The sequence below is a fragment of the Poecile atricapillus genome, chromosome 2 (assembly GCF_030490865.1).
Source record: "Poecile atricapillus isolate bPoeAtr1 chromosome 2, bPoeAtr1.hap1, whole genome shotgun sequence".
NCBI classification, from domain to species: Eukaryota; Metazoa; Chordata; class Aves; order Passeriformes; family Paridae; genus Poecile; species Poecile atricapillus.
The window spans coordinates 125,144,022-125,216,110 of record NC_081250.1 but is presented as its reverse complement, the minus strand read 5'-3'; the positions used below and the strand labels follow the sequence as shown (position 1 = coordinate 125,216,110).

The window sequence follows — 72,089 nt, the reverse complement described above, 5'->3', positions numbered from 1 at the left end:
AAAGGACAAATGGGTGTTTTCTTTTGGAAGCGGTTTTCATATGAAGTTACAAAGATGAAATGCATTTCTGGCTACTGATTGTCTTTAAAACTATGCTATTCAAAAATCCACTCAAATTTTCTGTAAGATATTCTTTAACTTCACAGACAGATTTTTCTGTTGTTTTCATATTTGATTACTAGAACTGCTTGGGGAAATCTAACCATATTTCTGTACTCTGAGGTTCTCAGAAAATACTGAAATAAAAAGGGCAACAGAGTTATGTGGCTGGAGGCTCTTGACACTTATAAGGCTAGGCACGGGAAGCATTCCACTTAAGAGCAATTCAAAAGCAGTGGCAACTCATTTGTGTCACACTGAAAGCTTCTTTGGATCAAGCCAAGGATGGCCCTCCTTGTAAGATAAAGAGTAGTATCAACAAATATTTCAGGGTGCTTTTCCTCCTCCATGTTGATGAGGAAAGCTTAGTACCTCTAAATACAATTTACAAAAGCACAGTGGTTGAAATTGTTCAAGAATCATAGAATGGTTTGGGTTGGAAGGGGCCTTAAAAACTTAATTCCAACCCCACTGCTGTGTGGGGACACCTTTTACTAGACTAGGTTGCTTGACACCCCATCCAAACTGGCCTTGAACACTCCCAGGGATGTGGCATTACACCATTCTTGATGAAATGGTGCACGGCTATGGGAGCTGGGACCACACACTAGCATAGTTTTGAGTCATATAATTATTACTCAGAGTCTCTTAGCTCTTTTCTTTGTGCCTTAAGAGTAAATCTGTACTTCTAATTACTGCTTTTAAGCACTCTGGTACCACTGAAGATTGAATACCTAAATTCAAGAGGCACCTTTGGCCATTTTAAACTCCCAAGAAAAAGTGGTACATTAACTCAGCATGTTATCTGTGCAAATCTGGACTACTACATCCCAATTCCACACATATCCAGCTTTGTGCTGGAAAGAGCTTCACTATTGTATGCATAGAGTCAGAGAGTACCCTGAGTTGGAAGGTACTAACAGGGATCATCAAGTCCAGTTCCTGGCCCTGCACAGAACCATCCTCATGAGGCACACCATGTGCCTGATAGCATTATCCAAACGCTTCTTGAATTCTGTCAAGCTTGGTGCTGTGACCACTTCCCTGGGGAGCCTGTTCCAGCGCCCAAACACCCTCTTTTTCTAATATCCAACCTAAACCTCCCCTGACACAGCTTCAGGCCATTCCCTCGCGTCCTGTCACTGGTCACCACAGAGCAGAGATCAGTACCCGTCCCTCCTCTTCCCCTTGCAATGAAGCTCTGTACTGCAATTCGGTCTCCCCTCAGTCTCCTCCAGGCTGAACAGACCAAGTGTCCTCAGCTGCTCATGGCTTTCCCTCAAGGCCTTTCATCATCATCATAGCTCTCCTCTGGATACTCTGGAATAGCTTTTTATCTTCTTTATATTGTGGTGCCCCAAACAGTACACAATCCTTCATGCATATTACCTTTTCCTTAACATTTGTATTTTCCCTCCCTTAAAAAAGACCTACCTTAAATATGTAGCAGGTGAGCCTGTTACCTGATTTTAAAGGCTTGTCAACTGCATGACCCTCCTGGTCTTCCACAGACAGCTGTTGCAGGGTATAAGGACACTGCTCTGATGAAGCTTCAGGTCATCAAGACACTTATCCAGGGAAACTGTTTCTGGATAAGTGTCCTGATGACCTGAAGCTTCATCAGAGCAGTAATAAAATAAACTCTGGATTTAAAGTCCCCAGGTATTCATACAGCCTAACAGAAGGAGCAAGGAGCAAAACCTCAGGGATTTTAAGGCACAACTATTTTACAAGTGAGAACCTGCATTCACTGTCTTGTTTTTAAGGAAGGCAGTTTTAAGGTGTCCTCATGTTTTGTTTCCAAATTCAACTGGACTTTAGTGTTTTCAGATGTGGCAACCCATGAATCAGACTAACTAAATGTCTTGAAGTTAACTGCATAGCCAGACTTCTTGCCTGAACAAACATATTCAACCCTAAAGGTGGTCTTAACCCTGTGAAAATGTCAGTAATTGCTTTCAGTCTTAAGTGATGTGATAGCTCAGGATGAAGTACTGCCTGGCTTTTCCCTGACACTCTGCTCAGGCTACTTAGTAAAAAAAGTTACTTAGTTCTAGGTGAGGCCTCTACTCTCCTCTGGTCTTTTTTTCCATTCCCTATTTCTGTTCTTATTATCACAAAGCACTGAAGGAACACAGTCATTCCTATGAAATTACTGTGGTAAGTGGAAACTTTGCAAATAACCTAATTGGGTGACCACAGACATTATTTAGGGAGAACCCAGGAGGCTTGGGGAGGGAGAGGAAGGGAAGCTGGAATTTATTTTGTTGTTTTACAGCTAAATCCTTAAGTTTAGTGGCTGAATAGCTGAAGTGACATGCTGAAGGAGACAGGTTCAATCTCCTTTCTCCTTCCAATTGGTCTGTCACAGAGAAATGCTGGAAGGCTTAGCCGTAACGTCTGAGGCATGAAAGAGCCCAGCTGACATGACACTCACTGCCAGGGGTTACAGACTTGTAGTAGGAGAAGAAAACACAAATTATATCCACCTCCTTTCTCCCTTTACCTTGTAGTTTATATTTCATACCCTAGAAGAAACACACATTTTTAGATAAAAAGAAAAATACTCAGATATATCTGGTGCTGCTAAAATTGGCATTTTTAAACTTAAATCACTATATACTTTATAAAAGATCCAAGCAAGCAGGTCCATGCACCCTACACGTTCCACCAGATCCCTGGCAGATCTGCAGAGGACCGGGACTTAGGATAGCTAAATATGTAATGAAGCTGAAATTTGTGATAGCTTTTCCTACTAGTTACCTAATCACAGCTACATCTGTATTAGACTGAACAGGTTTAATGCCTGTCCTCTGACTCTAAAGGCGCCAGTGGCACTACCCAGCCAGTGTCCATATGGTAGCATTTTCCCTGTCTCCTAAAACAAGTCTTCATGATGTCTCCTGGGAACAGTTTCTGGCTTGTGTCTGGGCACTGGCTGAGAAGTATGAGCTGCATGGACCAAAGCCATCCCAAGAAGCATGCTGTCAGCATGAACTCATCAGTCACCACTTGTGCCCTGTTTAGCTCATTATTTTTGTATTGTAGTTATTAAAATAAAAAAAGGGAAGTGCTCTTCAGAAGAGAACAAAGCAGTTATGAAAACAATTTGAATACAGACTTACAGGCAGCTGCAACAGTGAAACAGAGTATGGGGTGCTGTGGGGACACAATGACCCGAAGTCCTTCCAAATCCATGCAGCAGTTCAATCTGCATTTTAGGAGTTTTTAGACCATGATTTTAGGAGCAACTAAAAAAAAAAAAAAAGAAAAAACCAAGAAAAAAAAAAAACCAAAACAAAGTAACCACGCCTGGCAGCCTAACTGTTATTTACTGTGAACTGTAAAATAAACTCTGGAGGCAATGTTATGTTCTTAAGGAGTCACTGTCAAATTAAAAACAATAGAAAACACACTTGCATTTAAAATCTATTTGGCTCCTGGTATTGTATGTCACACAAACTTCAAAACAGATGCTATTAGTAGTATTTTATTCTTTTGCCTGGTGTGTTGGCAATCTTCAGAGCTATTTTGGTGGATCTTCCAAACAGCAACAGGAATGAGAAAACATTTTTGAAAGTGTGATTGTAAAACCACAAAATACTGACTTGGGAACTTGGTGACTTGTCCCTGAAGCTGCCCTTATTTCAAACCAAAAGGAGCCCAACAGACATGTACTAAATTCTAGATTCCCCACCCTTACTGGTCACCATTTCCTCAGCTATACACAAACTTAAAACAGTCTGGCTTAAAACTGTTACTGCTGGATGGGTTGTGCTACTCTGTAAATAAAGAGGTTATTCCCTTCTCTATATCCAGAATCCTTAAGCCTATTTGCTTGTCTATTTTTTCCACAAGAAAAACAGAACAAAGGAAACTTCTGGCTTTGCCAGCGCCTGCTTCTGGTTTGCTGAAGCATATTGATCTCTGGCTGGGCAAGCCATCCTCTCACAGATCCCAGCTGCCCTGTTCTCTCACTGCCCTCTGGCAAGAGTCTCCCTCAGCAAATCAATAATGTATCTCAGAGCCCGCCTTTTCCTGGGGAATGCAGCCTGCCTCTCTCCACCCATGCAGCTCAGGGGAAGGAAATGAAGGTAGGAGCCTGGGCTGGCTGAAGCAATGGGCTGGGCTGGGTTGCCCCAGCAGCAAGCAGGACTTGGAATGCCAAATCAGCTCACTGTCACTCCTTGGGCTCCAGGATGCTTCTCACAACCTGCAGCACCCTCCCAGGTGCCTCAGTCAGGCGGGCTGAAACAGAAAAACAGCCCTAACCAGGTCTATATGGGAAGAGAGGTATTTTTGGATAAACAGAATATCTCAAAGGATATTACTATTTTAGTCAAATGCTGGTTTAGAACTGCGCCTCTTGCACAACTATGTGAGGATGCAGTCTGTAATTACATGTGATGTTCTAAGATGTTTTTTTTCCTGTGGGATTCTAGCATCATTGGTGAGCACTCATCACCAGTGACCACTTGGTGAGTGCCTGCTCAGTAATTTGATTTCTTGTCTGTTCTGTGTTTGTGCAGCTTCACAAGCCAAATGTTGCCCCAGCCGTGTTCTGCAGAGGATTATTCATTGGTGTTCCTCAGGGGCCCGCCAACACTAATGTAGATGTTGTTAGACACCTCCAGGAGCAGAGGGGCAAGTTTTCATACCAGTGGTACTACTCAAGTGATGATGGTCATGGTGTTGTTACAGGAAAATTTTCTCTCATGGCAAAAGCAGATGAAGACATTCGCTCTCTCTTTGGTTCATCTCTCCAGCTTCCCACTTGCACTCTGGCAGCAGAGTTCCCTTCCTCCATAGCAGCACTGACCCAATCATTTACAAGGCTGGCCTGTAAATCATCTGCACTGCAAGCCCGCAGTTTCAGTAGTGCATTAGTGGGGTTGGTAGCTGCTACACAGAGCAATTAACAGCCTAAGGGCAGATGTGACATGAAGGAACAGAATCTAGCTTTGATACTACAGAAAATCTTCATTTACAGAATCAGAGAATCTCTAGGTTGGAAGAGACCTTCAAGACCATGAAGTCCAACCCACGCCCTAGCACCTTAACTAAACCATGGCACCAAGTGCCACATCCAATCTTTCTTTAAGCACATCCAGGGATGGTGACTCCACCACCTCCCTGAGCAGACCATTCCAGTACTTTATCACTCTTTTTGTAAAAAACTTTTCCCTAATATCCAACCTATATTTCCCTTGGCACAGCTTAAGACTGTGTCCTCTTGCTCTGTCAGCTGCTGCCTAGAGAAAGAGACCAACCCCCACCTGACCACAATGACCTCTCAGGAAGTTGTAGAGGGTGATAAGGTCACCTCTGAGTCTCCTTTTCTCCAGGCTGAACAACCCCAGCTCCCTCAGCTGTTCCTCACAGGGTTTGTGTTCCAAGCCCCTCACCAGCCTTGTTGCCTCCTCTGGATGCGCTCAGGTATCTGAATATCCTTCCAACTAAACCTTATGGCTGATAGAGAAGATGAACAAGGGACATGGTACTTTGGATTCTCAGTCTGAGTCATCTCCCAACTTTTTTTTTTTTTGCTTACTTTTTCAAAGTATTTAGCTTTTTTTTGTTTGTTTTTGTACTCATTTTACTAGGACTAGAAGTCTGGTGATCTCAGCTGTAGCTGTGTTAGTGTAGGCTGGATATCTGAGAATGGGGCACATACCTGCAGTGGCCAGCAACCTGGAGTTTAAGCTGCTGCCCAGAGCTGTGTAAGCAGAATTGTCATGCAAGCAAAAAGAGATTCTAGTTCTGCTCCTGAGACCAACCCATCTCCATCATACCTCCCTTCTGGGGAGGTATATACCACATTGCTCACTGTACATAGTCCAGTTTTTGCAAAAAAAGAACAGATAACCCAGATAACACCCCTCCTCAGTGCCCAGCTACAATTCATCCCCAGAGCACCATCCACCTCAAGCACTGAGAAACAGAGGCACTGTGTGGAAAGCAACACACAATTCACCACTGAAACCTGCAACATGCTGAATATATGCAGGAGGAGGATAAAGTAAGAATAAGTCCTGCAGCACGATCTTTCAGGTCATATTTAAAGCAAAGAGAAGCCACTCGTCATCTAAATTCATGTATGTCACCACAAGATCATTAGCCATCTTGATGAATGCTGCAACTCCACAACATGGCCTTCTGCCATTTGAGCTGGAGGATTAACCTCTGTCCGTGGCAAATTGCCATCTCTTACACAGATGAGCAGTGCAAGGGCTTGATGATTTCTTGCTGTTATATGTTGACAGCAGAGGAATAGCGAATTGTGGGTGCAGCTCCACATTTCCTGGTGGAAACGTTTCCTCCATCAGCAGAGGACATCCCACTCCCCTCAACTCTGCAGCAGCGGTGAGCCCCTCCAGCGCTCTGCTTCCTTGCCCTGGTTGCGGGCAGGATTAGCAGGGGGCAGTGCACGGGATGAGGAGGGATGGTGTGAGCTGGAGGCAGAAGTCTGTGCAGCAGCTGTCCCTGAGGCCACACCGGCTGTGATCAGCCGGCCCCCGACGGGTAATGCACCCTCCTCCAGGTTCGGGAGCAATTGATGGGGAGTAGTCCTCCTGCTGCCTTTGTACTTCCTAGGCACACTTTAAATCCCTCCCCTTCAACACACTGAGTATCTCTGCCTTGCTCAGAAACCCTGTTTTTACATTCCGGCGTCTCTGCTTCCTCACGCCCACCAGGTCCCTCCACGCAGCTGCAGCCCCCACGCTGGGGTCTCTCCAGACGCTGAAGGAGGGGACTTGCAGCACCATCTGCCCTCACGGGCTCCCGCCCGCCCCTTCCAGCCGTCCCCATCCCGCCTCATCCTCTCTCCAGCCCTGTCACCTCCCGCCCGCCCTGCCCCCAGCGCTGCCTCCCTCCGCTCCATTCTTCTCCTTGCACCCAAGGGAAAAAAACCACCAGCTCGGCTCTCTGCCGCTTTCCTGTGTTAATTCGATTAAATAAATATAACAAATGGTGACTACATTTGGACGATTCCTCCCCACCCCGAAAAAAACCCAAAAAAACCCCAACCCTCCCCCAGACAAACCAACAGAAAAACCCCACCAAACAAAAAACCCCGCAGGCACGCCAGCACTGCGTGGCGCTGCGTTCTTTCAGTTTGGGGCTGAGATCTCCTGGGTTCTCCCAGGGCCCAGGGCCGGGCCGGTCTGGGTGTGCCGCGCCCCGGGCCCGGGCAGCCGCCGGGCGGGCCTGGTGTTTCCATGGCGGCAGCGGCCGCTGAGGCGGCCGGGCGCCTCCCTCCCACTGCCGGGCGGGAGAGGCGGGAGAGCCCGCCCGGCCCTCACATCCCCCGCGGAGGCCTCTCCGGCGATCCGGGAGGTAGAACTTAAAGAGAAACGGAGACATGCTGGGGGCAAATCTTTTTCGCCTCAGAGGATTACGCATACTGAGGGAATGGCCTGTGAGAGAGGCTGAGCGTCTCAGTGCAGCCCTTTCCAAGCCAGTTTTCCCCATCCTTGGTGGACTAGCAACAGCAGCTCGTTTTTTTCCAGGGGTAGGCTGGTTTTCCCCAGGATATTTCTGTGTCCCTTTGGAAAGCACACTGGTGGCTTCGCAGGACCAGAAGTGGAAAGTCGTGGCCAGCAGACAAGCGTGTGCCGTGCCAGGGTCTGTGGCCTGTTTCTGAGCCGCTGGGAATGTGCGTTTCCAGGACAGTTCTTTTCCAAGTGCAGTTCAATACTCCACTCTCAACCGTTCAAGATTTTACTAAACTAACATATTTAATGGAAAATTCAGCGATTATCTCCTTGAAGGTCTCAGTGCTGATCACTGTGGGGATGACATTGTAGTCAAATTGGTCTGAAACAAAAATTGTTATTCTTTCAAGGATATCTCCATTTTTCTACACATAAGCAACATTTCAGTCACAAGAAAGACCAGAAGTCACAGCAGCACAGTCAGTTCTTTTAATTTTGTTCAGAATTTTGATACTGACCTCTTCCATTAAAATGGAGAGAATAATGTTTTTACAAACGCTAGGGTTATTGAAATAATTTAACTTTAAAAAATCAAGAGCATTAAATATGGGCATCAACAGTGTATTGCTAGTGCTATGTAATTGCGTGCATTATGTCATGTCTTAATCTAGGAAACTCAAGGAAATCCATTGCTTCCAAATGATTCACTCCTCCAACCTGGCAGCCAGTTTCAAGTGAGTAGTACAGAAGAGTAGCACATCCTACACATTCCCTGCAAACTTTTAAAAGTCAACTTCAGGAATCCGGGAGGGGCAATGCTCTGCCACAGCCAAACTATATACAGATATTGCCTTGTGCAGAAGCCTACTTGGCTATGTAACTGTATAAACTTGTTTGATATTTTGATTATTATATTGCTGCTAAGAACTCTCACCCAAATTAAATAGTTTCAGAGAGTTGCTTTCCAAGCGCATGTGAAGATTAGAAGCTCCTTAAGGTTCCATTTATGGGCTATTAATTATTATTATTATTTATGTAATTCTTTTCTGTGCTAAGTACTTGTGACTCCATGTGCTTAAGGAGCTTACTGGAGGGATTCCAAAGCAAGGATGTTGCAAAGGAGAAGAGGGAAGAAAAAGCCTGCTGCTTTTTAGAGGAAAGCAGCGTGTTGTGTAGGGCTCATGGAAGAAGTTGTATTGAAGCGTATAAAAGGAGGAAAGCATAAGAAGACAGGACAGTAGAAGGGTTTCAGCTCTGGGCAAAGACAGTAGAAACGAGAAGGTAAATTCACACTGGTGATTTACAAGATGCCAGCACTTCTTTGAATCACCTTAGCTTTTAATATATAGCAACCACAGATTTGAAATTAGCCCTGTTCCCTCCTTTAAATGCCTAATGTCAGCAAACTGAACAGGGATCTCTCCAAAATAGCTGTAAGAAATGCTAAGGAGAGAGCCACAAGTTAACCCCAAGGGGCTAAGGGGCTTAGGCTCAGATTCTTAAAGGTAATTAGGTACCTTTAAATACAAGTTAGACATATAAATCTTTGAGGCTCAGGATCTTACTTAACTAACTCTGGACTGGAGGAAGTCTCCTTAATGGATTCACAGCCACGAACCCTTTCCTGGATTTGGATCTTGTTTTGTCTTGCAGAAACTGAACAGGGCATAGTTTTATGATGACAACTAGGCCAGCATGGTGGGGACAAATACTCTTCAGGAAACAAGAAATAGAAATGTAGGGTGGTTAGGAAATGTATAATCACTGGTCTGTTATGGGGAAAAAAAACTCCATGGCTTCTGGTCAGCAATAAGATTTTCTTAGTATAAGAAAGCCAGTAAAAGTAAGGAGAAAAAGCCCTAATTTATGGTGCCATGGAGCAGAATCTCAGAATTCTCATATTTTAGAATTCTTTATTTTACATTAAAGAGATATAAAAATATAAGCTATGTATAAAAATATAAGATATATATGTATATAATATTAAATATTATTTATATTAAAGAATTCTTTATTTAGATGGAAATCGCTCATTTCACAGCTATATTCCTATATTCTAGGAACATAGCAAACTTGCTTTTATTCATCTCAGGCATAAAGAGCCTTGAAATTGCAGTAACAATAATTTACACTACACACAGGGATCTTATAGTGTTTATAATTAATTCCTTGAAGTATTTGTATGTGTTCTTTGGTTTGGGCCGCTGGCATATATTGCATTCCACACACAGGTCTTAAGGGATTCAAAAGGATTCTGAGAGCTACATTATTAGAAACACAGTCATATATTTGCTTCTGTATAATGTTCAGCTTTTAATAAGTTACCTGCTCTCTTTGTCTTTCTCTTCTGTCCCTGCTGCCTAATGTCATAAACCTACAGTTTTTCTCTTTAGGAATCTCAGCATTCATTATTTTGACATTATTTGTGGTGTAATACTCAGTATTTATGAACCCTTTCCTGCTGTAATGTTATGAGGTAAATAAAGAGGAGCTAAATTTAAAAGCATCAAAGCTCATATTTGTACCATGTGAGAAATTCATAGTAATTGAAAGGTTTCTGTGATTTAAATCCAGTGGAAATAGTTTTCTTTCAAGTTCCCTGAAGCATTTACAGCCCAAACATTAGTGTTGCAACATTAAATGACATACCTGCTAGAAACAGAATGTGAAAATATTTGTTTCCTTTCAGTCACTGATGGAGTGAGTCTGGAAAATTTATTTCATTTTTTGTATTTTCATTTTTAATAACCTGGAATACAGCAAACTGAACAAGTCACTTCCTGAATAATGATGCATTGAACTAATTCACTCTTTTTTCCACAAAAAAAAAGATGTCTGAAGGAGTCTGAAGCACACTTGTCTTTCTTGCTGAGCTTCCTGTGCAACATCTCCTCCCGGAGGACTGCAGCCCTTTGCAGCTCCTTTCCTGATCTCCACACAGCTACACACCTCACCTCCTCCTGCCCCTTCTCGCAGCTTCTTTCTGTCTTACAAGCCTTAGTAACCTCCACACTGGTTAGAGTAGAGCTATGTATTTGTCTTCGTGTTCTGCACCAGGGGACAGCATAGCAACCCTGTCAGTGACTAAGGATCACATCAAGGCCAGGGCACAGCAGCTGAAGACTTGGGAAGGATCACAACAGGAGCACAGAACTGTCACATCTTGAGTGCTGTATAGCACAGTCATAAATACTCCCACACCCGTAGTTGTGCAGGGAGTGTTCACTGTGGTGATTCTTATGTACTATTGGGGCTGCTGGAATGAAGCAAAGCAATTCAAGGGCTGCTGAAACAGATTCAGTTCTTGATTTGTGCTGATCCCCTAGAACCCAAGCAGAAAAAGAGCTGCCTTGGTACACGAAGCCACTTCTGCATCCCATCCCCCCCATCTGTGCCTTTGAGAGATGATACAACTCAGAATTTGGTGTCTTGTTATCCAAGCAGATCTGGTATAAATCTAAAAGGTTTTCATGGCAGGAAGTGGTAGGTGGAGATATCCTGAGGGCTGGAGCAAGGCTAAGACACAGCTGCCAGGGAAACTCGGGTGGGTGAGTGGGTGGGAGGAGGCAAGAACATCCTGGCAAGAGAGCACCTTCCCAGGGATGAACACAGTCGAGAGAAAGGTATTGAGGGAGTGTAATGGTGCAGCAGGGGTGGGCTTCATCCAGTGCTCACTTTAAGACCAGATGTGGAACACAGCTCCCTCCATTGTGTTCTAGAGAAGTGAAACAGGAGAGGTGTCAATCTCCTCTCTTACCTCTCCACCTTTCTCCTCTCTCTAAGTAGAAAAGGAGACCTTATGGAATGAGGGTATTATTTCCTTAAGCAAAAAACAACCTTTTCACTCCTTCCAGTATTCATTTCACATTGTTAATTGATTGTGCTGTTGTTACCAGCAAAAAAAGTCTGAAGAAGTCCCTGCTGGAGCCAAAAAATGTTCTGAACTGAGACCTAGACCTCAAGTTTAGAAATGGAAAGTAGCATTGGATGACATGCATGGAAATTCCAGCTGTGTTGTCTTCTTTATTGGACCTAAGTCTACTTGTTCTTGAAGGCAACTCTGAGGAAGCATCACTAGGAGAATGCTGGCATTTTCCAAGGACTGAGTGGGCTGGAGTACCCAGAAGCCACTGCTGTCTATGAGGGTATCAGGAGGATGTTTAAGATGTAGGCTGGTCAGAGGCCATGCTCCCACTAAATCTGATTGCTTACCAACTTCTCCAAGGGAAAAGAAAAAAAAACCCTAATAATTTGGTCCTGATTTTATTGGGAGATCTTGCAACAGTAATTGAGAGGTCTGCCTGTGGGCTAAAACAGTTCATAGAAAGTTGCAAGTAAGGACTTGATACAAAGCACTTCTAAAGGAGAAAAATCCTAACTCCAGGTGGCAACTGTAGACTTGCACATTGTCAGCTGTGTCCAGGTGCTCACAAACAGGCATTACAACATAGAGGTAGAGGTGTCTTTGCTGGAACTGGAGTGCAAGGGAGTATCAGCTATGGGCTCTAGTGCAGTTTTTCACATTCATGTGAGTGTAACAATCTTTGACCTTGGTTTTAAGGTTCATAAAGCCTGTTACTCTGCAAAAGGCTAGTAGAGCAAAAGAAGATTAGACTTTCCTAAACAAGCTGTACACATCTGGGTTTGGTCCCTTTGTTCTGGGAGCAGTAGCAAATATTTGTCATGTGAACATATTCACTACAAACTTCAGACAGTTTGTATTTTTAAAAAAGTGCTTTTCAGCTTATTGCTGCAGGGAAATGGGTTCTCTCAAATCAATTGGGGCAGACAATACAAAGAAGCTAGAGAAACAAGTCTGCCTACTGGGACTTGAAACTTTGTCTCTATATGCTTTTGCACAAACAAAACTGAAAGTGCAGGTCCTTCAAAATGCTGAAGTGAATCTGTTCATCTAGGAAAGTATAGTTACATCTGTTTTAGGGGGAAAATGATTCATTTGACTAGGAAAAGCAGATGATTTCCTTTGTTTAAGACTCGGTGGAGAATTCCTTATTTGGAAAATGTGCAGTTCCCCATGTTTGGGAGAATCTGTTTGCTGTTTCCTAAGGATGTGTTTTTAACTGTGAGAACAACCTAGATTTAAAAGGCAGAGGACTTTCTTCCTGCTAGGAATGTGGGCTACCAAGCTGCTTCAGCGTCCAACTGAACAGTTGTCTTTCATCTGAATATTGGATTTAGTTATCTGTTTGGAGAATACAGATTGAATGACCATCTTGTTACTGTGTCCTCTTTGGACTATAAACTTTAAACAGATAGTAGTTTTAACCATTTGTCTGAAACAACAGGTGGTTTGATTAGGAAAGCACAGGACACAGCAATAAACAAGAGATTATGCAGCTGGAATAAATGAAGTGTTTCCATGTAAAGTCTGTATTTACCGTGGCTCCAAGAGTGTTTTGCATTCATCCACTAAAGCAACAGCATGGGATTTTGCAGAATGGTGTTTTTATGCATGGCAGAAAACTAGTAAATGTCAATGTGACTGGGAAAATTCCTTAGGATTTATGTTTTGAGTTAATACTTAATCAGACTTTGCAAAAGTCAACCAGTCTGATGGAGTGGTGAGATATGAGTCAGACACAAAATCCCTATTATAACATCAGTAATAACATTATAGCACCATAACTAGTAGCTTTGTTTTCAAAGTATGCTGTAAAATGCACTCTGAGTTGAAATATAGTGTATGTAATTAGATTTTCCTGTAAAACTTGTTTCTGGAGGGCTAATATTCCTAACTACTATGTTTAAAAAAAAAAAAAAAAAAAAAAAAAGTAAAAAGAAAAAGAAAAAGAAAGCAATTCAGAGGAAAGCTATAGAAAGCACATCAGAGCTCCACATAAAAGGGAAAAAAACTAAGTTTGCAATCTTCATGGTCTAATTAACTTGTAGATACTTCTGACTTCTCCATTTCTGCAGTGTCAGAGTACAGCTGCATCTCACTGCTCAGCAAAAAATTGCTGGGATCAAATATAAAACAACTGTTTGAGTTCATCAGAATTGCATTGAATATTTCCCTGTTACTGCTTTGATCACTATATTTTCTCCTTGTATGGCTGTGGCATTCCTTGGAGGGGATCTACAAGCCCAAGAGCCAGATGTTTGGACCTGGGCAGATGCTACAGGTTGCAAGATTAGATGGAAGTCATACAGGTAAGTAGATAAGTGCAGGGTTTCTCTTTCTTGTACAGCAGTCTTAGTCCGTTTCTTCTCCAGACCTAAAGAGCTTGTGGGACAGAAGAGAAGTTACAGGTCTTCATCCTATTCTGGAACCATTTTACCTGCTAAAAGGTAGCCATAGGCCTTGTTTTCAAGTTCTGTGTGTGGTCAGTAGTTGCCTCTAAGAAAGACACAGTATGGAGACTGCACATTCTGCATCCAGAAAGATTGTCCTTGCAAAATGGAGAGTTATTCCTGAAACAGCTAGGGGTCATGGTGTACTGTCAGTCCCCCCTGAGGACTGAAGGGGAAATTAGTCATCTACTATGGAGCAATAGGAACAAAAAGATGATAAACAAAAGCAAAGTCACATTATTTTGCTTTGTTTTGTTTTTATTTCTAAACCTGTACTTTCTTCTGGTAAGAGAATCAGAAGCCAAGGATTTTAAAGGGAGGAGAGATATAAAATCATCCTGTTTAATATCTTTACTGATGATCTGGAGGAGGGGATTGAATGCAGCCTTAGTAAGTTGGTGGAGAACTCCAAGTTGGTTGGGAGTGTTGATCTGCTGGCGTGCAGGAAAGCTCCGTGCAGGGATCTGGACAGGATGGATCAATGGGCTGAGCCCACCTCTACAAGGTCCAACAAGGCCAAGTGCTGGGTCCTGCACTTGGGTCATGACAACCTCAGGCAATGCTACAGGCTTGGGAAAGAGCGGCTGGGAAGCAGCCCAGTGGAAAAGGACCTGGGGGTGCTTATTGAGAGCCCAACAGAACATGAATCACTGTGCGCCTTGGTGGCCAAGAGGGCCAATGGCATCATGGCTTGTGTCAGCAAAGGTGTGGCCAGCAGGATCAGGGCAAGGATCATCCCCCTGTACTCAGCACTGGTGAGGCCACACTGAACTGTGTCCAGTTTTGGGCCTCTCACTATGGGATGATACACTGAGATGCTGGAGCATTTCCAGAGAAGGGCAACGGAGCCATGGAAGGGCTTGGAACACAAGTCCTATAAGGATCGATCAGCTGAGGAAACGGGGATTGTTTAGCCTGGAGAAAAGGAGGCTCTAGGGAGACCTTATTACTCTCTACAACTACCTGAAAGGAGGATATAGCCAGTTAGGGGTTGGTCCCTTCTCTGAGACAACCAGCAGCAGGACAAGAGAGCATAACCTCAGTCATAAACAGAGAGGTTCAGGTTGGCCTGGACCTGGTTTGGGTTGGAGGAATTCCTTCATTGATAGAGTGGTTTAAGCACTGGATCAGGCAGCCCAGGGAAGTGGTAGAGTTGCCATCTCTGGAAGTAGTAGACTCACCATCCCTGGAAATGTTCAAAAATGACTGGCACTTAGTGCCATGGTTTAGATAGCATGGTGGTGTTTGGTGAAACTTTTGACTCAATTAACTTGGAGGACCTCTCCAAACTAAATTATTCCATGATTCTATGATAATTGGAAGTGACCTTGTCTCTTTTCAGCTCTCCTCTTCAGTGGAGTATTGCAACTTCTTTCTTCCTTTCTGCACATTAGATCAAGTAAACCAGAGTGTCTGTACTGCTGCAGAGAAATGTGAAAAATATGCTACAGCCTCACATTACCTGAAGCCCACAGGCTTCTCTCATCACTTGGCAGTCAGGCAGAGCAGGGCTGTACCCACCCATGCTAGGGGCACAATTTTGCCTTTAGAACTCTATAGTTAAAATATAAATATGTTTCCTAGATTCCTCCTTATGATAGCATGAAGATACCTGAAACTTTGCAGTATCTGATACTGGAGTATTCTGATGCTTACACTTGGCAAGTCCCTTCATTACTAGTTCTTCCAATATTTCGTGCTTTCACAGAGATTTGGCCCTCTAATCACTTTTGTGTTTCTGCTAGTTTTTCATTACAGCTATTATTTTCCTTTTGAAGAAATTGCATAAACTACTTCAGTGCAAAGATGTCTCAAGGTAAATCAGTCTCCTTGTTTTTGAGTTTGCAGTTTTGGCAGTATTGGTGATTTTCGAAGAGATCAGAGACTTTCAAGTCTTTAATATACAACTGTTAATTAGATTCTGCTGCAATTAAATCTAAATAAAGACTTTTAAAATATATTTATCTCTGTTATGGACTGTTCAGGAATCAAATAAATGTGCTGTGTTCTTATACCCAAACAGCACAGGTCATGAAGATTCGAAAAAGCCTCTAGGACTGTTGCTTCAAGAAAGAGATGTACAGTTGCACTGTTCATCGAGTTCTGATCAAATCAATGTGGGCCTGAGCAGACAGTACTTCTCACAAAATAAGGGCTGTATTAGGTTTGTGTGGAAAGTTTTTTGTTGCAGGGGTGGCTTCTATGAGAAGATGCCAGAAGCTTCCCCTTGTCCAACTGAGCCGATGCCAGCTGGCTCCAATGGGAACCCACCACTGGCCAAGGCTGAGCGCATCAGCAATGATGGTAGCACTTCTGGGGTAGTGTGTTTTGGAAAGAGAAAAAAACCCAAAACATCAAGTTTGGCTGGGAGAGAGCAGTGAGAATATGTGAGATAAGCATCTTTGCAGACACCGAAGTCACTGCAGAACAAGGCACAGGAGGTGCTCCTGGCACTGGAGCTGGGATTCTTTTGGAACCCATGGAGCAGCCCATGGTGAAGCAGCTGTGCCCCTGCAGCCTGTGGAGGACCATGGGGATACAGAGATCCACCTGCAGCTGCTGAAGGAGACCCAAGCCAGAGCAGGAGGCTGTGACCCCATGGGAAGCCTGCACTGAAGCAGGCTCCTGGCAGGACCTGTGGCCCCATCGAGAGAGGAGCCCATGCTGGAGCAGCTTTCCTGGAGGGACTTGTGACCCTGGAAGGGACCCATGCTGGAGCAGCTCACGAAGAACAGCAGTCCATGGGAAGGACCCGTACTGAAGAAGTTGGTGGAGGACTGTACCCCATGTGAGGGCAGGGGGTGAATGAGAGGAGTAAGAGGCAGAGAAAATGTTCGATGGACTGACCTCAACCCCAATTCCCATCCCTCTGTACTGCTGGGAGAGAGGAGGGAGAGGAAATCGGGAGTAAAGTTAAGCCCAGGAAGGGGGCTGTGAGTGTGTGGCAGCAGTTTAAGGTGTGTTAAGATTTAGTTTTTATTTCTCATTATCCTACTCTGATTTGATTGACAATAAATTAAACAAATGTCCCCAAGGCAGGTCTGTTCTGCCCATGATGGTAACTGGTGAATGATCTTTCCCTGTCCTTCTCTCAATCCATGAGCCTTTCGTTATACTTCTTTCTTCCCTGTCCAGCTGAGGAGTGGAGTATTAGAGCAGCCTTGGTGGGCAACTGGCATCCAGCCACGGTCAACCCACCACATTGTTTTCTGAGTTTATTGGCACTTTAGACAGAAGTAATTTTTAAGACAGTTCTAATCTGAAGTGAGAAATGTGAGGTGATGATTAAGGCAGGCTGAACTGTAAGAACAAACTTACTGTCGTAACGTTCCTCAAGCCCTCCGGAAATAGCCCCCGCTCAGTTATTTTCAGAGCACATATTTGTGTTGCTATTAGGTCGACCCATTTGGTCTAAGTTAGGAGTGTTAATCTTTTGTTGGTTTGAGCCAGTCATTCTGACAGCTACTTAACAGTTTGCTCAGTGTTCATATGACCACCTTCTTTAGCCTAATGTACTGTCTTGATACTGAAATGTGACAAGCCAGTGCTAACCCATGGAACAAATATAAAGAAATAATATGACATTTCCTGACAAATTTTGGCAAAGTTGCTCAAACAGTTGCCATGAGTATGAAAGCGTTTAGAAGATGAGTCCATTTCTTGTTACCAGCTGTCATTGTTTTATCCTTGGTCTTGCACCATGAGTGGGTTTTTTCCCCATAAAACCACAAACTCCATAGTTGGAGCTAAGATTATGCAGGAATTTAGTCTTTTATTTTCTTTGCCATTGACAATTCTAACAGTTGCAAAGAAAAATAATTGTATTCCATAAAACATTGGAATTTAGAAAGAAAAAAGCAGTGCTTAAAGTTTTCATGGCTTCTGATTTAAGGAGGCCTGACTTTGTGACTGAGTACTGCACATGGCTGTGCAAGTGCTATGATGGCAGGGAAGCCATGGAAGAAAGTTTGCTAATTGTTTTACAACAATTTGAAATGCTTATATTTCTCTATATGCATTTTTCATAGTAGCTGTAGCTGATTCTTAGATTAAAATAAAATGGTTGGATAAACAGATTCCCAGGATTTCCGTAGAAGGTTTGTTTGGCATTTTGAGTCACTTCTTTGAGAAGCGCTCACCTGTGACACATTACCATGACTACTAATTTATGTCTCAGCCTGTTTTACATTAGTTGTCCCTTCCTTACTCCAATAACAATTTGTTTGTTTAGTTTGTGGCAGATGTGCCAAGCTTGAGGATTAAAAAAATGAATAACTTCTCCTCCACACATCCCCCATTTAGGTGCCTCCACACTGTGGTTATTTATTTTGGGCAACATTGTTAGGTTCTTTTATTTGCGTTCTGGTTTCTGAGCTTGAGAGTGGACCTGACTCACATTTTCCAAGCACTGTGTAAGTGCTAGGAGGGATTGTTAGGGTTTTCTTTTTCCTTAGCAAAGTTCTGTGCTACTGCAATCCCCCTATTCCTGCAACCCAAATCTTGAGGAAGAAAATCTATTATAAAATGAGGTGCAGCAAACCCACAGAAGCTGGCATCTTATTGTTGAGCATTACTTAAACAAGACAGAGAGCTCAGAAACAGTGCATGGTGTTATGCTTGTTGCAAGATGAGAACAGTAGGTATCCATATTAATTGCTGTGTCAAAATATTATTAGCCAGAAGTAAGAAAATTACAGCTGGTATGTGAATCCAGTTATCACGTGATTTTTGGAAAAAACAAACCTGTACTGCTTTATGGACAAGTCAACAATTCATGAACAGCAATTTATAATGAAAGCAGGGCAAAAAGGCTACCAGCACCCCGCCAAAACCCACCACTCATGCAGAACAAGACTTGCAGAAGATGAAGGTAATTTTTTAATTCTAAGTACTTATAGCTCCCTGTTGTATTAAATCTCTGAAGTGTGACTCTGCAGCTCACTGATAGGGGCCTCTTTCCCCTTAAGATGTTGGATCTCTGGTGGCTGCCCCCTGCTCCACTGCACCCTACTCCCCAACCACTTCGACAAGGCTGTACAATCACTTCCAGTCCCTCCAGCCTCACTGGCCTCAAGGAGCTGTTACAGTTCTGGCTACAAAGCTATTATTCTGCAAAAAATCTGATAGCAAAAACTTTCATCCAAGTGTACACAGTGAATTTCTACTCCCTCAGAGGAAACAGGCTAGTAGAAATCATTCCTTCCCTTTTCCTGAGATGCAAGTGAGAAAAATATATTGCAATCTATCACATTAAGGAAAATTGCTGGAGGATGTAGAGATTTTCCCTCAGTCTGCTCCCAGTTACATTTATTTTCTACTTTAAATGTGACCTAGTGTGCTCATAGCAGTTTCAATGCTAGAGTGCTCTGCTGTGATCCCAAACAGAGCTTTGTGTATCCCAGCTCCATTTTATGATTCTGTCAGTCACATGTTGGCCCAATTTTTTATTCATGTCAGACACTAAGAGCCTAAAAGCCTGAAACCAAAGCATTAAACCATTACAAACCCATTAGAAGAGAAAGTTTGGAGATGTCATTGCTAAATCAGTTCTTGCTACAATTTTCTTGCTCACAATTTGCTACACTGGTCTAATTCCAGGTAATTTCAGGTATTATTTGTCCTCCTCAAGCAAAAAGACACCTTAAAGGAAATAAGAAAAACTATATGGACTGGTCTGCATGTAATATGCAATAGAGCTGTGGCATTAGGCCTATGAGCCCATATGTTTCTTTGAATTTGAAGTAGGATTGTCATTCCCTATGTTTGAGCAAAGTAAATTATGTTAGTGTCTACATACAGAAATAACAAAAACCAGAAATAAAATACTGAGAATCTGACTGCAAAAAACCCTAGTCTTAATTTGGCCAACCTTCTGGAGCCTCCCAGCCACAATACTAAAATCTTAAAGCAGATCAAGAGTCACAAGCAATATACTGTATTTACTTTGCAATCAGGATAAAGAATGTGCAAGAAATGGCTCATGAGGAGGAAATAAGCATGCTCAGGAGTCCCATAAATTCATTGCAGGAGGCGCCAGGCTGGTGCTGCATTTGGGTCTCAGTGCCATTCTGTGGAGTTAACTAAAACCAGCATGGCTGATTCCCTCCTTCCTGTGGGGTGTCAATAGGCCCACACACTGAAAATCACAGAATCTCTGAATTGTTTGGATTGCGAGAGACCTTAAAGATCATCTCGTTCCAAGCCCCCTGCCATGGGCAGGGACACCTTCCACTAGATTGGGTTGCTGTTTCAATTACCTCTGGAGTGAGTGGATTAAAACAGATAAAAAAGTCACCAAAGACACAGATAAAGACTTGGATCTCCAAATGCACTTTTAGATCCCTTGCTGAGAGCTGGTATTTGTTCCTCAGTGTCAAAGTACATAATAAACCTCAAGTCCTTTCCTTCCAGCAGCTACAGCAAATCTATTCCATCACTGGGAGGTAGAAGCTGGTAGGCAAACAATTCCAGTTCTGGCTACCTAAAAGCTGAAGTATCAAGACACAAACCTTAAAGAAATTTATGACTTCTCTTGCCTATAGTGGAACAGTTTTCCAAATCTCTCATGTCTCCTTTTAGCAAAAGACAATCTAAACCTTCTTAAAACCAAATTTTTAGCTCCCCAGCAGAACACATACTGTCCTTTGGGATGGGGACAAGATGTTTAATAGACAATAGAGGTGCATACAAGGAACAGAGTATTTTAAGCTCACTGTTGTGTTGACTAATTTAGAAAATAAGTTATAAAATTGAAACTGAAGTTCTGATTGCAGTAGAACTAACATGACCTGTCCTTTTATACATCCAAAGCTCCAATAACTGTACATACCTTTATGTAAATGGTTAACATGTGCACTGGGAAAACGGTGACCTTCATCCAGATTTGGTGATGACCACAGCCCCTTGTCACTGTTGATATATCTTTATAACACAGTTAGGAAGAGAAAAACATTTCTGATACCGGTATTTCAGTTTATTTTGGTTTTTTATGCTACAGTACGTAAAATTCAAAGAGAGAAGCGTGCTAGTGAGATTCAAGCTTTGCTCCAATAATTAAAAAGCCTTGTGAAATGCTGAGAGAGCGAGCCCTGGCTTTTCTTTTACAAGCACTTGGCAGGTCATAAATAAAGCATGAGAGAAACAAAGGAAATAAAATTGTGCCAGCCCCCAAAGCACCTTAAGGTTCATTTAATTGCTAGAAGTATTTCTCAGTGAAGGAAAACTGCTTGTATAAAGCAAGATGCAAAGCAATCGATATTGTCAGCATTCAGTTTGCCTGTGTCTTACCCATTTTGTTTCATTTTTCTGTATCACAATTTTTTCAGGTGTTAGCTGCAAACAGGAAAATTTCAGGTTAGATTAGTAATGAACAGGCCCTTAGAAATTCTACGGTTTTTACTGCTGTGAGCAGTCAAATGCATTGCGTTCAAACGTGTATTGGATAGTTAAGCACTTTAATAGACCAAGCATGTGGCTGCGGCAACCTGCATCTTTTGTAAAAAAGTAAAAGGGTCTGAGTGTTGTAGTATGGACTGTTCAGCAACAGTCTTCATCCCCCCAAAAAACCCACAACTCAAAACTGAGCAAATTTTCATATCAGTCCACTCAACCTTTTTTGCATCCATGATTTGTCATGTTTTAATACAGTTTAGTTTTACATTAATTCCTCCATTTAGTTTATTCAATGTTACAAGGAAATACCCAGCACAAAAGATGTCCACAATAGACTTCTGTCTGTTCTGTATAACTTGTGGTGCCTGATTCTCTGAAAAATGTCAGTCAATTGAAACTAAAAGTAGTGTGCAAAGAACCCCTCACCATTGGTCCCTGAAAAAATGCAGAAAGTTTTTTGCAAGTTAGTTTGCATATTTTTAAAAGAACCTCGGTCCACTGGACAGATAATTGAAAATTCAGGTATATGGACCCAAGATTAATTCGGCTACAAATACAAAATTTCATTGACTTCCATTTGCAACTGAGAGTTAAACTGATATCCTAGGTTTAAGCCTGTTCTATAGGCTTTAATTCTGATTTTTTACTATGAGTCTATTGTTGTGCCTTCATTCATCCTCAGCTCCTCCATGTCTGTCATGAGCTATCTTCATACTGTGTACAGTACTTACTTGGGTCTACAAGACCCAGAAGAAAGACCTGGTTCAAATAACACCTCTTTTCCCTGTGAAGTCTTAGGATTTATCTTCTGGCAATGGAACAGTAACCAGCAGCTTTAGTTCTCAGCCTAGAGAAACTGCTTAAAAAGCTTGACATTTTTGCACAATTTCAGCCAAGTCAGTGGGACTGGCTTCTGGTGGGGCTTAAGTGTTCTCCTGCCTTTAAAAGATGAAAGATGTAACATCAACTTCAATTTGAAAAGGAATGAAGAGCAAAGGGTTTTATATATATATATATATATATATTTACTATTGTACTCTGGCATTCTAGGACTGCACTGTTACATACCTCAGTTTCTAGAAGAAATGCATGAGACTGTGCATGTTTAAGCTTCTTTATTAGACATTTTATGAGAAAGTATGACAGACTTGACAAGAAATTAATGACTAAATATAACTTTACAGGTACATGTATCTTTACAGCTTACTGAAAGCTAAAGTTTGTACAGACTTGCTTTAATTACCTAATTATAAAATAATACATAATGCCAAAAAGCTATCAGTTGACATTATCTGTGTATGTCAGCACCAGTTTGTTTCACTGAGCTTTTGCTTAACTCCCGACTCCCTTTAATTTTTATACTCTATGGCTCTGTCAAAGGTAAATAATAAAGCTTTGCCCACAATAAGACACTATGATATTTTCTGCACATCAGTGTTAAGAATCTTATCATAAGCAGCAGCCACTTCTAAACTAGTTCTGATCTAAAGAATTGGATTCCAATCTGGGGATTTACTTGGCAGATGTAGCATTGCCCTATTTTTGGTGGTGCTGTTTGCCACGGCTAACTCATACACATGTGAGGGTTGTTATACCATATTTTTTTGTAGAATGAAGAATAAGGATAAAGGGTAAGTCTTAATCTTTGGCCCAAGCAGCTAAAAAACCTGGAGTTTTCTGGATTGTGAAGGTAACAGGGGAATGGCTTTTCCATGCATTCCTGTACACTAACAAACCCTGTTTTCCTCAGCAGAGAACAGGAGGGAGCATCACTGCACATACCAGCACTTAGCTGCCAAAAACCTTTTCCAGGCCTTTCTCAAGGTCCTGTTGCTGTGCTCTCCTGGCCATCAAGCCTAGCTCCATCCTATGGAATCAATTCAGTATTTCAGTTTTTCAGACACCTAAATGGGACTGGCTGAGACCATGCAGGAACTGAGACCCACCGCCCTGACCAGCAGATGAGGGCCAAGGAAGGTACCCTCAAACGTGAAATTAAGTAACTGGATTGAGCCCTAGCTCCCTTCATGTGAAAGGGGTTTATTTTACAATGATTAAGAAAGCATAAGCAACTCCTGGGTTAAGTTTATGATGTTTTAAAGCAGACATGTGAAATGGATGAAGTGAGCATAGCGAACCTGGGTGAGATGCAATCCAGTGCTGACATAAATCTTGCACGTGCCTTTGATTGCTTGGAAAAGCATGCCTGTGTTAAGGGGAGAGATCGTGAATGTTTTGTATACATCATCATAAATTAAGACTAGCAGCCACATTCTCGAATGCTAATTAAATGTAACTCTTTCAGTCTTCCCAGCACATGCAAGCGGATTATTTTTCCTTTAGCTAAAAAATGTTGCTTGCATGCTTTCTCTTTCTTCTTTTAACTTAATTGTTTGTTAGAATGTCTGGCCTCTTTCCAGAAGGGAGAAGCTTTGATGACTCTCCTGCTGGCACAACTCAGAGAAACACATGGAATTTTTATTCTTCATTTCCATCTTAGCAGCAGCAGTCAGAAATAACTGTCCAGCTAACACTTAGAAAGAATGACAGCCACACAAAGGTTTTAGGGACAGAAAAATCAAACTGTGTGAAAATGTCTGTCAAGGATTTAAACACCATTCTAGAGACAGACCTGGGGACACCAAAAAGGTGTTTTGTTTATCAGAGGATCACTTTTATGTAAGAATATGAATGTGTGTATTAAGATAATTAAATATAGAGAAGAGACACTATTTGAACTTGTGTTTTCAAAGAAGGGCAATAAACTTGGTGAAGGGTCTGGAGCACAAGTGCTGAGTGGAGCAGCTGAAGGAGTGTCACACTCTTCAGCAGTAGCCAAAGGCAGTTGCATGGATACAAGCGTGGGAGCAACACAGGATATGCCACATTTCCCTGGAAGCAACAGCAGCTCAGGGACTGGAGAGTATGAGACAGCACTGCGCAGAGCATCACAACAGTGTGATTCTACAACATGGGGACCTTTAAAATCAATACTGACATTTAGTATAAAAGTAAAGATAAATGGAGTTTTTTGTAATTACACCATTGTAATTTATAAAAGAATGGCGAAGGACAAAGGACTGGTTCTTGCTTCTTCTTCATTTAGACACTTATAGCTGGGTCCATGCATATTTCTGCAAATCAAAGCTACTGTTCCTACTTCACTTCTTGATGAGGATCTAAAACAAATGGGCTCTGAGGAGATGCTTATAAGGGAACAGAGTGGGATTTCAGGAAGATATTTATCACTGAAAAAGAACTAATTGTTTAATTAACTCTAAAAGCAACTTTAAAAGAAGGCTCTCTATCATTTGTAACACATTCTTATTTAATTGCAAACACTGTTTTTCTTTCCCTCCATCTCATTTTCCAAGAGGCTATCCAATACAGCAATTGAATGAAAATTTAATTTGAGAATTCTTTGTGCCAATCTGAACAACACATTAGAATCTATGCAAAAGCTATCTGATTGACTGAATATTTTGCACAAAAGCAAACAACAGGCAAACTCTTTCTAACAGAAGGTGCTACATGGCTGAAGATGGTTGGAATTTCCATTCAAGACATTTCACAAATGAAAAAAAAATCAACAAGAACTACACAAAGCCATCAGCTATCAAAGAAAAGCAAAAGAGCATGGCATCCATGTTTTCAAAATAAAGTTAGGTAATTTATTCACCACAATTCCTAAATTACTTTTCATGGATTATTATGAGCTGGAAATAGGATGCTCAGTCTAAGGTCTACCAGTCAGCCTAGTTAGCATTTGGAGAGCAAAGGTCTTCCCTGCATCCTTTGACTGATTCCTGTAGCGGTCTTTTAGACTCGATTTTTTTTTTCTCTGTAATGTATTAAAGTGTTTCAAACTCTTAGGACCATCAACCAATTCCCCAAGACTCTGTATGGCTTGAGGTAGTTAATATTTCAATAGGAGTTCAGCATTTAAGACTATGCAGTAAATTTCTTTCAGACTGGCCACTATCTTAGCATCTTCAGCAATCTTCAGTATCACTCATCAGCCCCTCAGATACTTATATGAATTAAAATCTGGATGTTTGAGGACACTTGAAGTAAAACTTAAGTGCTTTGAAAAGTCAGGGCCTATAAACTTGTCAGATTTAATGAAATATTTGACTAAGCCTGTTCAAATTAAAGAACCTGCATTTTAGAAAGTTGAAATTAATAATCCAGAATTAACTATTTGCTTTGGATTTGCCAATTATCAAGAGTAACCAATAAGAACAGTAAATCTGTGTAAGACTGTGCATGACCAGACAAATTGGAGTGTTCCAACTCCATTTCAAGTTCCACTCTCAAAATTGGGGTGGTTGTTTTCAGAATGTTGCTTTGTACTTGCTGCCCTGGCTGTTGCTGCTTTGCAGTGATTGCAACCCTTCACTGGCTCACGTAGGAATCACAGAAAATCTTCTATAGGTTCAAAAAGGTTATGATAACTAAAAAGATTTTTCATGCAGGCGTAAGGATTCACCACTGTCACATCCAGAGGTGCATAACTAAACTAAGCCACTGAGGCTTAACTGGGTGTGTTTCTTTTGCTGGAGTAGGCTGGAGGGCAGGGGCTATGACAGAGGAACTCAGAACTTAAAAAATACCCAGACCACTCTTCCCTGAAAATATAGCACCAGCAGGATATTGACCAACTGCCACAATCAAATATAGGATTGAAATTCATCCCCTGTATTTGCATCAGGTCCATTTGGGAGAAGCAAAAATACTGTTTGTCCTGCTTAATCTAAGTTTCACCCTAGCCCAGCATCTTTGGGGGGCAAACACTTTTAATCCTGGTGGGTAACAGACACTTCTACAATTAATTCAAAATCTGTTTGCCACTTTGAGTCACACCTAACAGATGGGCCACATCAGCTGGGAAAAAAAATTAAACAGAAAGAGCACCTCATCAGTTCCCTGACTGAAACATTTTGTGACATATTGCAAATGGATATTAAAAAGGAAGGAAGACAGCTGTAGGGGAGGATGTTATCTTTAAATTGTACCCATTAATACTGTGCAGGTAGGAACAAACCCAGACTCTATTTTGAATCCTGCACCCCAAAGCCATCCCCCTTTCCCCCTGCTTCTTTCCCAACCTCACTCTCTTTGCCTGGCAAAAGGTGGCAACTTGCTTCCTACAGCTGCAGGCATTTCACCCTCCATCAGGGAGGTATGATTGCTGCCTGCCTGGCATTATCACAGGACAATCAATCTGATCTCTGGAAGGTGCCCAACGTTTTTAAAATATGTCTGTGAAACCTGCTTGATGAAGTTTCCCACTTTGCATGATCAATGAATGTTTGATTAGTGATTTTTGTGACACTAGAATAATTAGATGGCTAGTTTCCAAGCTAACCCTTGTTATGAGCACACACAATTGTACTTCAAGCAACTGGGCACAAGAACAGTCAAATACAGCTTAGCTTCTCATATTACCAGTCATCTTTTTCATTCTCAACGTGCTTCATAAACATTAATGATTGCCTGTCAAAATGTAGCTTGTACAAGTGTGATGAAGATTGAATCAGACTGAAGAAAGATTACAATCATTGTTATTGTGAGCATTTAACGTGACAGAGAGACAGTAGAAAGTTTCTGAACAAGTTCTGCACTATGTAAATGCACTCCCTTGTGTTAAGTGACAATTTGTCCAAATACCTTAAGTAATTTGTTGTCCTTTCTAGGACCCAACCTTGCAACTCTCAGAATAACAAGGAAATTACTTGGGTGGAGAAATGGTACTTTGGCCAATGGTCAGGACATAAAAGCCAATGGTTACTCAGTTTTTCTTTGACCGATTTATTTTAAAAAAAGAGGTTTCTAGGCAGGTCCAGTTCACCTTCCCCAAACTAGTCTGTTATAGACAGAACACAGAACAGGCACTCAGGCCATCCCAGACAGCTGCTTGTGCATGTGTGACTCACCTGGACATTGCTTGTGCTGCTCTCTCTCAACCAAAATTACAATGCAGGGCACAAGGAAGTATTGCTATTGGATCCCATGCTCCATCAGTACAATTCCAAAAAATATCCACCATACAGCCACAGAAAAAGGCTGAGGGTTTCCATTGTGGCAATAGCTGTTACCCAGACAGCCTGCCTTCAGCAATATGCTCAGCAAACAAAGCATAAGCAAACAATTTTATCCCTAATGTTTTTCTGGGGGATATTGGAAGTCCCTATGAGAGCAAAGGCATTACAACACCCCATGAATAGTTTTCTGAAAATCTCTAGGACAAAGTGGTTGTGAGTTCTTCCCCTGCATCATGTTAGAAATAGGCCACAAAAAACCACATCTACAACTTAGAACTAATCCTGCTATCACCACTGTGACTCCCCCCACCTTAGTCACTGCTTCAGGTAAAGACGCTGTGCTGCACCAGAACAGTTCTAAAATAAAATGTAAAGATTTTAACATTTAAAGACATTTCAGCTTCATTAAAAAAAAGCCACAGCAGGATACTGAAGCAAGACAAAATAAGTAATGACATGCAAGATTACAGGTACTGAATCATCAGCAGGAAGAGAAATACTCCTCTTACTCCTAGCCTGTGTAGCATCACACTGCTAAAGAACTTGGGTAGAAAAATCTGCCAATAGTTACCATGGTTTGTAAATTGCTTTTTTTCAGTAATTATTTTGGAAGTTAAGAAATTCTATGTCCTCATTTAATCTTTGGTAGAGTCAATGTAAGCAAATAACATGTGCCTAAAGCACAGCTCTAGGATAGCACCATTTGCCTATGTCTGTTAGTTCTGTGATCCCATAAAAGCAGATGTGTAAACAGTTGTCCAGTCTATGCACATTTCAAGGAAATTTTCCTTTCATTAACTTTAATTTGGTCCTACAGACAGGGAAGCATTTGTGGTTGGAGCATATCAGGAACATCCCTAAGTGTATCTTCAGTTAGTTGTGTCCAAAAGGAATTCAATGAAGCATTCAGGAAGCTCTGCAATAAAAACTACAGGTGGGTAACTGGGGGTGATAGAGAGCTCTGCGTCAGGACAGACCTCCTGATCTAAACTAACTCTGGACCTGGATGCAGTCACTTTGGCTTTGACTGATTGCACTGGAAAGCAACACCTTTTTTGTCCAAACATACACTGAACAAGTTGAAATGTCTGCACCTTGACTCCGCAAGAGCCACAGAACAGCTTCAAGTCCTCTGGTTTCTCTTGTCATCGCAGAAACAGCCCAGGGAACTGGGGGTGTGAGAAGTTCTAATAGGATCTGGATGTAAGATCTTCATTGTTTCTTCCAGCACCAGTTTCAGACAGTCAAGTTTTCTTCAGCTGCAGAAATAACCTGGAAAACAATCGTCTTTGCCTCCTCATCCCTTTGGATAGGAGTAATTAACAGGCAGATAGTGCCCAAGATATTCATAGTGCCAAGATATTGCCCAAGAGCAAAAATTCCCAACCCTAGGGTGCAGCTGTTGTATTGTGGGGTTTTTTGGTTGCTGGTTATTATTTGTTTGGGTTTTTTTTTTTTTATGGAGCAATAATTTGCAGTTCCCTTTTGCAAGGTGAAAAAATTAGATCCAAATGTCAGTTTTCAAGTTTAATGAGAACATGGCTCAAGCAGTATTTCAGAACAATGCATCATTTGAATTTATATACTTAGTAATGAAGCCAAAAAAGTTCTGAAAACAGGTTAAAGAAATTAAGGTGGTGAGAAAAGAAGACTACAAAAAGTGGTTGTAATTGTTTTACACTTTGCTGGGAACAAAAAAAAAAAAAGAGTGGTGGCAACTACACAAGAAACTTGGCATGGATAAACTTTCAGCAATCAATTTTTGTTATTCTGAAAAGAGAGGTTTGGGTACAGTAACTTCTAAACAAGCTAGACAGACCCAAGCAATGGCAGAGTTGCCCTTTTCACAGTATTTGTGCCAACCCCAGTATTTGTTTTACGTCGTAATGATGTGACAAGGCTGATTTGTACTTTCCTTGGCTTTAACAACAATAGTAGCAAACTGATAAAGCTTAAGAGTAAAGAAGCTTATTAGCACTGGCAGCTTAGCCAGCAAACATCATAAAAAGGACTTAAATCAGAAATTGCATCTGTGCCCCTTGCTTTTGACTGATAACAGCAAAATACAGGATACCAACAAATCAACCACTCTGCTAAAACTGTCAAGGAGCAAGATTAGTGCAGACCTGACACAAAATCTGTCAATACTGAGCCTGTTATCCCTATCACCCACAATAAGGCATCATCTCTATTAAAAGGTAAGGGAGAGCTTGGTGTCAAATTTGAAAAGCTGAACATAAACCACTTCTCATGACAGAGTTTACTAAATATCTAAGCCTCAACACTGTCGTGCCCTGCCTCACAATATTCAAAGATGGCTGCAAACCAATTAACAGCAAGCTCAAATGAATAACCCTGTTCCCTGGGGAGAACGCTGGATGCCTAGTGCACTTGCCTTCTGTCCCTCGGGGTGATGTCCAGGAGAAAGCCACACACTACAGGGGATGAGCATTGCATCTTGGCAGAGAGCAAACACAGATCTGACCAAGCCTTCAGAAAAGCTTTCCATGTCAAAGGCTACTGATGTTTGTGTTCTAGCTGCCCAAACTTTAGCAACCCCTTCATTTCTCCCACTTCACTTCCCGAAAAAATCTGCTGCACTTTTTTGATACAACTGCATTCTGTACCATGTTTTATTCATAATTACAACTGTGCCTGAGAGCACACTCCTCAGCATGGAACCACAAGACATTACTTCAAGGCAAAGTTGGCATTAAATTAGTATTACATGCATTAATAAGATATGCCTTTGGCCATCCTGAACACAGAGAGGTCAAATGTTCAGGAACAATCTCAATTTCAGCACCTGAAAAACAACACACAGCTTGTTTTATTCTTTTCTTGACAGAAGCTATGCAGAGTGCAAAAAATACCAAGTTTCAAACTGTGTGCTTACCAAATAAATCTAAACATAGTACTGATGCTTAAAGTTTTAGCTTTCCTGTTTTTTAGATTCTGTGCTGCCTTGGTGTGTAACTCTGAACTTCATATTAGGTGTAAGTTCTTTTCATAGGGCAGTTAGACAAAACAATCCTTTTCCAGCCTGAGAACCAAGGACACTGTTTCAGCTTCAGGCTCAAAAAGCATAAACAACAGCAAATTGAAGAGAGCAATCTGGGAGGATGGGACTTCATAACCTGAAGCTATAATTGGGCAATTAATCCCAATATGTAAATGGACCAAAACTTATAAAAGTGTGAAAACTTGTGACCCACCATCCATCTTGGGCAGAGTCCTGGCTGGGCTCTTGTACTGCCCAAGGTGTATCCTTTGAAGGGCTTTTAATAAATACCTACTTTATTCCTCTCACTCTGTCTAGCGTCTGTTCCAGGTCAGCCTCTCTAGGCATCAGTTCAAGAAGTTTGATGGTTGATTTGGTACAGGAAAAGTAGCTGAGAGAGGTGGAGAGCAGCTGCATTTCAAAGGGAAATCCTGATCTAGGGCCCTTGCAGGAACAAAGAGACACAACCTGAGCTCCAGCTTGCTTATCTAATAACTGCAAGATGAAAAACAAAGCCCTTTTGCATGTGAAAATGTAGTGCATATATTATATTTTATGTATCCATTTCATTCAACACTGAATACATACAGAGTATCAAACAGTAGATTCTGAAATGCTCAATTAAAAATACCATTAGAAAAAATAATTAACCTTTAAGTTGGGAATTGAAGTCACACTATACCCAAAATCTGACCTGCACATAGCAACAATAGGTTGCAGACTTACTGCTCCAATGCACTAAGCTCTTATATACTGTTAAAAGGGATGCAGTGTAAGCTCAGACTTGGAATCATCGAAGCGCCCTAGCACAAAAGTTCAAATTCCAACCGGGCTGACTCAGTCCTTCCGCCTTCCAAAGTACATAAATCTAATTCCATGTAGTTTTACTGTGAAAGGAACTCTAAAAAGCAGGGGTCCTCCTCCCTGCTGAGGATTCCCTCTCCTATGTTTTCAATTGCTCCCTGCCATTCTTCATGCTAGAACTGACTGGCAGGCTCCATGTCAGATCCAGCAAGAAGGAGGTTTCTTCTTGATATTAAACGTTGCTTTGCGAGCCCAGTGTCAAGTTACAGAAATACAAATGACCTGGTGCAGTAATTTACAGTTAGTGCAATATAGCTCAAAAACTGGTGAAAAAATAACCCCCTAACTGCATTTTAAGATGCATAACTTAAAACATTGTAGAACAGTGGCACCAAATCCAAAATTAAAAAGTTATTGTTTGTTTTCTTATAAATATTTCACTTACAAAGAAGTGTTCTAGGATGCCAGCAATATTCAGGATACACCAAATTTGCAATTTACAGGCAGAAATTTTTGGCCAATGTCCATGATGCAGTCACTAAGGATTTACTGCATCTGTTCTAGCTTCAGAAGGAGGTGTGGGGAAAGTCAGTGATCTTCATTAACACCAGTAAAAGCAAGGCAGCATCATAACAAAATGCAGAAAAGATACTGACATTAAATATTTTCATTCTTCTTTCTCCATAAAGTGGGTTTTGCAACTATGAGCTGACACTGAACAGACACAGATCTCCCTAACTCCACTGAGGTTCTTTCCTACAGAAACTCATTTCCAGCATCTTTGCATCTCCAGCAAGAAAATAAGGCAATAGATCTAGAGAGACAATCACTTCAGAGCCAGCTAGTAGAAGTGCTGAAAACGTATGTGCTTAATTGAAGCAATCCAGCAAGTGATGGGAGGAAAAAAAAAAAAGCACCCGGTGCAAGACAAACAAGTAGAAGTGTGTCTGAGAGAACAGTTGTTGGAGATTTTATCCTGTGATGATAAAGAAATGAGTCAGCATCCATCACTATGAATAAGCTCTGAAGTTAAATCATTTGATGTGGTAACTTAAAACCACATTCAGTTTTAGATTCTTTTTTAAAGCTACATCAAAGAACAGGAACCTCCAATAATTCTCATTAAACATCACAGATTTACACAGGTACTCCAGTACTTTGGCCCTTGAAAAACAATTTTCTCAGTGCTTCAGGCAAGAAATATGAAATATCTCAGGGAAAAGACAATTATCTTCTTGGGGAAATGACATACACAGGGCAAAATAACCTCCCAAACACTACCTAGCAGGCCACAGCACAAAAGGCATCAAAACAGAGTCCTGTCAAATGCTGTGATCACATACACTACATCATCAGCCACAGTTATTAAAGCAGCATGAACAGTGACAACTGCACTTAAGAGCATTCAGCATTATGAAATCATACTTTTATTAATTTAAATGGTGCATGAGCATCAAATTATATGTTCAGACTGACTAGTGGCCTCTTCACAACACTGTTGGTTTGAAATGCTTCAGAGCAACGTGTCCCAAGGGAAGTCTGCTTCCAGTATGAAAATACATACACATTTTTGGTAGATTGCAAGGGTTTTTTAGCCCTATGAGTATCTAGTGGTCACCATGCTGCTTTCCACATCTTCCAGACAAAAAACACCATTCAAGGAGGAATCCAAAGCAGAACAATTATCAACAGAAACCTACTGACAACTTGTAAACATTATAAAATCGTATCTTACTGTTTCTAGAAAGCGAGTAGACCCTCCATAGTTGCAAATTGTCTTAGAGGTATCACAGGAAAGATTGCTTTGAGATAAATCCAATAGTTCTGAAAAAAACTATGACTGAAAATGGCAACGGTAATTTTTGCAAACTTAGCCAGAATAATATAATGTATCCCATGCAGCTTATAAACATCTTGGCGTATCAAGTCTTGGTAAAGTTTAAAAGCAAGCATTTCCCTAAATTCCAGTTACTCAAAGGTTAGAGATAAACCTTCCCACTCCCCCTCTTCCACTTACCTCAGTTTCTGAAAAAGATAATAAAAACATAAAGACAGACTAATATTATATCCTATGACCTCAGTAGTGTGATCTCCAAGTGGCTGCAGAGGATAACTTGCAGAAAGATGGCATGACAAAATCAAAAGAGCACATGCAGGTCACTCACTAAAGCACTATTTCTTAAGGATAATAGTTACTTAAAGAATGTTTCAATTAAAGCAATGCTTCAGAAATTTATTTCCTATACCTCAGTAATGTGAAACAAGAAAAACATTCCCAGGTAAGACTTACTTTGTGACAATTCTTCACTGATAATGTTTTGCAAACTAAACCCCAGAGGAGGAACTTAAGGCCAGTCTGAACAAGATGTAACCTATGCAGAAAGAAGTATCTCAGGAAAATGCAGCACACACTGACTCATAAAAGCAACCCTTCCAAGCTAGACACATCTTAAGCTTACAGAAGTGGGACTCAGCTACCATTTCTTGTCAAGCTGACAGTTTTGGCAATCAACATCAATAAAATCTTTGAAGGAGCTGGACTAATACTATGCCTCTACTGCATGAATTTTGGAAATAAATGCACTTAAGTGGTACAATCATTCACATGTTCAAAAATACCTTCATTTGATCTGAAAATAATTGTGCCTGTTCCTTAGTATAAGCTTGGTACCTCTTAACAGTTAATCCTGTATGCATTTCCAAGCTAAGGGCTAAAGGGAGGCTGACTACTTCAAAGTCTGATGTTAGGTCTATCCTTTAAAGGCCAGCATTTCAAGTGTTAAGCAACATCAACTGAGCTGTACTGCAAGATAAGCACATTTTCCTTGCTGAATGCATCCAGACTTCAGGTCTACTAACAACGCTGCTACATTCATGCAGCACTGGCTTTTCCACCACCTTCCCTCTAACTCTGCAGTTCATCTTCTAGAGCTCCTTGCTGTCTTAATGTTAATGCTTATCTACTTAGATTGAATTCACTGAATTTTAACAAACATGCTTTTTCTGCAGCTGCTCTTTTCTAGCTACAAAGTTAACACTCTTTGGTAGACTCTGAAGCTCTTTTCCTGACATATTTAGACAAAATATAATAGCTCATATTCATTTAACCAAAAAAAAATCACATTACTGAATTACACTTAATTAATAAGCTTAAAATATATTCAAGTCTAAAGTCAATTCTCTGAGAAACACCATTCAGATAATTAAAAATAATGCTGAAATTTGTTTAATGACCTAAAAGTTCTTTTCCAGGCTCTTCCCAAACTGGAGATATAGTCCCCACAAGACCATTTCCTCACATGCTCTAGATACAATCAGATGTGCAGTGTGCAGATTCAGGGAATAGGAAAAGCTAATTGGACAGAGGCCTTTAGTCCTCAGTAACCCCTGGTATCCCAGTCAAGACACACAGGCAGACTTGCCTGTCCAGGATATCAAACCTAAAGCTTTCTCTACAGGGCAAACAGAAAATTTCAAAGTGTTCATCCTTCAAAGACCCAAAGGGCTGATAATCTACACTCAAGAAACCCACTTGTGTGCAATCTACCAAAAATACTCCATATCTAGAAGGTAAACTTAGAAGCCAAAGCACCAGTTTAAACACATATCTAGCATTATTCAGACAGGAAGCTTTTAATAAATCCACCTGAAAGCAGTCGCTCCAAAATTCTCAGGTTGGTGGAGCTGCAGGGAGGAAACAAAACTGCAAGAGAAAGTCTTTGGGCACACACAGTACTATCCATTTCCAAGGGGATCCAAACCTTCTGCCCTGCACGAGACTGGGGCTGAAGTACCCCATCTGTGACCTGCTCAGCTTTGCATTAGTTTGTCTAAAATCCAGTTTTAGGTATAATCACCTTATCTGGAGTCTGCTTTTTGGGAACTAGTCATCTTTAAGTTGGCATAATAATGTATTTCTAAACCTGCCTTATTATGAAAGAAGTTTAAAAACACAGCTTAAAATAACAGTTATTTTTCATAAATTACGTGCAGCAATTTTTTTTAATTTTTTTTTTTTAATATTGAATGTTAACATTCAGTCATCCAAAGAAAACTTTGCATCTACTTGTGGAGGATGAGGAGGCAAGGCACAGAAAAATAGATAGAATAAAATGGTTATTTCTTCAATTTATTTGCAGCATGGTAACTTAAAGACTGGTGCACAGAGTATTAGAAGTCTTGAAATTATGTTTACACACCAAAATGTTAGTGAGAAATTACTTATATCTGTATCCTGAAGTGGCTAATCCAAATTGATTCAGGTAAGAAACATTATGTATAGCTTATTTAAAACATTCACTTCAAATTGCAATAATGTCAGATACAAAGTACTTGATAAGCCAATTTTATTTTCAAGTTTAAGTCATAAGATCTTTCTAGTGTCATTTTGTTTTTTCCCACATAAAATTATTTTTAAAACCCATGGTGAATTATACATGGAATCTTCAATAATAAAGGGTTCTGCTCTGCAACACCCCTTCCCCTGGATTTCAAACCTGTATTTTCTTTATTACAAATGAATTATTTTGTTACAGGTTTGTTAAAAGACACTAAATGAAAACCAACTTCTCTTTATGCATTGTGTCAATATTTAACCTTTACCATACTGATCAGTGATGCACAGTAATGTGCTATTAAAACGTATAAAAGGCAAAGGAGCAAACATTTATCAAATAAAAAATGGGTAACAGATCACACAGTGAAGAGGGATGCTAACAGAAGGTTCTACAGTAAATTATCTACAGAAAGCTACTCAGTGCTACGACCTCTGCAGAGCCTGAACCATATTCTGAAGACACTGAATAAACTCAAAACTGGGCTTCTTGCATAGCTTCTTCATCAGAAGGTTGTCACCAAATAGTGCTAGAGAAAAGTACAGCGAATTGTCCAAAACATTCAAGTAACAAACCAGAGGAATTGTTACAATGCAAATTCAACAGCCTTTTTCTTATCACATTGCACTCCACGTTTTGCCCCTTTTGCACTCTCTTTTGGCACAAGTTTTTTAGGCTGGTGGTGGTGTCAATTGTCTTGCTTTCATTTCAGTTTCTAAAGACATTTAATTACAACAAAGTAGAAAAGGAACAGCAAACAAGGTACAGTACTTCCAAAAGTGAATTTTGCATCTATGTGGAATCAGCAGACTACAAAAGTATTTTGGAACAAGTGGGAGACTTGTGTTACTGGGTGGCAAGAACAAGAAAAATCAAGTGAAACAAAACTTCAAAGCAAGCTAACAACCACGATTGGCCTCATTAAAGCAAATCCTATTAACAGCATTACCAACTTAAACCTAGGCAAGGAAAGCATCTTCTGCTAACAGCATTACTGCCGTGACCCACAACGAGGAACATAGCTCATGCCAGTGTCCTGGCCCCCAACTTTTCTCCACTTGATAATGCTTATTCTTGTCAGAAGAAAGAGTAGTGACATGTAGTGATACCTGAAAACTGCATTTGCAGAAGGCTACACACCCCAAAAACCAGATGTACACTGTGGGAACCAGTAATTGCAACTCATACTTCTTAGGATGCATACTGACAACTAAATACAACTTCTGGTTTTCAAAACTGGTTTCACAGTAAAAATTATTTTACTAGAGGATTGTTTGCAAGCTGAGTGACAAAATTTGTCTAGGTAATTGGAAAATGTAATTTTCCCTGCAAGATACATCTGTCACTGCAATTGAAAAATGCTTTCTAACGCACTATAGTAACATTGACATAAGACAAACACATTTTATGTTGTCTTCGTTACGTCATTTGACCTATTTTGACCAGAACTTCTAATTATGAATCTAAAGTGAATTTACTTCCTAATTTAAATTTTGTCCTGCATCACAGTGCCCTGCCAAAAAGTGCTCTGCATGATTATCTCTAAAAGATACCCACCACTGCTTGAAGAGACCAGAAAGCAAACAAAAACCCACTGAGAAAGGGGAAATCCCAACATCAGACAAACTTAGTTTACTAACAGACATGATTGAGAATTATTTCATCAGAAGATAAAATGAAAGACTGAGTGTCTGTTCATTTGATAAATATGACATTTTAAGGGCATCAGCTCTCTTTCAAAATGGAAAAAAATCTTAAAACAGACAAAATCCATTGCTGTGCTACTATAGAGCAACTTCAGCGTTTCTTGAGGGAAAGAATTTCTTGCACAAAGAGAAATGTCTTCCTAATTCTTAAAATAGTGAAGAAACTTGAGCTGTCCCTCAAGAATCAGTTCTTCAGAAATTTTGTTTTATTAATTTAGAACTACCAATCAAGCTAGCATATTTAAAATAACTTCTAAATAAAACAACTCAGAAAAGCCAGCTTGGAGACAGCATCCAAATTCTTACGGTTCTCCAAGACAAGAACAGTGGACCTTCACTGAAGTATTTCACACCATTTGCTAGGGACAGTCATCCCTCTCTCCTCTCTCTCTCCAACCTACCATGGGCAATTACATACAATTTCTAAAAGCAAGCAGCTAAGCTTTACCAAGGAAATAATGATTGTCACAATGCAACAGAATATTAAGGCCAGTGAATAATAACTGAAGAGTTATAAATAATAAATGTCTACTCAAGCCTGCTTTTCCAAACAGAACCAGAACAAAACCACAACAATTCTGTAGTGTACCAAGTGTATATTTCAATTTACTGTAATGCAGTCTAACAACAAATTTGGTCATAATTTACCAGATATACATAAATGATTTAAGTAGTAAAAGAAGATTCAGTTCCAAGAGAATAAGTTCATACCTTGAGGAAAAAATCCCAACAAAACGAGAGAAAAAAAAAAAGGAAAATACATTAAGAATGTAGAGCCAGGTCCAGTTTCTAAGCATTAAGTGAGCAGTATTCTAATAAAGCAGATTTAGGTGAATTTCAGATATATATATATTTATATATATAGACAGATCTACCAATTGTAAACTATGGTTTTAAAAGGGATAAATGGGATGGAAAAATCTTTATGCTATACTTACATATTCACAAAGCAGAACATTACTTTAACGTTTAAAATACTTTTCATTCATATCATCTTTGCCCAACTAATTTCTACTTTGGACCCCACCAGAATTACACATTACTCATTTCAGTCTAGAACAATGAGAATAAAATGTAATCTTCAGTGTAAAAAAAGGTACCCCACCCTCCCAACCCTCCCCAAAAAAACTATTCATGTCAGGTTTACAATGATGTGGAAACTACCAATGAAACAAGTGGATGATAAAAATAGCATTTTAATTCCCATATAACCGCAGTTCAAACTCATCATCTCAGTTTCAATCAGCAAAAACAATGTCTTAACATTATGTTACTGTTCTACGGACAACAGTAAAGCTTGTCTCTTTAAATACATACCAACTTTGATCAGATGGAGCACCAGTAAGATTTTGTCCATCAAAGCATAATTCAAAGTTATCCACACAACTACCATAATTTAGTTACCTGACATAAAATAGGAAAAAATATACTCATTTTAAAAATAAACAAAGTTGAAAAATATGGTGACCCTCAATTGTTTTTTATACAGTACTGTCACACTGGCCTAGCTATGTGTCATGACAAATGCTCTGCATATTTACTCACTGTGACATAATAGTACATCAGACTTATTGTTCCAATGATTGCCTGAATTCACTTGCCTTAGGCTAGACAACACAGAGGAGTTTAAGGTGAAGGTGTAATGCCCTCCCCTCCCTATGAAAGGGGCCTGAAATCATTGGTACAATATTACAAACTTAGGAAAAAAAAAAAAAAAAAAAAAGAACTACAAAAATTCAAGTTTCAATGCCTCCTAGAAAATCTGAAACAAAGAGCATAGGGAGCATATCTTCCTGAAAAGTAGACAGCTCAAAGAGCATTAGTTTGCTTTGGACTTTTTGTTTTTCTTAAAAAAAAAATTCCAGCAAATGAGCAAGTTAAATGTAGTTTGTTTACATTAAATACTAACAACAACCCATGAAGTACAAAAGAATAAAAAATAGTTTGTGTTCAATGATGAACGATGGGCACAACAGCCTAGTGTCCAATTCACATCACATAAACTAGCCAAAAAACGGACAAGTAAGAAATTATTGACCAAAAAGTTGTTTTAATATGACACTTTCTCCATTCCTTTTATTTTTATTCTGTGGGACTGAGGTATACACCAGGGAAACCAAAAAAATTTGAGAGAAGGGGGGCCTTAGAAGAGGGAAGAAACATTATTACATCAGATACTTTTTAGCATGACTGTCTCTTTTGACTAAGTGGCAGAAGAGCTAACCATGCTTTGATCAGTCTATTATTTTCATTACTGGTCATTTCTTCTGCATTATCATTTTAAAACTGATGAATCAACAACAACCTTCTTTAAAAACAGACACTAAATTAATGCCATTATCAACTTCTCCAGTGCTTATCACCCATAGCACCTGCCAGCACAGAGCCAAAAGTTTTCAACCCAAATTTCAATACGGTGTTGGCAATATCTGTGACGCATATTTAAATGATTGGCTTTCACCTATCAGATTACAGGAGAGGTAAGGTTTGTATGGCAAAGACATGCTTGTGGAAAATGAGCCACTAGCCCAAATTAGCTTCACTGACTCACTGACAAAAATACGAGTGGATTTGGGAAAGCTGTCTTGGTATTTCCATACTGAGTTGCAATTTTCTTCATTCATGTTAACAGATACATGAATGTGTAACATAATTACAGTTACTACTATGTCTGAATAGGACCCAAGTAGCTATAGCCTATAAATAATAAAAAATACATTTTTCTTTTGATAACTGACTGTAGATGTGAGGACTCTGTATAATTCAACCAAACGGTTGTATGCTGTACAGTCCTGTGCAAATATCATAAAAAAATTAATAATCCTTTTTTGCTATAAGGCTTTGACCCTACATTTTCACAGCAACATAACTACCATCCAGCCTGTACCATATTTCGCAAGCCTTCAGTCCAGAAATTCAAACAGTCAATCCGTAAGTGTCCATTTGCAGCACCCTGAAGTCATATGCTCTGTCAGTCATCTAAAGGCATACAAACTTCCCCGCCTTCATCCCATCGAGACTGGTCATTCTGTTCTTCTACATCATCACCAAGCTCCTCATCGCCTTCTCCCACTTCATTTTCTTCGTATTCTTCATCCCTAGGGAAATCTGTGTCCTGCACCTGGTCTGCTCCCTCTTGCCCTCCAGGCTGAGATTTATCTGCACAGTCTACACAAACTCCGTAACGTCGTGATCCATGTCTTATTCCAACGCTGGCTGCTAGCATGAAAATCTTCTTACACACCATACACTTATACTTTTTATCCTTTTTATGCACCTGTGGAAGAGAAATTTTCACAGCTGAATATAAGCATATCAGCTTACATTTGCATAAAGTACTAGAAAACTATTAACAATAACAATAATTATTAATATAAAATTCCCTATTTTTAACTTTTCCAAAAGATACCCAACACCGTTCAGAGTAAGGAAGGACTACTGAAGATCTATTTATATATTCCTCAAGAGATATGAGCTACTGCCCACAAACAAACCACCTTGTTGGAGGCTCAGTGGGTCACCTGATTTGTACACAGGTGAATGTTCAGTTCATGACTCCTCAGGATACAGAACAAGACTCAGAAGCAATGACATCAGTGCAAACCCTTACACTGCTTTTTACAATTTTAAATCCTAGAAATATTAAGAACAAGCAAGAGTTATTAAATTCAAGAATTCAAAGACCAAAAAATCTTCTTCCATGACTTCTCCCTCCCATCACAATTAAAACCAACATTAACTTTCCAGGTCCCTTAGCTAATTTTTTTGTCCTGTATTTGAGTCTGTGTGTAAAATTAGAAGGCTGCTGTTGACCAACCATAAATTTGGAAGTATGTTGCTTGTACAAGTAACTCTATTCAGTAACCATGTATATTAGTTATTATCTACGAGAAAATTAAGTTGAAGACTTGCTTCTTCTATCTGGTGTTCCCACAACAGATTATAATTATGTGCTTAAATATCTCATTTCAAGTCCCATTGAAAAAGCTGCATTTTAGATAAAAAAGAAGTTACCACCCAGATGAGGGGAAAAAGAAATTAGGTCATGATACTGATAGTTACTTCAGCTCTGCTGTATAATCTTGTACAGCTGATACATGTGCTTTCCTCAGCCTCTAGAGTCTTTCTAATACTTCACACAAGGCAGAATGTTTAAGGTTTGTTGAACTGAAAGGGAAAGGGAGGGGGAAAAAAAAAAACAGAAAAAAAAAAAAGTGTCCCGACTTCCTCGGGGAAAGGACACTTCAGTTAAAGCACAGAACTGCACTGAGCTCACTCCACAGCTGTCTGACTTCATCTCCTTTCCTGGAGGAAAAAAAAAATCTTCAGCTAAAGTCCTGGTCAGACACTGGAGGACAGAAAACTGAAGTCCCACTCCCTAGTGAGCCACAAAGGAAGGAGCATGGTCATCAATGAGGCAATAATGCCCCAGTTCTCTCAGCCTTTCTTCATATGAGAGATGCTCCATCCCTCCAATCATTTTCATAGCCCTCCTCTGGAGTAGCTCCAATAGTTCAATGTCCTTCCTGTTTTGGGGACCCCAGAGCTGGATGCAGTGCTCCAGGTATGGTATCTAGAGGGGCAGAATGCCCTTCCTCACTCTGCTGGCCACGCTGCTTTTGATGCAGCACAGGCTACATTTGGCTTTGTGGGATGAGAGAGCACACTGGCTGCTCATGTCCTGCCTCTCACCCACCAGCACCCCCAATCCTTCCCGGCTGGGCTGCTCTTGACGTGTTCATCCAACAGCCTGTAGAGATAACCAGAGTTGCGCCAACCCAGGTGCAGCACCCTGGAGAATTGCAATTTACCCCAATCCATGTACAAACCTTTTCTGTCTATCTACAGAACATCTTGCAAAATGAAGGGATTTTTTAAATGACAGTTTGGACAAATGTTATTTTATCACCACCAACATAATCTTGCTTTCATTACTGCCCTAAAACACACCTTGGATTTTATATAGTATTTATTATAATAAAGTCTTGATTTCCTCATAGACTAGATACAAAGTACCTACAAAACACCCAAGACAGATAATACTTTCTCTGGATTCTCAGATAAACAAGTACTCAAGTCAAATCCTGAGTTATGCAACGTGCACAGGACAGGGTAAGCTGAACTGCTGGTTATGGTACTGGCAGAATGCAAGTCAGACAGATGTTTACTTTCCGTATCAGATATTTTTCATTCTTTCCAAATCTTAAAGCAGACACTACACTATAGCTTTGTCTAGTTGTGAAATAAACATTTCAGAACTACCCCAAGATACTGTGCAATTGCTGAATTAACAGGGTGCCCTCATAGAAAATGGTGATGCAGCATTATAGACCATGATGTGCTGTTCTACTGTAGTAAAGCTAAGCCAAAATTACTTTTCATTATCTACAGAATACTTATATACACTGCATCCCTTTATCACATCACTTTCAAAATAATCTTGAAATCGCTGTCTTCATTGACGCTGCATTTTTCATTAAGAAAACAAGAGGCATAGTTATCCAAGAAATGTTTATCTTCATCCACTTCAGATCAAGATAAGACAATTTACATTATGTCAAATCAGAGAACAGTTTGTTCCAACTGTCAAAACACCTGAAATGCCCCATAAAACCCCACTTGTACACGTGCATACATATACACGAACACTTGAGATTACCTACCAAGGAATGTCTCTTTACGTGTTCTCTTCGTGTAAACAGCTTCCCACAGATGTCACAACTGAAAGATCTCACGCCTGTGTGAATGAGCAAGTGTCTCTTTAGTGTTCTTCTGTATTTGGCTACATAATTACAGTGTGGACACTTCAACTTGTTCATGATCAAAGCAGAGGAATCACCTACAAGATAAGAAGCCATCAGGAGAAAGTATGATGAAACACACAAAAAACATTTAGATATAACCTGCCTGGTGCGCAAAAATAAACAGGTGCCAAAACAATAAAGCAAAACACATGACTTTTCATCAGCCAAATCAGGACAAGGCCTGTCTGCAGAAATCACAAATGCTGCTAAGTTCTGCATGTACAATTCTAGTAGAAAAATACCTACTCGTAACCAAGGCATTTTTACCACAGAAGTCTTATTTCATTAACTGAAGTAAGTTAACTACAATTTACCAATATTCCATTTTCCTAGATGTCATTATACCAGAAAACACTTTCCTCTGGATTAGAAACTCTCTAACTCTGAAGCATTTAGATAGCCACAATCTTCTACCCCAATATTCTATTGAGAATTACATGCAAGAACTGACCAAAATCTGACTTGACAAATCAATAAAAGAAAGTATAACTAAGTAAGATTGAACATTGACAAAAGGAGTAGGACTCTAAGAGGTAGCAAAATTCAGATTTTACCTATTTTCTACTTTGATCTAACAGCATAAAAATAAACAGAACAGAAGAAAACTTCTGGAAGTAGCAATATCTCACTTCTTCCTTATGATGGAGAACTCTATATAGTTTGCTCAAAGGATATATACAAAACAGATTTAAAATACAGTTGCCTATTACTGTGTGAAGAAAGAACAAGACAGAATTCTATGACATGGAGAAGGCCACACAGCAATACAGGATGATTTTGATAATAGCATACTGACTCAACTTGCTAGAGGTGAGAATTCATCAACATAATCATAGCCATCTAGAAGCATCCAAAAGGCACTGGCTAAGGCTACATTATTATGTGCAAGAATTTCTAATGTTCAGGCTGTCAGGAGGAAAACATAAGTAATTGCGCATTATGTGCACATGCTCACAGGCCTGTATGTAGAGTTGCCTCCTCTTAGGTTCTAAATCCACCATAACATGGAGGTAACATTTTTGCTAATATTCACAAGTTTGCATATTGGAGCACTCATGTTAGCTGCATGTCAACTCAACATCACATAATGGCTTACATGAAGAAGAGTAAGTCCTATACAGGCAGACATCAGGGCTGTAAGATATAGGGGAATTTAATGGTTTAAGAACAGGCAGACTTCCTAAGACTCAGCTTCAAATTTCTTGACTGCTAGAGAATTTCACCTTCTGATGACCAAATTTCTTCTACTGTAAACGCCAAAATATTTAAAATGAACCATAAGCCACATCCCAGTAATAGCTCAAAGTTAAGGAGAAGAGGTAAGAATGACCATTACCCAGTACTTGATATTTTCTTTTTACTGAAGACTTTATGTAGTGCGTAAGGAACTAGCAACAACTGCTTAAGATGTTTTAGATATGGTAGTGTTTTCAGTATGTTTTCAGACAGAAAAATAATTACAGATAATTGCTTGATGAACTGACAGAAGAAGGCTTAATTACAGCTGCACTGAACTAAAAACATTCATTGCAATTAAGTTTTTTATTTTTAATAGCAAGAAGTATGTTGAGATCTCCTTTTAAAATTATATTTAATTCCATATCTTCACCATCCGTTTTCAATTTCAAAGGCCATTTATCTGTATTTAACTTACTAAAGGAAGGGGCAGCTATCAGGTTATTAAAAGACCTCAGGTACCTTCACAATCAGTCACAATACAAGAACTGATATAAATCACACTCTGTTTTTACTCTTTCCTACAACTGAATTCCTCTTCCTCCCTCCAAAGAAGAAAGGCAAATGATATGGAAGAAGATTATTTAATCTCATAACCCTCTATATGAATGAATCAAATATTACAAGCAGAGATATAAAAGCTAGAGAACCCCTATCAGAGGGAAAAAGCCCAACCTACTCTCCATCAGACACACTTACCATTTTCCCAAGCTTCTTTTGGCCAAGATTCTGGCAGCAATCCATACTTGAAATCACTTGAAGTACCCGGTAGCAGCCCATACTTGAAGTCACTTGAAGTACCCGGTAGCAATCCATACTTGAAGTCATTTGAAGTACCCGGCAACAGTCCATACTTGAAGTCACTTGAAGTAGCTATTAAAGACACATTCTTACTTTAGCTTCCTGGGTTCTAATCAGTTATCAGTCTAATCTGTTTAGCAAAATATATATCCTTTTTAAACTGTGACAAGTTTCTAACCTTAAAATAGTAATTATATTTTCACATAGTATTTAATACTAAAATAACTGCATTCCTAATTTCAATGAAATGAGACCCTTGAACTACTCTCCACAGAACCATTTCTTCTCCCCATCCTGAGAAAAACTCAAAGCCTTTTTCATACTACAGGAACTTTGATGGTAAGGATATGTGTTCCCTCACTATCATAATGAGAGAGCTGAAAGGTTTTCCATTGGATTCTCTTTAGAACTTCTCCATGCAGTGACTTCACCTGGACTGCCATAGGTAGTCTAGCTGGTATAAAAGTAAGTATTTTTTACTAGAGGCATGGGGGGGTTTTTTATTGCCTTAAAATATCTCCATGGTTTATATATAGTGCTTTAAATACCTTTATTTATATAAAGGATCCTACAGCTAAGTCTAAATCCTTTTCTGAATAATTATCTCCATTACTCCATAACCACATCAATTCAAGAGACTGTAATTACTTGGAATATAACAGCTTGAAAGACTAGTTTGCATATTTACAGTTGCTCTTAAGATCTTCTTCAGTTTGTCTTCGTAAACCAATCAGAAGCGAACAATGCCTTAAAAAGATCTTTGCTTAATTCCATACTTTATAACAAAAAAGAATTTCATCAGTGAACATGGAGTCTCAATAGAGAAGTCATAGTCTTCTCTATTGCAGAGCACAGAGAAGAGAACTATAAATAGTACACAATGAAGTTTCACTAAGAATTCAACAAAATTTTATTTGTTGGGCAAAAGCTCTTCTGGCAGTAGTGCAAATCAATGATCCCCCCAATCCCCAAGACAGGAGTTTGTGGGAAAACATGAACTGATATATCCATTACTTTTCTCACAGGCAAACAGTTGTTAAATAAACAAACTGCAGTGGTAACTGGCAGATTTCCTTTATTTATCTGGATGGTAGTTGGGTCATCACACTGGATTCCCAATGCCAGCACTGTGAAAAGTCTTGAGATGTATTCTTGCTTTCAAGCCTGAAACTATGCATTTTAATAATCCAAAGACTTTTTATCCCTATGCTGTTCATTCTAAGAATTTTTTAGGAAAGGAAATTCTCTTAGGCTAAACCAGAATTTCATGCAGCTAGTGGCAAGCTGCACATTTAAACACTTCCAACTTGCAGTTTTACTAGAAAAAAGTACAGATTACAAATCCTCACAGCATGAGACACATACAGTAGTTTCATTTACTGCTTGGGCAGTATTACCATTGGCAGCAGTCATTTGGTCTGCAACATAAGACAACAGTTCAAAAGGATATCACTTAACAAGTAGGAAGCTTATAATTCTATCCTAACCATTAGACAATGGCAAACAAGCAAAGCTGGATCATGACTGCCAAACTAGGCATTACATCAGAGCTTTTAAAAAGCAAAGCTTGAGTGAATGAAGAAGCAAAATAACAGCATTTTAGCTCATCTAACCACCTATTTTGATATAAAATAAAAGAAGGAAGGGAACAAACCTCCCTCTCCCTTAAGAAACACAGAACAGTGAGGATAGGGTAATTTTTTTAATTACTGACTAATTTTAATTACTGATATAACTTCTCTTATGTCAAAAAGAGGCAAGAACTCCTTATACTAATTTGGCGTGACGGACTCCAGCAATGGCATCTCAACAGCTCAAGGAATAGAACACAGATACCCTACAAACATGCCAACTACACATGCCTTTAAGGTGAGGAAGACGACTTCCTTCTGTAACACACAGAAAGAATGAGTGAGGAAGAGCAGTGTTGTACAGTCTGCGTAAGAGCAAAGATGACTTGATCTTAAGGCTAAAAGCCTCCAAATTACAGTAGACTTCAGTATCTAGCAGAGGAAAAAAACCACCAAAAAATACTTTTATAATGTTTAAAGTATTAGATCCTTTCTTTATAGATTTTTCTCCTGTACTGGAAATTGTACCAAAATGTAGCTGCACAGTGAAAGGTCAGTAATAAAATATTTTAATCACTCTTCCCTCCCTTATAGGATGAATATCTGTAAGAGCAACAGACCCAAGTCTTTACTGCACACAGACCTAATGTGCTATGCTGTGTACAGGTACTATTGTATAGCTTCCTTCAGAATAAGCATAGACCACAGACTGACCATAGGTAAGAGTTGGACCAAGCTGAGCACACTATTATAACACTGTCACCTTGACAATTTTTCTGTATTTAAGAGAACACAAATTAAACTTCACTAGGAACATTTATGTACACAGCTAGTATTTAGGTTTGAAGGGACTTAGGAGCTCAAACCTCTGCATAGTTCAAAGTCTTAGCACGAGACTCAGCATAGAGCCAACCAGATTTAAGAGCTGTGCATCAGTCAGCTGTGCACGTGTCATCCGGTGCAGGTAGTAGCTACTAAATCTTTCAACCTCCAGCTGGGAAGAGAAGACCCAGTATAACATGAAAGAACACCAGCAGCGATACCACAAGAGATAAGAGGTTGCTACACAAGCTTCAGTCCCTGTATACATGACTAAGTAGATAATAATTAAACCTAATGCTTATTCTTAGAATAATTCATTGACCTAGAAAATCTGTTTTCTAGATTAAGCACACATTAATGTGTTCAAAACAAAACCATGAAAAAGGCATCTTTAGTGTCCAATTGCTCATCCAAACAGGATAGACTTGAATTACACACAGACTGGAAGCTGGAAGTGCAATACCTAACCTCTACTACCTTCCCCAGATGGATATAGAACCTACAGTCAGGTAAGCTTCCAGAATGCAACATATTTGTAGACCCCTGTGGCTCATAATATCTTCTCCCATTTCCCCTCTCACCCAGGCCACTGCCCCCTGAAACCTGCTTGCAAAACTAGACAATCATCATCTGACCTGTTCTGGTTAACTTAAAGCCAGATGATAGACTCTTGATAGGAGGCTGAAAGCAACTACGGATGCAGTCGTACAAGGTAGACTGGAGATGAGGTGCAAAGGGAGAAAGTATAGACAGGCAAGGGAGATCTTTGGAGGAGGGGGGGGGGAAAAAAGCAGCTAATTAGAAGCAATAATATTCTCTGTCTCCAGACCAAGCCACCTGACCACAACTCTTCTCTGATCTAAGGTTACCTTTTAACACTTTAGTTGATTTCTAAGACATGTAAATTAATAATCCAAATGTCAGTTAACCTCAAACATTTACCCATTCTAGCCTGCATGGATAAAAGGCTATCAGTAATCTCATCTTCAATAAAAGTCAACAACAAGCGAAGCCAAAATAATACAAAACAAAACAGAATACAAAGAAGCTGATTAACCATCAGCACTAAAATCTACACTATGTTGATTTGAGAAGAGATAAGGACTGTGAAATAAAATGAAGTGGTTGTGTGGCTTTTACACCACTAACAAAAGCTATCAAAAACATTCTGAAAGGATTTTATGTTCTACTGCATTTGTTCTCAGGAAAAAGGATAACTAAAAGCCAGATAGAATGATTTTCAGTTTTGAATGCAAGAGGTAGGCATGCATCACCAGAAAGAAAGAACATGTCTAAGCCAGAAACATCCTTAGTTTGCCAAGTTTCACTCTTTTTCTGCAGCTAGAAATATGCTGATTTGGGGGGGCACAAAAGGATACATTACTGAATATGGGGAATAATGAGAAGTTCACTGGCCATTCAACAGGTCAGTATAGAAAAGGAAACACACATATGGTGCACTGAGGGAAAAGATACAAAACTTTGCATTAGATACAGCTGTTTGTAGTGAATGAAACTTCTGTTTTCCTTACATTATTATTATTATACATTATTTGTCACCCTGAAAACTCAGCTTCTGAGCTTGCTAACATAGTTTTGTAAGAACTTTCCCAGGACAGTAACTGTAAACATAGATATGTGTATATTCTTTCTGTTACACGTCTTGTGAGGGGCATCTCTCATGGCCAGTGCAGTGAGAAAGTGTTATCCTGACCATCCAATCCCTGGCTGTGGTCAGGAGCCTATAAATCCTGGGAGGAAAAATAAACTCTCTCTTCCTTTCACCACACCTTGACCTGTGTCCGTGTGATCTATTCATCTTCAGCAGCAACACATTATTAGCACTGGAAACAGTGCCAAAAGAAGAGAGAAATAAATACTATTTTTCACTACATTTTTTGACACTGACTGCTCATCTAGAGCAATTAAAAAAGACAGAAAGTAGAGAGGATAAGCAATTAGGCCATAGCTTTCAAGGATTGTAAAGAAAGCACTGGTAATCTACTGATACAATCTGGATTGCTATTAGAGAGCTGGATTTGTTGCTTATCTTAGGTAACGTGAGGGAGGAGCACTCTTCTTTGTTCCCAGAGTACTCCTCACATCCTTAACCTTGTTTCTTCTGAAAAGGCTTATTCTAGAAGCACATTACTGCTCAGCAGCCTCTTGCAACAGAGGGCTCAGACATATTTAAGACATTTTGCGAATGCAATCTTACTTGTACTCTATTATTCCCAATTTTTACTATTTTTCATTCATGAAAAAGCAGTATATTGCCATGATTATGGAGTCAGATCTAACATCAACTATCCCTGACAGAAGACCAACTGATGCCAAATATATTATCCACTTCCTTTTCAACTTGATTATCATACCTTCCCTGAAAAATTCCTTCCCAAGAAAGCCAAAACTATTCTGCTAATCTCCTCCAACAACTATACCAGTGAAACACAAGAATGTAAAGAACTTTCCTCATGCATACCATTTATTTGCGGGGGAGTTAAGTATTCTCATTGACTTTTTATTTATGAAGTTGCTATCATCATAATCAATATTTCACAAATGCAAAAATCATCACTTCAGATTGGTATTTTTTTTAGTAAGTCAATGCATTGCACTGGGACTCAAAAGGATTTTCAGGCAGAGAAGATTGGAGCTGTAGGCTCAGCAACAGACCATACTGTGAGAATGTGAGGAGAGGATCTGTTTGTCTTTGGGATGATCCCTGGGAGAAGTAAATTTAATGAATGGGGAAGAGGCTGACCCTCAGATATTGCAGTGTTTTCAGATGGCTTCTAAAAACCTTTGACACCTTCACTACAGGATTACATAGGGAATGGGACAAATAAAGTGGTTAAAGGTCCAGCAAGGAACTTAAATCTTTGAATCAGGGTATCATCTTGAGGTCTAAAGAAAATCTGAGAGTTATAATACCATGGAAAAGTAGGAGAAATATACAATTATTTTTTCAACAGTCAATCCAGTGGGGTTTATCCCTAACAAGAAATAGATACATGTCCTGATAAGTCCACCAATCTTGATTTCTTCAAACACAAAGATACCTGTCTTTACTGTAAAGCCTCAACATGCTTCTCCCTCGCATCATGACAAAAGCTGGGACCAGCGCTGCATTTTTTGTAAGCAGGTTTAGCTGCTGTTTCTATCCTTCTGGAAAGTAGTTGTTTCTACAGCAAGCTGAATTAAATTCCTTAAGAACCTCTACAAAATCAGTCAGGAACCCTCTTGTTCCACCAAGGGCTGTTTTAATCCGGCACGTGTTATCGTTTCCCTCGCCCCCACCAGAGTACACTTATCTAACCTGAAAATCACAGTAACAAATTATACATTTGTTGCTTCATAAAGCTACTGGGATACTGCATGCAAGTCTCCTAAAAATCAAGTCAGTTCCAGAAAGCATAAGCAATACTTCACAACTGTGTTCTGAAGTCTGAGGATAGGACACTTGTACAAAAAAAAACCCAAAACAAACCAGGCCCAGATGAAAGACATACCCAAGAGGTGATAAAAATTGACAAAATCACCTTGTGAACAGACATTAAGAATATGATGAATTATGTTCACTGAGCTTTTATGAACTTTTGTAAACACACTGTAACACTGACTGTGATATGCTGACTGTCTGCATGGTTATTTTCACCATGGTAAATGGTTAATTGTAGGACAAATGATAGCTGTAAACAGTAAAAGACTTTTTTAGCAGGTTATCAACTAAGAGGGATAATACTGAGATAGGAGATAACATTCAATGTTTTAGTTAAACAGCTACTTTAATTAATATAGCTAAAACTGGAGAAGTCTTGAAAACTTAATTAAAATATAAGTAAATGCAAGACAGTACAAGGAATTTCAAATCCATCCTAACTTTTTAAAAGTTTCTTTAAAGCTCACCAACATGATACTTTTACAGGGAAGGTGTTAAATATAAACTCACTGGCAACACAGGGTGAGAGGAAGAAGCAGCTGACATATCCTTACTGGATATGTGTAGAAAAACTCATGTTCAGCAAGAAGAGTTTAACATATTTGCTTTACTGGAACAAGAGGGGTAGCAGACGCTTCAGAAAGCTTTTACTGTTTATTATCTAATACCAACTGTACCCAACTGGAAAATTCCTTTACTATAGAATTCAAGGAAGTAGCTTCAGGGATAAATTTTTGTAGTGAGAGAAGTGATCTTATGTAGGCTTCCCTTCCACCGTATCTACAGTATTTATTTCCCATCACAAAAGCACCAGACCAACCCAAACCTAAATCAAGGGCACAGAAACTCACTCAGCATGTAACTGACAGTTCTGATGATGTTATTCCCATCAGAACATGACAAAGCATAACAGTAGAAGCTCTTTGTTCCCGTTTTAACAACCAATGGGAGAGCACACTTCTTAGCTCTGAACACAAGAATTTACTATTCTTTATCTTTCTTCTTAGAGAATTGTCTTATATGTATTCCAGATGATATTTTTTTATGCATTTTTACCTCGGGGCCTATTATTTTTGGTAGTTTTTCATACCCACAAGAAATTTAATCCAAAACTAAAAAGTTATTGTATAACCTGCAGGTTACTCTACAACTCATTCTTGACATTCCTCCAACTCTCCACTCCTCCCTCTTCCTCTACCTTTTCTTTGGCATAGAGGGAGCAGTTAAAAGAAGAGCAATTAAGGGTGGAATCTACCTGCAAAGCAAAGAAAGAGCCACAAGAGAAAGAATACTAAAAGCTGAAGAACAGACTACGGGTGAAAAGTAAGCTACACCAAGATCTATTTCAGTCACTCTTCTTGTTTCAAACAACATACATGCAAGACCTCAGTACAAGTGAAGGTTTTATTACAAAAATATTGGATATGGCTTCCAAAAGAATTCTGACACTGACAGAAAATGTACCTGGGAACTATGTACTTGGGAACATATGTGCTGTGCTCTGAAAATACCACGGAGATCACTAGTTGATTAGTATTTTAGAGCTCAAGAAAATAAACTTCCCCCTGCAGTCACAGAACTTTTAATGGTTTTGGACAAACACCGCAACACAGATTCAGGATGCTCTATGTCCAATACAGTTCTTTTCATCAAAATTCTACATGGATGTATTCTGTAATTTAATTCTTTAGCATAACAAGTTACTGGAAACATTGGTGCTTCTGTAAAAATAAATAAATAAATAAAAATTAACAAGGACTAAACATACTGCACTTGCCCATGTCCTCCGTTATTTCTCCAAGATATCTTCACACCACACATACAAAATTCCACAGAATCCAAACAACTATTTATATCTGTTGTTGGTGCCATTACACAGTAGACCTATTCTCTGTATTTCCATCAGTAAAAGACATTGACTATTTACCCCAAATAAATCATCAACAGAAATCACATACTAAATTGTATCAGAAATTTGGTATTTGTGCAGCTAATACACACATCCTCAGCTCTTGCTCCAGACCCTCTGCTGTCCTTTTTCATGGCACTGCAACTAGAGTAAGTAGTGTAGCCCAGCACAGGCAGAATTGTTGTGTGGGTGCTAAGGACTCAAAATCCCCCACTATCTGCAGCTAAAGGTGCTTCACTTAGTCTGGATCTAACCTGGTGCTGCAGACCTGAGGCCTATTAGTCACTGTCATGTTCCTGAAATACAGCTTCTATCCTCAGTTCAGCCAGAGGATTCCTGTGCAGTCTAACAAAGCTTAGCCAGTAAGGCAAGTACAGGAAATTCACAAGCACGCACCCCCAAGTAAAGCTAAAGCAGAGCTACTCAGAGTTCAGAGATGAAGACCAGAGATAAGTAACTCCTCCAAAGCATTTGCAGAAGCACTCCTCAGTACAGCTGCTTCTCCAGAGTTGCTCTGCTGCGTCACACTACTCACTAAGCACATGAAGGTCTCTTGTGCTGGAGAAACACATCCCCAGTCCCAGCCCAGACTGCTCTGCATTGGCACACGTCACCGTGGTGCCCAAGTGCTGCTGGCATGGCACAGCACAGCCATGGGTCCCCACATGGCCCCTGTGGGACCACTGCTTGCCTGTGTGCCCCAGTCCCACAGGCAGGAGCAGAGCAGGGCTCCTGGAGGAGACAGGACATCCACAGTTCCCTGATGTTTGAAGCAGGCATACATTTTAAACTGCTTTATAAATGAGACACATCTAAACAACTTTATTCCAGCTGTGTCTCAAACTTGGCTTCTAAATTGAAATAAGTTTTCAAAACTATTAATTCATAAAAAAGTGAGGCAGGTAAATGGTAGTACTTCAAATGCATACGTTAACTATTCACACAGCATAATAATTTAAAAAATAAAAACCAAAAGTCACAAAGGCAGGTACTTCAGTCAATACTTGAATTTTCAAATGACATAACTGGCATTAGGCAATATTTACCTGCTTCTTCTTTAATAAATGACAAATCTTCTTCTGGATATGGGACTGACGGTTGCAACACTGAGCAATCTTCAGAGTTCTCTTCAGTATTAGGTGGTATATTATAAATAAATCTCTTTGCAGTTTGGTTTTTCCTTCTTGCTTTTCCAGGTTCTTGAACGGATTGTCCCTGTGCACCCATGTCATTCCACACAAAAACTTTCCCCTCACCTTGAGATTCATTTTCAGCCATTTCAGGTGAGCTGTCCTGGACCCAACTGCAGTCATTCATTTGGTAGCTTTCCATTTGGCCCTCATCAATAGGGTAGGGATCATTCTCAGTTTTTATGCTACTTGCCAAATTGGTAAGGTTTCGTGTTGCCCAGAAGCTGGCAACTTTTTGATCCCTTGGAGATAAACCATCCCTGCTAACAGATCTTCTGTTGTAATCCACTACAACAGTCTCTGGAGCTTCCGATTTTATACTTATGTTTAAGGCATCTTTTATGAAGTTGCGGCAGGACTGGACAACCTCCGTCATCTGAAGGTAGCTGGCCACCGACATCACTTCAATGGCGTTTTGGCTCGTAAGCACGAGGTTACCAGAATATAAGAAGTCCAAGATGACAGAAAAACCTTGAACAGCAACAACGTCTAAATAGGTAACAGTGGTTTGGTTACGGCTTTCTTTGTTTGTAAAGCAATATAGAGTCTTAAAGAAGCGGCTGCCTGCAACCAGGATGTTCTTGTGAGCTCTGAAGACCCTCCCACTCACCACAATATTAACATCACAAAGAATGCCTTTCTTCCTCTGCTCGTTGAGCTCTTGCAGGAGCTGATAGCAGTAAGAGTTCTCATTTGGCCTGCTGTTAAAATCACAGTATCCTTCATTATTCAGTTCTGATGGTAACTCTGCCTCCTGCAATTAAAAAACCACACAAACATAATTAGCTCTTAATAAATGCTCTCCTTAGTTCTTCAGCATTACAATAAGGATATGAAAATAAACTAAAGAAGATAATTTTAATCAAACTATTTTCTGTTATTTATGTTCTTGGTCACAAAAGCAGACAGGAATATACAACTAACAAGATACTTCTGAAAACTAAAAATCATGCTCTCATTTTGCACCTTCCACCCCCAAGTTTGAAACAAACAGAGCTAGTAGATTTGCCTTGAGGGGACAGGAAGGGAAATTTCAGCCAAAAGTAAGGAAAAATATAGTTGAGTGTGAAGTACTTGTTATTCCTAACCCACATATATTGAGGATTCAGGAGCCTCTCTTTCCAAAGATTTAACTAGATGATTCCTACATAACCAATCCCTTGTTCTTCCCCAGAAATCTCCATTAAGCAATTAACCAGAATCCTGATAACTGATTCAACATTTTCTTCATGCTGAGATACGTCTGTAGGTCCCAATCTGTCTTGAATGTTTTAAAGAAAACATATTGTTAAAGTGGATACAACAGCAAACGTATTTCTTATACAGATTTACAAATTAAGCATTTACCCTTTGGTTTTTAACTGCAGTAGGTTTAGGATTAAACAGTGTATCACATGACAAGCAGACAAAATACCGGAGGAAAAAAACAAAACCAAAAAAACCCAACTTAAGCTTCCATTACAATACTTAACTCAGACTTTCTTGAAACAAGCCTCCCAAACTTTCCAGTGGCAACACTGGCACAATACTTATTACACACACACACAGCCTTTTTAAGATGTGACTCCAAAGATGGCTTCAAAATTTTGCTAAAACCTGATATTTTTAGGCAATCCAACACAATACATAATTAATTACTGAAGATTAGTTCAGATAGGGAGATGTCAAGAGATCTGAATTGGATTTGGAGAACATGGAAGACTTCTAACTCATGTTTAGATAAAGATGATTCAGAGATGCTACAAAGCAGCAGCTAGGAGAAAGCAGAAAACACAGACTAGCATATTTGAGACCATACTTATATGGGGTGACATATGCTGCCATCAAGAGCAGCAACAATGACAGTCTGTTTCATACTAGATCTCCTCCAAGAGTCTCTCTTCTTTCCTAGCAAACAAGGAAAGTTCAAAACTGGATAGCTCCAAGCCATACCATTATTTTCTTCTCTCATCTCTTAAAACACCTCACTGATCAGGGAGTTAGGGGTGGTGTTAAAGCTCACATGCCTCAACATAACAGGTCAAAATCAGTATTAAGAAGGTAATGTTTGCACTGTCATGAGCCTATAAACTATGCTGGGGCTAAAATACACGTTGCAGGAAAATATTACTCTTAATTTGGGACTATGGCAGAAACCAGCTACATATATTTAAAAAGTCACTTTCCACCCCACGGGCATTAGTGGATCAAATCAGTACTCATCTCAATTTATAATTCCAGTGTGGATCACTGGAATGACAACTGAGGCTGTAACTACATTTAAAATGGTGTTTTTACCTATAAGTAGCAAATAAGGCCCAGTATAACCAAAACAGAAACTGCATTTCAGCATGTCCTGCAGAGAAATTTCAACCTGCTGTCACATTTAAGTTGCTTCTGAATCTCTACCCTTCTAAGAAAAGCACTTCATTGAAGGGGAAGAAAAAAAAGCAACTAGGCTCTTATGTGAAAACAAGCAATAGATCTTTGCCCAACCTCATCTTAATATTTTCAGTGTACCTTCTGACACACCCCAAGTACTCCCTCAGATCAAGGCTGTCAAACAGTTTGCTCCAGATGTGGGACAGCTAAGGCTGTCACTCTAAGTTCTCAGCAGATTTTGGTTCTGGGCTAGCTTCCTGTCACTTCAGCAGTGGAGCACTGCACAGCTTCAAAACACCAATTACGCTGACACTGGATCAGATTAAGATGAAAATTATGGTACCCTAAAGTGCTGTCACGCTCGTCAATCATCAGTGACTTGCACCTCACACAGTAAATGTTAGGGAGATGCTATGATAGCTGCCAATTTCACTCTCTGAGAACACATTAAACACCACATAAAATTTAAAAAATAACCTGCAGCAGTTCTTTTGTTTTGACAAATGTCTGATTAAATAATGGAGATGAGAGTACATTTTAACTGAGCAAGTATAAGTACCCAATCAAGCTGGGACAAAAATAAATTTGTATTTACAATGTGAGGTTTTTGTTTCCTGAGAACAGGACAAGCCAGCATGGTGAGGAGGAGCTGCAGATCACAAATGTGCCACAAGACAAGACCGAAATCTTCATTATGATAAGACCAAACGGTTGAGTGGAAAAATGAGGTATTATGCAACCTGTGTCCAAGCAATAGGGGTGTGTGTTGGAGAAGGAGATCAATCAGTGTTACAGCTTTAATTACTACTATAGCTTTACAGAAGAGGGTGCATAAACATTTTTAAAACTAACTGCAGTACTAAAACCAACTGTTCTACTGCTGGTATTGTACAACAGTTAACCCTAGTGCCACAACTCAAATGAAGTCCTGACATCTGGACATTTATCAAGTCTATGAACACCAAGTATAACAAGGAGAACTGACATTTACTATGAGAAAAAATAATAAAACAATATTACCTCAAGAGATTTAGACATTGATACAGGAAAAAATACAACACAGTTCAACAGAAGGCAAGGTGCAGAAAATAATTACAGGAAAAAGTGTATTTGCAAACGTCTGTTATTTACATGACACATCATCATAAGGGTTCTGTTTTTCTAATGAGAAAAACAAACTAATCGTATTTGCTTAAATGTCAATTACATTTTCAGAATGCAGACCCCATATTCTCATCAACTAAGTTACTTCAACACCAAACCACCTCATCCTTTAATAAACACTAGTAAGATATAAAAGATGAAAATCAGCACAACTTCATTTCAATTTGTGGAATCTTCAATGTTCTAAGTCAAAAACTTCTCTCTGTGGGTGAGATTAAGTGCTGTAACAGAACAGAGACTGCTTAAGGAAACTAATATTATACTCAGTTTCAAACAGACTTTTCTGAATATACACAAAGACAAATTACTATTCTATATGTATAATTCATTAATTAAACTTGTCCAAAAGCTAACAGGAGCAGACACAGATGATCAAAAACTGCTACCAGAAGTTTAGTTTTCTTTCTCCTACTGTTCCATCAGCATACTCTGTCCCTGGGAGGAAGAACAGTGAGGGCAGGAAGAATTTAGAAAAACCCAAACCAATCTAACCACAGATTCCATCTCAGCTGCGTGTATATCAAAAGTAGTTATGCCACATTTTTTAATCCCTTCCCCCCTACCACATCTTGCTCTACAGCAGTTCCCTGTGGCCCTAAATTAATCTTACCCTGGTAAATGTATCTTTTAAAAAAGTAAGCTGTCAGTAGCTTCTTAACCACGTGCAGCTACAGAGGAAAATAATCTCAAAATATGGTCCCATCAGCTGCACATGATGCTCCACTGTTACTGTACACTCACAGCATCGCTCACAGACAACTCGGCAATTATTTCACTAATTACCTAATATCGAATTGAGTAGCTTGAAGTTTGATAAAAACTCTACATGAAAATACATTGATAGTCTTTACCCTGAGGCCTGACTTCCCCCTCAACTTCTTTGCTCTGCTAAAAGTAAGTCAAGAAGTTAACTTAGAACACTGTAATGTAACTAACATCTGAAGCATGACTTCCATTCATCACCGCTCACATAATGCAAACAATTCCAGTTCACATGGAAAAAATAACACATCAAAGGCCTTCCTCCTTTTGGAGAGCTTCTGCTTTAAACCAACATGCCTGTTAGACTGGAGAAAGCTTTTCTGGCAGTATTTCCAAAGCTTAGCTCTAAATTATGGCCAGAAAGAAAATGCTTTAAGAAGATGATTTGAAGGGAGGAACCCCCAGCAGCCAATAAATCTGCATCTTATGGACCCAAATTCATCAAAGAATTAAAATATTTTGCCGTGATTTCCCAGCAAACATCCACTTCTTAAGATTCTTGCCACACAATAGTCTGTTCAGTAAAAAAAACGAAGGTAGTTTCAAGGTGATGATAGATTTCCTTACTCTTTAATGTGGATAAAAATTATTTTAAAATCTAGAATCAAAAAAGATTCAAGAATTTGGTCTTAGAAAGAAGCATCGGCTGACAGCTCAATACCCTTGAATTACAGCAGCTGCAACCACTTGTGATGTATTTTGGCATTCCAAATTAAATGTATCCCAAAAATAAACTGAAATCATCACTTATTTCTTCACGAGTGTTATATCCAACAGACCTATAGAAATTTCTACTGCTTTACTGTCTTAACACCTACAATTTCCTTTCTGTGCTTGAGTGGTGGCACTATGCCATATGTTTATTAGCAGCTGCTAAACATGCCCTGCAGTTGAGGCTTGTCAAGTCCATAATACATGTGTGTTGTCTCTAACACAAAGGCTGAAAGATCTCTCCCAAGTTTCATTAAATCTAAACGGCTTTGCTGCCTCATTATGTATGTTGGAAATACGGTCAGGGTACAAATTACCTACTTTTGTTCCAAGTATCTGGTATCACGGCATTTAGAAAAAAAATGGGGCTACTGTTTTCGTATTAATTTAAACATATGTATCAAAAGAAATTCAAGTGCCATTAAGAGTATGAAAGGATACGGAAATTAAACATAGAAGGGAAAGAAAGCAGAGATTCTTAATCAGGTTTTTGATAAAGCAACTGTAACGTGAAAGTGCACCACAAAGAAAACTACACTGACTCCTGAAAAACTGCAATTCCTTCCCTCATGAGAAGCTTTTAACAGAAATGTAATTGCAGAAGGATGCACAAAACACTGTTTTCCACTCGAAAAAAACCAATCTCTTTACAGCTACCTTTGTCCCAACCTTATCTTCAGTACAGTGGAGAAGAATCACTGACTCATCTATCCTACTGTTTCATTTATTATCATAGTTACTACAAATATTTTTTCTTAAACTATCAGTGGTATAAAAGCAGAGATTCATTTTTACAAATATTCCCATGACAATGAAAGGTCTTCAAATAAACACTTACAATCTTCAAATACATACTTACACTAACTTGTAGGCTACTGTGATAACAAGCCAAAATTCTGTCCTCCCTTCTCATATTTAAGTTTTATAGACAGGGTATTTAACAGACTCAGGGTAAGAGGACAGAAAGAAAAGAATAGTTAACTGAGTAGGGAAAAAAATGCATGGAATTGCTTTTATTTAAATACAGCAAAACCAGAGTGAGAGAAGCTTCCAAGTGTGGAAGGGATTAGCAGCATCCACTAACACAGGAGGCAACACAGTGACAGAACCTACTTCTACAGACTAATCATTCACAACTCAAAGCTAGAAACTAGGCAACAAGACAGAAAGGAAGATACGGCAATAGCATTATGCAAAACTGGAACACTTTCAAAGATATGAAGAAGTGAAAGAAACTAAGAATGAAAGTTTCTTAATTAGAAACAACTAATTGAAAGCAAGTTTGGCTAAAACACTCCAGAGTGAACAGCAAACCCCAGAAGACTGAAGAAAACTAGTAAGATGACCTACTACCACAAAACATCTGTAATATTTATCTCCTGTAAAATTTATCTGCTATAAAACTGCACTCACTGAAAAGGTAGTATTAATCATCTTGAAGGTGAGTGCAGCATTTGTAAATCCAAAAAAATTATTATGGCTAACTGGTATTTATGCACCATAAGGTTTCCCTTGCAGTCCTGCAGCAGCTTCACATAAAACTTGCATACATTTTCCAAGTAGTTCTAAGAAAACTACTGTTCACTTAGTACGTTTTATAAGTCATCCTGTAATCCTCATATCCTGCCCTAACACTTGACTAGCAGCTCTTGTCCAAGGTACCCTCAGCTCCTTAGAGCGCACAAGCAATAACCTCAGTCTAACTACCGCATTATATTTCAGATTCCAAATAAAGCTACCCAACCAAGGTGGGTGTTTTAATTAAAACTGAATTCTAAATGGATAAAAACGGAGTGACTAATCAATTTATTCCGGCTAAGAGCCTAACAATTCAAGGACTAGCCTACCCTGAAGCAACACTAGCTAATGCCCGCAGGCGAGTTTAACGCCGGCGAAGCGATCGAGCGAACTTTAGCAGCACAGGCATGCCTAGGAGAAAAGGCTGCAGAAGGCTGCGGATTCAACAAGAGTATTCTTTAGGGGCTTTTCATCCACATATGTTCTAGAGCAAACTCTGCCTCATTCGTGAAAGCAGCCAAGACACACAGTGATTTGAAGTTCAGCGGGGAACGTGGAGAGTTTCACTACTCCTACAGCGTTAGAGGAGCGCTGGCATAGTAACACGGCTTTCAGGAAACCACATGTTTATCTCAAACATACACCAAGCGATTGCATACTTCTTGCTCAGCAACTCAATCCAAAGCAACGCAATCGGGAAAAAAAAAAGATTTCAGCGCGAAGAACTTAAATACACGGAGTTATCCGATTAGCGCACCGGGGCTACACCGCTAAGCACGGCACAGCGATTCCAATTTCACGCCGCCGCGTCCCCATTTCACAAGCGGTCGCTGGCCGGACACTGCCCTCCCTCCGCCTGTACCGCAGGAGGAAGTTGTAACGAGCGTATTTAAATCAGTGCTGTGACACTGGCACTCGTACGGAACTTTTTTCCCACATCGCCGGTTTATCTTCACGAGATAAACAGATGAACTAATGAAAGCGGCACCCGCCAGCGCCGGACGGATAACGGGAACGGAGTACAGACACAAACAACAGCTCGTGCTGCGTTTGTGTGCCTGCTAATATCCAGCGGGAGAGCCACCCCAAATCCCAGAGGGGGCTCGGCTCCCGCTCCGGACGCGGCGAGCGGAGAGCAGCGCGGCGTGTCCAGCCCGCCGGGCAACAACAACCACGAGCAGCCATTTAAAGAAGTTCATACCGTGGGCACAGGAAAACCTCACCTATGCGAAAGGGGAGGCCGGGATTGCCCCTCCCTCCCTCCCTCCCTCGCCGCCGCCGCCGCCCCCTCCCCGTCCCGCGCCGTACCTGCTCGGCGCTGCCGGGCTCGTTGAGGCGATGCTCGGCGGAGAGGTGGTGCCGCAGGAGCAGGGTGCGCTTGTAGTTGCGGGTGCCCTTGCAGAGCTCATCGTGCCCCCCGGGCAGGGGCGCGCCGGACATGATCAGCTCGGGGGGCGCAGCAGCGGCGGCGGCCGCGGTGCACCAGGCGCAGGACATAAGGCCGGTCTCCTGGCAGTAGTAGAGCCACGGGAACTCCTTGAGCCAGGAGCCCTGGAAGGAGATGTGCAGCTTCTGCAGCAGGGACTTGGGCCTGGCCAGCGGGAAGTGCCGGATGCTCTCCCCCTCGCCGCTGCCCTCCGCCTCATCCCCGCCATCGCCCCCCGACCGCCGGCTGCTGCTGCAGCTGCCGCCCTCGGCGCCGCTGCCGTCGCCCAGGCTGCCCCCTTCGCCGTCCTCCTCGTCGTCGCTGCTGTCACTCAGCGAACCCCCGTCCTGGACCAGTTCCTTGCCCTCCAGCAGCCCCTCCGTCTCCAGTCCCTCCGTGCCCTCCAGCTCCATCTCCTCGTCCGCCCCCCGCCCATTGAAGTGCTTCCGCGGCCAGGCCGCGGCCTCGCAGCCATTGTTGGCGGCGGGGTGGGCGGCCAGGAGCCCCCCGCCGCCGCGGAAGGCCAGAGTCCGGCGGTTCCTCTCAGCGAACATGGGGCCGGAGGCGGCGGGGGGCGACGCCGCGTCCTGGGGCAGCAGCAGCTCCTTCTCCTCGGTGGCGGTGGCCTCCAGCTCTTCGGCCTCCAGCCCCTCCAGCTCCGCCTCCTCGTCCGCCCCGCGCCCGTTCAGCGCCTCGGGGTCTTGCCGCTCCCAGGCCTCGGTCCCCGCCGCCGAGGCGGCCGCCGCGGGGGTGACAAGGCCGCCGCCGCGGAACGCGAGCGTCCGCCGGTTTATCTCCGCGAACATGGCGGGCGCGCCCCGCGCCCCCCGCCCGGCCGAGCGCTCCGTCCGCCGCGGGAACGGGGCGGGGGAAGGAGGCGCCCGGCTGCCGTGCGGGGGCGGCGGCCGAGAGAAGCGAAGTCCGGCCGCTCGCTCCCCGCTCCCCCGGGTCCGGCCTGGATCGCGGCGGGCGCGGGGCTGCCCACAATGGATCCCGCTCGATCGCTCGGCGGCGGCGGCGCTTCCGTCCCGACAGGCCCCGGATCGGGTCGGGTGGCAAATGAACAACGGGCTGCCCACAATGCACCGCGGCCGCCGCCCGCCGCCGCCGCAGGGGAGGGGAGGGGGGGCGCGAGCGGGGGGCGGGCAGGAGGGAGGGGGGGCCTGCGGGGGGCGGGCGCGCGCTGCGGCCGCGCCGCGTCACGCGCCGCCCGCCCCGCCCCGCCCAGTGTGGGGGGGGGGGGGGGGGGGACACCGGGGTCGACCCCCTCCGTCCCTCCTTTCCTTCCCCCCGCATCTGCCCGCGCCGAGGGGGCCGCAGCCCGCCCCCTCCGCTGCCGGAAGCAGGGAGGGAATGGGGACACCGCGGGTCCCGAGGGGCGAGTGGCGGCGGCCGCGGAGCAGCGGCCGAGCCTCGCCGGGGCCCGGGAGCGGCGGTACCGTTATAGGCGCGCGGGGCGGCGCGAGCGGCTCCCGCACGTGCCGGCGGGGCGGGTCCCTCTGCCGGGCGCGAGGCGCGAGGCGGCGCGCGCGGTAACGCCGCGGGGCGGGAGCGCTGAGGGCAGGTGCACCATGGAACCATGGAATGGGAAAAGCTGGGAGACACCGCAGTCTGGGCCAAAATGCAAGCGGGGTCAGCCTAGAGCGCACTGCTCAGGATTGCTTCCAGACGGTTCCTGGATAAGCGGGACACTCCACGATATCTCTGGGCAACCTGTTCACTTGCTCACTTCCCCCCCACACCCAGTGTGCGGGGAAACAGAAAAGGAAAAGCAAGGAAACTCGTAGGTAAATGTACGGCTCAGTATGTGAAAAAATGAGAGAGAAGGAAACCAGAAGAAGTGCTCAGGCAGTCACTGTCCACTCCCCAGGGGTATGCCAGTTCCCAGGAAAAAGATGGTTAATTTCCCTCTCTGCCCGGGAGCACCATGTTACACAGCTGTCCTTGGTTTAGTGGTGTCACCTGCCCCTCCATTTGGCACCCCCAGTGTTCACTGGGGCAACAGAGTAAGAAACAGAAAAGGCCTCGGTGCCGATGCTGTTCAGCAATGACAGCCCACCCAGCCGCTGTAAAGAACATTGAGTCAGATCAAGTACTATAGGTCACAAAATATCTTCGAGAGGGAGAGTGGTAAGGTCTTCCACCTGAAGAGACATGGTGTTGTCAGTGTCATGTAATGCTCATACATATATTCAGCAGTAAAAAACCACAGCCCCCTGTGTCTTGGCCTGGAAATAGGCAGGGGTCTGGGACAGCTGGCCTTAAGCTTTTGAGAAGACTTTACAAGAATACTATAAACATTTTATAATCCAGGATGATTTCCTCCTTCCAAATAATTACTTGGGAAAATGAGATGTTTGGTAGAAAATTAATTTATATTCTGGGAAAATACTTCTAAAATTCTCGGGGGAGAGGAGAGGAGAGTCAGTCGTGGAGAAACAGAGAAACTGTAAAAGGCAGTATCAGATTTCTGGGAGAGGAGCAAAAATTATCTAAATCTAAGAAAAGACGTAGATGAATGGTGGGAGTAAAAGGATTTTTAAATTTGCCGTGCCTCGCTGGAGCACAGGGTGGAGGTAATGATTCAGGTCTGGGTCCACTGAACCAAAGGGCTCCCATGATACAGCTTCCATACAATAAAAAACAGACCTGTACTTCATAAAGTTTTAGGTTTTGTGATGTATCCATAATTTTGCTGTGGTAATTGATTCTCACCTGTTGGCATGTCAGCTAACTCAGCCTTATTTCTTATCCATTTTATATTGTTCTTAAAGAAATATTTTGTGGTGTAGATTCTTAATCTTGATATGTTTAAATTAGTGCAGATGGCAGTGAGCGTATGCAGAGTTTGGAGGAATAATGCCTGCTGGATTCACATTTACAGAGCAGGTTGTTTGTGATCTCTGGGAACATTAAGTGCACCCTGAAATGATCTGTTAAAAACCTATTCTGTGGGCATCCAGGAATGAGCTGCCTAACACATAGGAGGAATGGTAGGATTACCAGATGCTGTAGGGCATCTGTTCTGAAGTGCAAGTAGGTGTTACTTGATTGCAACAGGTAATCTCGAGTGGTAACAAATCGATACAGAATCATAAAATGATTTAGATTGGAGGAAGCCTCTGGAGTTCAAAGCAGGGCCAAGCTTACAGTAAGTTTCTCAGTTTGCAATAGCTCCTCCCAAATGGTCTCATCATGCCTTTGTTGTCAGCTCACTATGAGGGATTCCACCACTGAGCAGTGCTCTCAGAAAAGGGAACATAAGTGAATCATTGTTGCTAATTTAATTGTTCTATAATGGCTCTGCTACGCTGGAATCAAAATTGCATTGGTCTATTTATTAATTGAATTTCACGGAGTGTCTTCACAGACACAGGTTTCCCTAGGTAATCTTAACTTTTGCATGATGGTTTTTGTTGCTGAGTAATTTGCAAAAAATTGCAAACCACTTGATCTTCCCAGCAGAAGCATTTTCAGACTGCTTTGTTGCAAATGCAGTTTTCTATTGTGTTCATAGCAGGACAAAATATTTCCAAAAGCATCCTGAGATGCTGCGGCAAAATGCATTTATTTTGTAACAACATTGTAGTTTCTTTTTCAACTTTCCCCCTGACAAACCCACATGCTACTAAGGCTCATAATTAAAAAATAGCCATTGATGTACATGTGCAGGTAATTTTTTAACATACCTTTTTCACCCACAGTCTCTTGATAGTCAGTAGTGTTTACTGCCAAAGTTCATTCATTTGGACAACAGCCAGGATATCTTTGCTTTTATGCTCTTTGATGGGGCAGTGTAGGTAAGAAATCTTTAGAGGTTAACTTTCCTAGTACTGGAGATAGAAAATTCAGTTTTATTCAGTCTGAAATCTAGTTCTCCAGACACAACAAGGAGCTTCCTTAGCTTATGTCTCTGATAGTCCTTTGGTTCTTTCTGCTTCTTTCTCTAGTTACAGAAAGATGTAGAAATCTTCCACTGTTCAGTTGGGAAGAAACATAAACTGATTCAGCTTCCTGCAAATGAAAAGCCAGTGCCTTACACAAGACAACAGAATTAATAATTGATACGTCAATGCTACATACACTATTGCAGTGTGGCATTTTGCTCCAAATCTAGAAAAATCCAAATAGCTATGCAACTGGCAGTCACTGGTAGTACTTTGTGCAGGGGACATCATCCAGGAAGGCATTCCTTGTTAATTATTTTTGTTTTGTCCAATATTTAAAAATAAATGGTCATAATGCTGTGAAAAGGGAGTGAGCATCACATAAATCCTGTTCATCATTCCAGCTGTATATACATCTGGGTAGAATGGTTTACAAAACTCCTTTGTGGATGAATGTAATCACTTCTGTTTCATAATGTATTTCATATTCATAACACTACTTAAAGCTCACTCTACCAAAACTTTTAAATGTGTGTTTGTATATACTGCCGAATTAGGTTTTCAGCGAACAAACTGCAAGCTCCCACACAAAAGCGTAGGATATTCTGCTTTTAGATGATAAAACCTGTTGTACAAGACACTGAGGATTAAATTCTCATACTTGCATGATTGATGCCAGTGTGTTGTCCGTAGAATGGTTTTGTTGGAAGGGACCTTAAGCATCACATAATTCCAAGCCCCCCACCATGGCCAGTGACTTCATTATACACATTCAGTGTCTCCTTTTGTTGCACCTGAGGAGAGTATTTAAAGTCTGATCTCTTACAGAAGAAACAGATCATGCCATGAGAAACATCATGCCATTCCAATGTGTACCAATCATAAGCATTTTCAACAAAAAATGCACTGATACTAATAGCATGTTATAACTGGAATGATTTGTGTCCTGCAGTTCCTGCTGTGACCTAAGAAACACCTTCATGATGAGGCTGACACTTCCAAGACAGCTTCTGAAACTGCTGGATTGTTCTCCTATTCCTAGAGTACATCTCTGCATTGGGTATTCAGTAAGGAAGATTCAAGATTTCTTTTAAAGAACTTTCAAGGCTCATTAACATGGTTTTTTGTGTTATGAAATCTATATTCCTGGGCATGTAAAAGTTTCAGTTCAAATACTCCTGTATAATGAGGGACTTTGGTAGCTGGAAGTTGACTGATAGGAGAGAAGGCACCCTTGTCTCTCAAGCAAAAGCATTTCTCTGCTGTGGGGATCACACAGGAAAGTGAATGTATTGGAATTGGAGCCTTATTACCAGGGCAGGAACAAGTGCACGTTTTTCCTGATACCATAGAAGTGGAAAACTAGATCATAGCAGAAAATAAATAGTATAAGCTGTCACTTTGTAGTTTGAACTCTGCTACTCCACAGCACAAGTCCCAGGAAGAGAATGCAATGATCGAAGCTAATGAGGAAGAACTCGGAAACCTTGATGCCATTCTTAGTCTGCAGCTCTGCCTGTGCTGTGTGCTCAGGTGTCACTGAAGTACACATACCAAAGTAGTGGCATGTGTTCAGCTGCCTAGGGAGCCTTGAGTGCCTTGGGAAGACTTGTGTGCTGGAATTTCATTGTTGTCCAGCCTGGCATGGGCATATCTGGTCATTTCACAATCCTTGTTTCCAGATTACAGTTGGAGAAGACTTTAAAGTGTAATTCCTATTAGTAGAAACTCTCACATTGGTTGTGTCAGCACAATGTTTGGACTAAATTGGCAGCTGTTTCTGAGATAAATTGAACTCAAATTGAGCTTGTGCAATAATTCTTCTTGGAATTACCTTGTAAGTGATATTTGGAAAAGTAAATCACAATCTTTTCAGGTCAATTACTTAATTTTGCACAATCACACACTGTGACCTTAGGTTAGGAATGAAAGCTAACTATCCATTGTCTGATACCTGTTCCCTTGCATGCTCTTAGTACACAACAAATATGGGATAATGTGCCTTAATTTAGTCCACAGTGGAAGAATTTTCAGTGTAATTGCATTAACTCTGTATTTCCTGAAGAATAAAATATACATGTGGACAGGTCTTGTGTGTGTAAAATCTATAACTTGTGCTTACTTATAAATCTCTGGACAACAGTGTGTACCAGATGTAACTGTTCCACTTGAAGGTTTTGCCAGTTTGTACCTCCGTGTTTCCCCTCCCATGCTGCCATTACTGCTGCCATAGCTCAGCTGGTAAAAAGAGTTGTTTAGGAGCACTTCCATTTGCTTCAGGCAAAGCGAGCAGGTTGGTTTAAACCCTCTTTGTTGACTAATCCATCTGACTTGTTGGAAGCACACGAGGGAGTGCTCTCTTAATTCCTTCTGCCAACAGAGCTGTGGGGGTGGAAACTCGGCAGAGGAGTGGTAAGGAACAACTGGAGGAATGATAATGTCACAGAGCAGCCGCAGCCGGCACACCTGTCTGCAAGCTGAGTGCCAGCACATGACTTCTGTCTGCTCCATGGGTATTGTAGCTCTTCCAAACAGGTCTGTGCCTTTCCTGTTACACATTCTTGGCTTAAATCTCTTTCATGCTAAGTACTTTTATACAGCTCCAGCAGTACAAAACAATTTGAAAGCATCCAAAAGTGTTAAAGCCTCCTTATTCAACAAACTATGTCAGAAGGTCTAATGGATGAATATCAATGATTAGTCTTGCAAAATTAAATGCATCATTTCCTTATCCTGAACTTGAGCTGTTCCTGTCAAGGATGCCAGATGCACAGACAGCACCTGGATGCAGGGTGGCAGTGCTGTCCCTCAGCCGAGGGACAGTCTGTTCTGGGGCTGTGTCACACTGATTTTACACTACTGGTGTAAGTTCACATTGTGAAGTGGAGTGAAGGGGCCCAGACTTCATTCCCAGTTTGTTCATGTTCTCATGGCCATGTGAATGACCTCCTGTTACTCTCAACCTAGAGGGGTCCAGTTGCCAACAGGCCTCTGAGAGGAGTTTTGTCTCCCTGGCTGTGAACAGCTGTTCTTGCCATCCTCTTTCCAGGTGTGCTCTTCCTGTTGCAGAGCCTTCTCCTCTAGCTGCATCATCAGCTTGCATAGTACCTGAAAGGCACATGGGATGCATAGTGGTTTCCCTTCTTTCAAGGATCCTCCACACTGTCTTTTCCTAATCTCTTTAGATTCCATTTTCTTTTATTTTCATGTTGGAGTTTCTAAACAACCTTATGAAGAGATTGGGCTTTATCTACCACTGTTGTTGTTATGACTACTAACTATCTCTTCTGCTTAGTCTGATCTTAATGTTGTAGCTTCACATAACTGCGTTTTGTTGTTTCTTTTTTTTCCCATATTTTTGTTCTACACAAGGGCAGCCCTGCTATTGTTTCAGTCAGTCATCTGCAACCTAAATGAAATTTTTTCCAGCGAAATACTTGAACATGTGTTTGCCTCTAGATAGGTGTATTTTCATGTGCTTCCGTGAAGACAGAACATAGAATTTTGCTGAAAAGAATTAATATTTTTCTGAAATAGAACTGAAAGACCTGATTGGAAGAATAGGAGGTTGAAATCTGCTCACTCATTGTGGCCAACTGCTCAGATGATGAAGGGATTGCTTTTTTATTATTATTCCTATAGCTACAGCTATGACCAGTTTAGTCTTCACAAATGCAAGGCATTTCCACTTAGCTTTAACCTCTTTTAAAGTAATTTACCATGTTTAAGATTTGTTATTCTTTCTTATTCACAGATTTCTGATCCTTTTGTCTGCCTGGGTTAGGTGTCTCTTCTGAATGATGGTCAGTTCTGAAAGCATCTGCTCTTCCACCTTTGTCTGACTGGGAAAATAGTACATTTTTGTTCTTCTACGTCTTTTGTTTTTTTGGTGGGCCTCCATAGTACTCCTGTATTTTTCAGTCTGCAGCTTGGATGGATGTGTTTTATCAGGCAGTGAATGAGCTGTCAAAGATACTCTCTAATCAGGAAGGGAATGAAATCCTTCTGGGTACTTGAACAACTGCATTTTCCCTGTGACTTTGATCAGTGCCCCTTCAGTCAGGTTACAGCCTCCCCCTAACACTCTGATTGCTGACTTTGGGTAATCCAATGTATCCCTCTCTTTTTATCCAACCATCCAATTTTTTTTTTTTTTTCCTGGATAATCTTACACATTTTTCCTACTTCTAAATCTGTTAGTGGGCCAATGGTACTCTCCATCTTAAGTGACCAAAGTTCACAGAAGGCATAAATCTCCATTCAGCCTGCCTCATATTAATTACTGGGCAGTTATTAACAGTTATCATGGGCTGCAAATCTCAGCTGGGTGGAGTTAGTCCACACAGTGTTGAATGGTATAGTGGTATAGGAGTGAATTTGAAAATTCTGCTTATTAAAATGTCCTTGTAGGACAATGTTTGTGGATTCCTTTCTTGGGAGGAGATAAAGAAACTACACAAGCCAATTAATTGTTGGCACACTTCGCTAATCCTGCAATTCTATACAGCATCCATAATTGTAACTGTATTTGCTGAAGGGAATTAAAATGATACTTTAGAATATTGTATGTAGAGTAGCTTTAATCACTCAGAAAATCAAATTTAAATTAAAATTCCTAAAACTGAGTGAAATCTGCCAGCAAAAAGGCTAATGCCAGGTCAGTAAGTAAATCCAGTCAGTAAGGAACACTCTCAAATGTTATTGCTGCCCAACACATTATAGATGTTGCAATTTCTGCTGTTGCCAATGCCAGACACAGTTGTGAAAATATTTTCCTCTGGCAGTCTGGCAGGCAATGCGCAGGCATGGCTACAGTGCCACTGCAACATAGCACAGGCAGGGACCAAAGGGAAAAGTGAAGAGAATCAACTTTGATGCAGGTTCCAGGAGAAGGAGGGGCAGCCCTGGGTGATGCCACCCTGCTTTGCTTTCTCTAAGGGTTTTCCTCAAGGTCATCACCTGCAGTGTCTCTGAGCTGGCCCAAAGCCCAGACAGCCAAACCCTCAGGAAGATGGGAGTGGGCTCAAGACCCTGACACTCCATTTTGTCCTTAGAAAAATCCCCTGCCAACTTCACCAGCTGTTCTCTGAGCTAATACTCCCTTTTTGTTTTTCCCAAAGTAAGCTAGTGCAAGCAAGGCAAGGACTCCACAGCAAAGCTGACTGCCTTTGCACTGCCCTCGTGCCGTCCTTCTCCCTGATGTACATTTTTCTAAAGCCAAACCATCAAAGCACTCAGCCTGCCAAAACATTTCTCTCCACACACAGTGCTACAAGGAGTTCCCACATTCAGTGTTGATGACCTTACACCTAATGTATGCATTCCCCTATCTGAATCAGAATCCCAGTAGGAATACCCTGTGATATCTTGGGCACTCCCTTTAAGGCCTGGGAAAATTTGCTGAAATACTGGTTGCTGTTCCCTCCACTATGGCATGGACCTAGAGTGTGTCTCAGAAGCATCAGCACCTCTGGTGCCACCCTGGAGTGTTCATGCTCAACATCCTTTTTATCCTCCTCTTTCTCCTCTTTGTGGTATGGATAAGCAGCTGTCCTAGTCTACTACATCTTAACAGCTTTATGTCCTGTGGGGAACATTGTGGCTAAATGGGCGTTCCAAAAGGCATCACTTGTTTTCACCAGGAACTCCTCCTCTCCCACATCCCCCCATTTTTATATTATTGCTAAAGTGTGAACTCTGATGCTTTGTGACAACCTGGTTTAGTTGGGAAAACTTCAGGTTTACCTCAGTATAACTACTAGGCTTTTCTGGAAGGGGTGAGTAAACTGGAAAATATTTAATTATTTTTGTATACCAGAGAATAGGTTAAGGTATAGTACTATTGAGATTAAATCAAAGTGGCTACTTCAAGAAAAGTCTTGCAGACACATCTGTGTATGTACTTTCAAAATTACAGTTAGCAGCTTTGTAATAATTTGATTTAATCTAGGGAGGCTACATTTTTCAAAACCAGGTGCTAATGTTAATGCACTTAGCACAGATCACCCAACCACATCAACACTCATATCAACAGTTCCATTGTGTTTTCAAAGACATGACGTAAAGGTATCAGCTCTTGAACCAGAAGTCTCTAGAGGACAGAAATTGTTCTCAAATAAATGATTTTTGAAGAATTTACATATCCACTGCAGTTTCCTTGGTTCAAATGCACACACCCACAGTCAGTTCAGTCTACAGTCTGGGAGCAATTCTGGGTTTTGTGCTGGTACCCTAGAAGCAACTCATGAGGCCAGTGATGTTTAATCATTCCTGGCCAGGAGATTCCTGTGCTGGCAGATCTATTCTGCTCTATTCTCAAATTTCTTACACCTCTTGGTTAGAGCACAGCTACATGCT

At 40.9% G+C, this 72,089-nt stretch overlaps 1 protein-coding gene across 1 annotated transcript; it reads right to left on the bottom strand.

The window, feature by feature from the left end:
* Positions 1-37,707: 37,707 nt before the first annotated feature.
* On the bottom strand, positions 37,708-62,797 carry ZBTB10 (zinc finger and BTB domain containing 10). The gene is made up of 5 exons (XM_058832749.1): positions 61,728-62,797; positions 53,760-54,657; positions 44,868-45,041; positions 42,792-42,967; positions 37,708-40,405 (listed from the first exon to the last, which is right to left on the bottom strand). The coding sequence occupies exons 1-5, from the start codon at positions 62,649-62,651 to the stop codon at positions 40,100-40,102; spliced, it is 2,478 nt and encodes an 825-aa protein (XP_058688732.1). The 5' UTR covers positions 62,652-62,797; the 3' UTR covers positions 37,708-40,099.
* Positions 62,798-72,089: the final 9,292 nt, after the last annotated feature.

Bases quoted from the DNA above. Each gene is read 5' to 3' on its own strand.
- ZBTB10 (XM_058832749.1), bottom strand. From the start codon at position 62,651: ATGTTCGCGGAGATAAACCGGCGGACGCTCGCGTTCCGCGGCGGCGGC. The intron at 45,042-53,759 runs GTAAATATTGCC...TGTCTTTAATAG, and splicing joins ATTTATTAAAGAAGAAGCAG to CTACTTCAAGTGACTTCAAG. The intron at 42,968-44,867 runs GTAAGTGTGTCT...CTTATCTTGTAG, and splicing joins AAAAGAAGCTTGGGAAAATG to GTGATTCCTCTGCTTTGATC.